This window comes from Lactuca sativa, chromosome 4, assembly GCF_002870075.4.
Source record: "Lactuca sativa cultivar Salinas chromosome 4, Lsat_Salinas_v11, whole genome shotgun sequence".
Taxonomy (NCBI): domain Eukaryota; kingdom Viridiplantae; phylum Streptophyta; class Magnoliopsida; order Asterales; family Asteraceae; genus Lactuca; species Lactuca sativa.
In genome coordinates, this window is record NC_056626.2 from 105268180 (window position 1) to 105340268 (window position 72089).

General features: G+C 34.3%; 4 protein-coding genes and 1 non-coding gene across 5 annotated transcripts; 3 read left to right on the forward strand and 2 right to left on the reverse strand.

The window, feature by feature from the left end:
- Positions 1–19524: 19524 nt before the first annotated feature.
- On the forward strand, positions 19525–20382 carry LOC128133486 (uncharacterized). Its single transcript, XM_052770949.1, has one exon. The coding sequence runs from the start codon at positions 19525–19527 to the stop codon at positions 20380–20382; it is 858 nt and encodes a 285-aa protein (XP_052626909.1).
- Positions 20212–21726, forward strand: LOC111886250 (uncharacterized). The gene is made up of 2 exons (XM_052771373.1): positions 20212–20897; positions 20969–21726. The coding sequence occupies exons 1-2, from the start codon at positions 20560–20562 to the stop codon at positions 21486–21488; spliced, it is 858 nt and encodes a 285-aa protein (XP_052627333.1). The 5' UTR covers positions 20212–20559; the 3' UTR covers positions 21489–21726.
- On the forward strand, positions 21532–22955 carry LOC128125898 (uncharacterized). Its single transcript, XM_052770950.1, has 3 exons — positions 21532–21573; positions 21645–22352; positions 22430–22955. Exons 1-3 carry the CDS (start codon positions 21532–21534, stop codon positions 22724–22726), a joined length of 1047 nt encoding a protein of 348 aa, XP_052626910.1. The 3' UTR covers positions 22727–22955.
- A 287-nt stretch (positions 22956–23242) lies between these two features.
- LOC111886195 (uncharacterized) lies at positions 23243–23754 on the reverse strand. Its single transcript, XM_052770951.1, has 3 exons — positions 23599–23754; positions 23368–23517; positions 23243–23248 (listed from the first exon to the last, which is right to left on the reverse strand). Exons 1-3 carry the CDS (start codon positions 23752–23754, stop codon positions 23243–23245), a joined length of 312 nt encoding a protein of 103 aa, XP_052626911.1.
- A 12301-nt stretch (positions 23755–36055) lies between these two features.
- Positions 36056–36163, reverse strand: LOC111886271 (U6 spliceosomal RNA). The gene has a single exon (XR_002848383.1). It is a non-coding gene; the product is annotated as a U6 spliceosomal RNA (small nuclear RNA).
- Between the last annotated feature and the right edge of the window lie 35926 nt (positions 36164–72089).

Genomic DNA, 72089 nt, shown 5'->3' on the forward strand with positions numbered 1-72089 from the left:
TTGACGGAACCCACAAATGGAGAATGAATGTAAACTATTTCTCAATAGATTCATCTGTTCCAAGAATCACACTTGTAATCCAAGCTAGACCCTCCATTTCTGCAGGACCTGCAGCCAGACTCTGTACACATTAACATAACACATTTTTTTTATTTTTAAATATTGTTATTTAAAAAAAAAAAGTAAACATTTCACCTAAAAAATTATACTATAAGGATAAAAAACCAAACCTGGATGTTGTAACCCTTTCTGGATATAACTCCGGTGACCAGGTTGAGAATCTCAGTCGGCCAATCCAACACATAATATAACTTGGTATGTTGTTTAGTTGTTTATAAGAGAACGATACTGTTTTCAACTCCACCCCTTCAAAATCTGTTCAAGTGAATATGCAATGGATCATTTACATAAGCAAACATATCATTTATATTACTGTTATTGTTATATAGGACATTCCAATTCTATCCAATATAAAGAACAACATAAATCAATTCACACCTTTATTATTCCCTTTTCTGTCTTTTGGAGACCTTTTCCACCACAAAACAGCCAAGATTATCAACACAAGACACAACCCCGCAATTGAAAAACCAACATACTTAATTTTGGCTATCTTCTTCCCAGGAATCGAAGAATCTGCACAAAAAAAAAAAGTTTCCTAATGAACATCAAAGTAATAAATCACACAAGAATATCAACAGCACAAAAGTTTATTATAAAGAAACTGGTTTCCAAAATGCTTTCATTAAACAGATAGGAATATTTACTCACATGGGTTAACAGAGATAGCCGATACGAGGGGCCCATAATGCCCTCTTTTGGGAAAATATGTTGTCTCTTTACCAGCCCAATAAAAGCGTATCTCTAAGATGTTATTTGTCACACTTGCATTGAAAGGAAGAACAACTGGAATTTGTGTTCCAACCACATCTTCTATAATAAAGTTCTTTTTCATAAGTTGTCCCTGAATCACATCCAGTCCCGATCACAAAGTTAACATGACACAATAAGTAATATTTCTCATGATTAAAACTGTAGAAAAGACTCTAGAAGGTTTACCTGATTTGATGGAGCAATTTGGTATGATTATGTGTTAATCCCATAACTTGGCATATAAGACTGATTACTAGTACCACTACTACCAGCTTGTTGCTTCTATATCACAGACAAACAAAAAAATTTCAAGTATTCTTTATTTTAATATCATGTGTTCAAAGTTAGAGTGTAAAGTTGTGAAATTTAACCATTAAATTTGTGTTGTAAGAGTGGACATATATGCATTCAACAAAGTGATTTGTGATCTGATTAAAATTAATCACAGGTCTGCAAGATCAACAGAAATCATAAACACAAAGGTAATTTAGTTGAATGATCAAATTATTAGAGAAAGAAAGGGGGTTGAAGATGGAAATTATACTTGATACCAAAGACCACTAACTGCTTTTTCCCTTGAAAGCCCTTCAGTTGACCATGAACTCGAACATACATTCCCTCACTAGATTTTCAGAAATAAAAGAAGAGAATGTCAGAGTTGTGCTCTCTCTAACAGCATATTCACCATCCGATGACCAAACAATCTCCAATGCAAACCCAAAGGACCGGTTTCTCCATGCCAACACCCAAAATCAATAGAATCCCCAAATTAGATTCAAACCCTAACAAAGTTTGAATTAATGAAGAGAAAAGTTAAATTAAAAACAGAGGGAAACAAAAACATAAGAAACTAACCCACTGGAATTGATGAGATCTCGCCAATTTGGGGAAGAAACTTTATGAGGATCATAGAAGCGAAGAATAAAGAAAGGGCGAAGATAGAAGGAGACAACGAGCTAAGGCGGTATACGACAACAACGGGCTTCATCATCTTCTTCCACCTCTCGACAGTGTGTGATTCGTGGCGATGACATGACTGTCTTTCAACGGAAGTTTTGGCGTCCGATTGACACAGCTGAGCTTCAAGATCGACTTCTCGTGATTTGCAAGAGCCATCGCTCGAGTCTGATTAAGCTTCGATGTGCCTCGATTACATTCACAACTCTACAGGATTTAACGGAAGAAGACGAGTGAGGAAGGAAGGAAGGAGCGTTGATAACTAGGGCAAGGCGGCAGTCAATGTCGGGAGGGCCGGGGGAAGGAATGAGCATCAATAATTAGGGAAGAGGGAAACAAAAGTGGAGGATAAAAAAGAAGGCGGGGTTTTTAATTTTTTAGGATTTCATTTCCCCCGCTATCAAATTAAGGATGAACGCGCGTTCTATTAAATTTGTAAAGCGACAACTTTAGACGACACACATTTTATTATAGGTGCCCTCCGTGTTTTTTTTTGTTTAGACACTAATTTTAGGGCACGCAAAAACGTGTATCCTAAATCCTTTAAATTTTGGAAGAGATAACATTATATTTTGGACACACACATTTGTGTATCATTAATCACCGAGTGTCATGTTTTGTGCTTCGTAAAAGACTGTTTTTCTAGTAGTGCTTCCCTCAATGCAAGAGTTATGATCCCTTTGTTTGTGTATTAAGTTAAGGTTTTAGCTTTTGGACCTTTTCTAGCCATGGAACGTCATAAAGGTGGAAACTTTACTAGTCAAGACAGTTTTTTAGGGCTATATCCAAGTTTGGATGGAGAGTCCTTGAGAATTAAGCACTTAATGAGGAGAGTATAGTACAAAGGGTATGTTGTGTGTACTGAGTTAGAGTCCCGTGTTTTTGGATAAGTCTCGACTATGCTCAGTGTAGAGACTATGTACGATGGGCATACTCAGTTAGTTTGACCTTATTTGACTTTTTGTCATTTTGACTTTGATCTCTGACAAAGAGTTTGACCAAGTTTGACTTAGGGGGCATTTTCACGTACATAACGAAGGCTTGATCGTGCACATCCTTTATTTTTTAAGAAATTTATTTTTTTGGATAATCTGATTTGTGACTTTGACACTTTGGAAACTATGTTTTGTAAACAATTATGTTTTTGGTTGTTTTTGAAAAATGAGAATTTCACCTTGATTTTTGAGATGTTACATCTAATTTCATTTATCTATTTGTTTTTCTATTAAATATTTCTAATTTATTGTGTGTGTCTACATATATATATATATATATATATATATATATATATATATATATATATATATATGCTAGTGAGTTTTTAAGGGCCATGTTGAGCACGACCCTTGAATGATAATTTTGGAAATTTAAAAAGTAACATGCGACATATTGGAAGTATAATGTATTATTAAGACAAATAAGAGTAAAATGCCATTATCGGGAAGATGATAAAACGTAGAACACTTTATGATAAAAAAAAATTAGAACTACAACTCTACAACTTACATAAATGAAAATAGATTGGTATAATACACCAACAAAATAAAACTACGTTGCTATTTTCTGTAACTAGCTATTATATATTGCATAAAGCAAGTAAGTAGTACACTAAGGAAAGAAAATAACCTGTAGACATGGTATGATTGAAAGTGTACATATGCAATAAATTAAAATACATCGAAACATACTTGGATATCCAGAGAATATTTTAAAAAAATGATTATAAAAAGGGACACAAATAGAATTATGTTAAAAAATCAGGTTAACTGACACAGGGGTACCTGTTTCAAGCTCACTATCGGGCCTTCTGTGACATCCATATAGGGTAAACCAAATTACCTATTGTACTTAACATTTCTATCTGCATAGAGGGATATGCATTTCATTCTTTAGGCTATGTTTCAATTCTAGTTTATACATAAGCAGATGTTTCTAAGGCTAAGAGAACATACCTAGAGATTAATAATTCGACCATGGTAAAAGGGGAGGTCCAATACATCAAATATTCCAGTTTTAATGAACTCAAAATCACCATAGTTGCAAAATTTTGGAATATGTGGTGCTATTTTGAGGGCATAAGAGGTAAGGAAACATCAAGTAGCATTCAAATAACAAGAATAAAATGATAATGCGTGTTTTAGTTATTTAAGCTTTTACTTTTTAAATTTTAAATTACAATGTCTATATCCAATTACAAAAAATTTAGAATAGATCAAGTAAAAGGTAAACAGGGAAAAATTGGTTTTAAGTGGTTAAAGGTATATTTAATCTTCCTTACCTGGGTTGGAACCAGAAGCTGCGCAAAAGAAAGAAGAATCGTGTGAAACCTGATGGATGCAGTTGGAATTTACACCATGTTCCCGAGTTCAACTTAACGAGAGAAAGGAAAGGAAATGGACGGAACTGAGAAGAAAGTAAAAGAAATTAGTGTTCCTGAGTTTCGTTAAAGGAAGGAAGTGGAGGGAAGTGGAAGGAAATAAAAGGATCATTTTCACTCTTAACTTTCCTTCTAATTTGGAAGGATTTGGAGACAAAGAACAAAAATTTTAATTTTCTTTTCACTTCTCTCCAACTCAGGAACACAAAAAAAAAATCTTTTCCTTTGCTTTCCATTCTTTTCTTTCCTTACATTCTTTCTCTTCTTTGTTAAAACTCAAGAACTAGGCGTGAGGCATATGAACCTATCAGACAACTTCTTTATTTCCAACTTTTTCCTATGGTAAAAAAACGGAGCTCAATCAACAAAAAATTGAAATATGAGGAGAAGCAGGTGGCGTTTGAGGGCGATGTAATTGTAACATTCACTGGAATTTAATATCACAAAATACACAAATCAAAAGAAACTATTTTTATTAATCAAAGATAATAACAACCACAATTATAGAAAGCCTAATATCTAGTTGGTTAATTTAAATATTCATAATCATCATAAACCCATCAAGTATACAAAGTGGTGAATGTAAAGTAAAGTACAATAGAAAAGAAACTCGCACCTTGTGTCTATGAATACGATTCTTCTAATTCAACAACAAATTGTATAGTGATAAAGGGCTTGTTGCAATCATTCAATGACAATATAATGAACTTGGTCTAATGTAAAGTAAAATTCTATTCCTTCTTGCATTCGAAGCAAATTCATAGGAGCTTGTTTTCTCTTGTCAATCTCTCTTGATAATGAAGGTATCTGGATTATTTCAAGACTTTATTAATGGAGGTGGCCTGCTCCAGTGAAATCAAAAGGGCCAGTTAGGAAACAATAGAAAGAAAAATAAAATAAAATTACAAGCACACAATAAAAGGATTACATATAAAAATCAACATTTGGTGTGAAGGATTGCATATAAAAATAAGTTGAAGTTTAACCATCAATGAACTGAGACAATTGAGGGAAGTTATGAAATGTTCATTAACAGTTTAGATGTAGAATTGAACCAAACAGTTGGTATGCATACAACAACAACAACAACAACAAAAGCATGGAGGTAAATGATCTGATACATTCTATACTATTTTATAAGAATAACTTAAATGTTTGTACATGTTTATATTTGTGTTTACTTTGTAGTTCAACCCACCAATCCCTGTGAAAGGTAAAAAAGCATAAATAGAATTATATAAGAAAAAGATCAGGAGAAAGGGGGATTTGCAGGATCCTATTGAGAGCAAATGGTGGAAAAATCAGATTACAATATTAAAAGTATTGAATCAAGTCCCATTGGTACTTGCGAAAATACATGGGGCATATATTCACTCATTCTAAAGAAAATAATGAGAAGAAGTGATTGTAAGATATAGAATAGATCGCACGTACTGCCTAAGAGAGCGATGATGGTCCAAATGAATCGTTGCCTCTAGTGGGAAAGAAGAAGAGAAGGAGACAGTTTGTGTCTAATTAAAAGACCTAATTTAACGAATGCGTATGGATTTGTCGATAGGTAAATTGAACTTTTTGTAATAAAGAGAGAGGATCATAGAAAAAATGGATATTACCTGGTATATAAGGACACAGTGAATCGAGTCAAGAAGTGGCAGTGCTAATCGAAGGGCATTTGGAAACCACATGTTCGATTAGATGTTGACTCAGGCAACAATAAGAAGGATCAGTGACAAGCAACTTAAGGGGAGGGGGGAACGCCACCGGGACAAGAAAATGATGGGTTTTACACAAAAGAACATTCCTATGTGCTCATACAAAAACCTAAAGCTTGGATCTGGGCTTCTCTATTGTACATGCAATTCATCCAATACTTGAAACCCTAATCTAGCATACATTGAAATCGAAAAGTACAATAAACTACTTTAGATGATACCTTTCAATGGTTTTAAGAATCCTGTGATCTTCAAGAAGCTTAGTGTCACAAGTATAACACCTCTAATGGCTCACAAACACCACAAGCAAAAGAATGATGTAGAGGAGAGAGGATGAGAGGCGAAAATCAGCTCCAAGCTTCCAAGGGATCAAGTGGCCGATTTTGCTAGCCATATGGGTCCTTATATACTTAAGCTTCTAGGGTTTCAATCAAAAACCTAATTGGATGACTTAGGCCCTAAGTAACTTGAGAACCTTCCGGAATAAGGCCCCTATGGCCGAAATTAAGATGGACTCATCCTTAATTTCATTTAGGCCTTGATCCATAAGGATTCTTAGTCCAAAATCAACTATCACACAATTGACAGTTCTAGTCCCCTTTATTTAATTAATGTCTTTTAGCCACAAAATTAATTCTTAATTAATTATTGTCTAATATTAATTAAACTATTTGATTTCTCTTTTAATATATTATTCATATAATATATTAATAAACCATAATAACCTCTCTCTTCATAAATCATCCTATCAAGTTGCTTTGGTGAAGGCAACCCAAAAGGACCATGCACAACCGGGTCAAGTACATACCAAATATAGTTATGGGCTTAGACACCAATTCGACAGTCTCCCAACTGGATAAGTCTAGTAACTATAGTGTATGTACAAACTGATTAGCAATCGTAGCTCTCAAAGACGCTGTCGAACTCTGATCTTATCAGTAACCTGTCCTTTAGATAAGGGATCGTGTAGTCCTCCGTTCTAGACATTGTGCAGACAATTACATGGAACATAGTCATACTTATTGTCCATCAGTTTGTTTCTCGATCTCTGATTCGTCTGACATAGAACTTAATTGAACACATCAATTCAGTCCTGACCGGGCCCGACACATAAGTCAAACTAAATCATCGAGGGCCCCAGATATCACTTTTACCCTCTTACGATAAAAGGAACAGATAAACTTCGACTTATATGCATTTACCATTCACTCATCAAATCATGCATAACAATGCGTTTTAGAACATCAAGTTACTGATGCGTTTACGCATTATCAATGCACAACCAACTTGCAAACAATAAACCGTATATCTAGGTTTTAAGACCATATGATATTATCGTCTTGCGATCACTCCTGATAAATTCCATGAAGTGATGCCAGCAAGCGCGGGTTTAATCCAATGCTAAAATCATATTAATAAGCACTCAGGAACGTTGCAGCAAACCTTTTCTATGTCTAATACACTTTAGACAATCTACAAACCAATTCATGACAAATTTCTTTCATACCTACTCCCAAAGTATGAGCGACTTTGGAACGTTCGAATAATCTTATTATTCAGGAAATCAAAACATGCAAAGTGAAACAATAGGTAAACAATCAACATAAGACAGTAACTTTACTTATAAATGACACTCCTTTATTTAATCATCAAATGTCAATTAAATTTATCTATTACACGTTTCGAAACTATCTAATCAAAACTAATATCGTCCTTCAGCCCGATGCTCCTAGCGTGCTGCAAGTGCTTGAACCTACTCAGTCCCTTCGTGAGGGGATCTGCTGGGTTATCCTTCGATGATACCCTCTTTACTATGAGGAGTCCCTCTTCCACTCGATGTTAAATAAAATGATATTTCCTGTCGATATGTCGAGATCTGCCGTGATCCCTCAGTTCCTTGGTCAAGGAAACCGCTCCTTCATTATCACAGAAAATTTCCGTGGGCTCCTTGATGGTTGGCACAACTCCAAGGTCTCCGATGAATTTCTTCAACCATATTGCCTCCTTGGACGCTTTGCTCACCTCTATCTACTTTGATTCGCACGTTGAATCAACTACAGTCTCCTGCTTGGAACTTTTCCAAGTTACTGCTCCTCCATTTAGGGTAAAGACCCAGCCCGAATGCGAACGGTAGTTGTCCCTGCTGGTCTGAAAACTGGCATCTCTATACCCTCGCACCCTTAAGTCATCACTCCCATCGAGGACTAGAAACCATTCTTTGGTCCTCCGAAGGTACTTAAGAATATTCTTGACTGCGGTCCAATGTGTTTTGCCATGGTTCCCTTGATATCTGCTGACCATGCTCAAAGAGAAGGCCATATCAGGGCTAGTACAAGTAATAACATACATGATCGAGCTACGGATTAGCTACGAACTTTTCTTATTTTCGGTTTTTCGGGCACCAAACTTCGTTTTTTTCGCATTGTTTTTCTCACACATCTATTTTACATGATTATCTATATTTTCACCAACTTATAGATATTAATATTGTTCATAAATTCGTGGGCACATTCGAGATCAATTACTCGTTTTCACGATGACTACGGTGGTGGTGGTGGTGATGGTGGTGGTGGTGATGATGATTATGATGATGATGATGATGATGATGATGAATGATGGTGATGCTTATTGTGTTAGTGCTGGTGATGGTGATGATGATGACGGTGATGATGATGATGATGATGATGTATACGTGTTTGTGAGATGTATGTGAACGTATTAATAAGCATTATAATGTTAAACCATTAAACGAATATTAGCTACGAATTTTTTTTTTTTACTTTGGATTTTCCGGCGACCAAAGGTCTTTTTTTCTTCGTTTTTTTCACACTTTTATTAGTTGTTCGTATCTTAAATATGTAAGAAAATTTATCAAAAAAAAAATTAAGACCCGGATAATAATAATAATAATAATAATAATAATAATAATAATAATAATAATAATAATAATAATAATAATGGAAATAAAAATAATAATAATAACTATAATAATAATAGAAATAATAATAATAATAATAATAATAATAATAATAATAATAATAATAATAATAATAATAATAATAATAACAACCAAATTGGGATTGGTCAAAAGCTATTGTAGACGAATAAAGTATGGATATGGCATTCCCGGCCAGTTGGTAGTCTCCTTGGTTGTATCTATAATAGACGAGAGTTCGAGTCCCATCACCCTTTTTTTTGGGATTTTCGATTTTAGGGTTTCACAATACTTTTGTCTGCCTCCATTTAGCGGGATCCATCGACGAAATTTTTTATTCTCCCGCTTCTCTCAGTCTCCCTCCCTGATTCGTTTTCTCTCTTCTCTCTCACTGTTTCCTACTCGCACCTCACACTTACACCCCCTCTCGTCTTCGTTTTCATCGGAGCTTACTCCGTCGGAGTTCCATCTTACCATCGCTGCTGGCATTGTTGTACATAGAGATCGTTTTTAGCCCCGGTCATCTCTCGTCGCCATCACCAAATCCGTATATCTTCATCACCGATTCATCGTCGTGCTTTTTAGCTCCGGTCATCTACTTGCCGTCGCCGTCATCGGCTTGCCATCGCCATCTTCTGCTTGCCATCGCCATTATCATCATTATCTCAAGTAAGCCTTTTTTGGTTTAATTCCACTTAGGTTTTCGTTTTGGGTTAGGATTGATTTCGATTTAGACTTTGTTTTGATTTTGGGTATGTTATGATTTTGGGTTCAGTTTGATAATATAATTCAAGTAAGCTTTTGTTGTGTGTTTTTAGGTACTGAAAGGGACCTTTAAAAATTATGTTGTAATGGAATTATCAATCTTATTGATAAGATGTCTATTGTTTATGTTACATGTTTGAGTAGTTAATTTTTATAGTTATAAACCATTAATCGGTCTTTTTTATGTCAGTTTTTTGAGATGCGATTTGCGAAGACATGAAGCCATCAGAGCCTTGGATATAATATAAAAGAGCTGGTCAACAGGTCCCCTCTTGATTCATAAATTTCTTTGCAAGCTAGTATAGGGTAGTATTTGGTATGATTGAGTTAAGGAGAGAATTTAACATGAATGAGAAATTTTAAAGATTGACTTTTGATTTGTGGTTTTAGTTAAGTAATTAGTACTTTGGAAAAATGTACCACATTGTAGCAATGTACTTTCAGTAATTTTAATAGTAAAACACATAGTTGCATTGCGTGGGGTCCAGAACCTAGGTCAAATCAAAAGCCAAAGGACCCAAAACATCCTTGGGAGGTATAATATTGCATTCTTTTATGCCACTGTTGTACATGACGTCTTTTTAAGAGAATCTCTACACTAAAACATACTTATTTATTGTAGTGCACTGTGTCTTGTGTTGTAGGTGGTTACAATTCTTCATTATCGAAACAGAAGGAAAATGAAGGGTTGGATATTAAAAGTTAAGTATATTGTTGTAAGTATTATAAAAAAAAATGCATTGTTATAATAAACTAAAGTACATTGCTATTATTGTTTAAGTATTGAATTGTGTTACAATTTTTTTAGGTTGATAGGTTGCGTGCACAAGTTTCTACCATGGAACAACAACAAATGAAAAAACAAATGGAAATGGTTATGTGGATGATGAATCTGTCTGGAAATCAACCCCGTGCTACCCCTGATAATCCACCTAAGGACAATTGATAAGTATTTTGGAACAATTGAATTTGTAAACACTTGATATTGTTTGTTTGTTTTGTTAGTGCTTACTTTTGTATTGTATTTTGGACAATGGAATTAAATGTGTCAAATTGGTATTAGGGACGTTTTTTGGTGTATTTTATATGGTTTTTGGGACAAATCTGAATTGAATGTGGTATTTGACAAAAAATTGGAAAATTTTAAATTATTTTTTTTAAAAATAAAAACGAAGTTAGCTACGGATCCCCGTAGCTATATACTTCTGTAGCTATTTAACTTCGTACCTATTCTGTAGCTATTCAATTCTGTAGCTATTCTGTAGGAAATCTATAGCTATTTATTTCCGTAGTTATTCCATAGCTATGGTAGCTACAAAAAATTCCATAGCTATTCTATATCTATAATTTAGCCATAGTCTATTATGCTACAGACATTTTTCCATAGCAATTCCGTAGCTATGCACTTATAGGTACGGAATAGCTACGGATTATACTGTAGCTATTGTATCAGTTTTCTAGTAGTGACTTGAGATTTCTTGGGTTGTGTATAATCCATCCTTGAAATCCCTCCACTCATATTTGATCAATTAACATGTAAGCTTGGTAGGAGTTTAGCTTATAGTTGTAGTTTGGCATAGAAATTGTTGCTCCAAAACCTTGGTTGGAGCTTCACTTAATTGGGTCTTTGCAATCCTATATGAAAGTCCTAGTTAAATTTATAAATTCTGGAAGTATGCTCATTTTGGTGTATTTACAAATGTCTCTTAGTGTATATGCAAAGGTGAGTGTCAAAGTGGTATGAAAGAGCTTAGAAGATATGCAAACCGGGTAGACAGCAATCTGACCCGTTCTTGAAAGTTCTTCTATGGAAAATTAGACCAGAATTGGACAATGCTCAACAGATAATGAATTTTAGGAAATTTAATATAGTTTTTAGAAAATCCAATGTCAGATCATTTGGATCTGTCTAACTTGAGTTATATTCAAAACAATGAGTGGGGGTCAAGCTGAGAAATTGTAGGGAAATACCTATTCTACCCCTGTTATATAAAAGAATCTAGAAAAATCACGAGGAGTTGGATTAATGATCCGTAAATTCTAAATGTTTTCATTTTGAGTCTAGTTTGTCCATGAATTTTTCCAGGACCTGTTGTTGTTTCTAACTTAGGTGACAATTGTCTTTTTCACAAGCTGGTCAGAATTTAGTTGTATTGATAGGCAGTTTTGTAAAAATCATATAAAATTGTAGAAAAATCGTTTGGACCTTCAAAAATACATTATGAAAAGCTAAAAGTATGAGCTTATGAAATATGAAATAAAAATGGAAGTTATATAGGTTTAAAGTGATCTAAAACAGCTCTAAACAGGTGGTTGTTTGGGTCCAAAACTAGGAATTTTACTTACTAGTTGATTTTTGTGTTTGGGTTATAAATTTGTCATCTTTGGTACTGTAGAACTCCATTAACCTTGTTATTTGAAATTTAATAAGGCCACGTGTGACACTTCAACCAATACAAGACTTGAAGTGTGAGTTGGTCACATCTTTAGTAAAGGTGAGTCAACTTGTGGTTTTAAAAGTACATTGTTAGGAGTATCCCATATCTTAGATGGATTGGGATGAAACTAGTTATCTAGGATGCATGTGCCCTTTTTTGATAATTGAACGTTATGCCATTATTGTTGAAATGTTTTCTGTGTAATGATATCTAGGGTGTTGCATGCTAGACTCTTCTTTGTTTGGTGTGAGATGTGAGTTAGGGTCACGCTAGATCGAGTGAAGTGTATGAACATTATGTCATGTGAGCATGTTAATTCTTGTTTGAAAATATTTGTTTAAAATGTTTTAGGAAAAGAATGCTAGTGTTGTATCAAATTAATAGATATGTTGTGTATGAAAGTGGTGTGAGGTGTAAAATGTAATAACTTCATAAAATTACATGTTTGCATGAAAATAACCCTTAAAGAGGTAATATGTTAATAAAAGAAAATTCATAATATTACATGATTACTTGAGAGGGTAAAAGTGTAACTATTTATTTAATTAATTATTAGTAAATTAAAAGGGGAACACACTAGTCGGGCGAAGGGTAGTAACCTAGTTATAGTTATATACCAAATCCGGATATTATGATGGCCTAGTGGGTTGAAAGATACCTATGGGATAAAGAGCTTAAGCCAAATTTGACGCCAACTGGATTTTTTAGACAACCACTCGACACATGGTATTGGTACACCTTGGTATACTGGGACTGGAGTGATGTTGGTCAAGCGGTGGGACGAGTGCAAACATCACGTGGGATTTGGGAGGTTTATTTGTTGGAACTGGCACCGCTCGTACCAGTCCTTAACGACAACGCATGTACATGTATGTGCACATTCGGAGTAGCAAACGCAACGCACCAGGAGCAATGATTACGGGTGAGATTCGCGCCTCACTTAGTGCATTGGGTCGTTCCGGTCACGTTAGTAGTGAACGGGGTCATGCTTTTGGGTTTTTGCGGTGAATAAATAGAACCTAACTAAGAGGTAATACTTTAATAATTATAGCGGTGAGCAGTGAGTAATTATTATTGTAAAGCGGAGAAACAAAATATTATATGTCACACCCCCAAACCAGAACGGCGGAAACGTTCGGGGGCGGAGGACGTCATATTCAGTATCATAACAGTTCATAGAAAGGAAAGTACACACCACCATATATATTAAGGTTTCCAAAATGTTTACATAATTGTATTTGTTACATGTTCAAAAGATAAATACATAAACATCTATCAAAAGAAGTAATTAACGTCAGCACGTTTAATCCCCAAAAGTTGAATTCCAAACCTGCTTAGCGGTTCCCTGAGAATACAAGTTATTTCAAAGAGAAAGTGTCAACAATTAAGTTGGTGAGTTCATAAGTAGTGTTTTGAGAAATGTACGCCATTCGAAAGTTCGTGTATGTTTTCCAGAAAACGCGGCATTTTCAAATGAAAAGAGTTATGATTCGTTGTGTTGAAAATGAATGTATTAGATCCAGAAAATCCCATATTTTTCCCTAATAGTTGAGATATGATTTGTTGTGTTTTCCAAGAAAACCCCTTATTTTCTTATAAAAGTATGAAATGCATATGAATGTTCGTGTTATAAGTTGTAAACAATTGCACCAGGAAAATCCCTTATTTTCCTATTAGTTGTTTCTTCTAGATGCGGGAAAAACCCTTATTTTCCTAAAGTAAATGGCAGTCTCTAAGACCGAAAATCGCAAGCAACCGACGTGCTTAAAAGGTGTGGCATAGTTTTATATAATAAAGCTATACGAAGATCGCACTTGTTAGATGAAGAATAGTTTTAGTAACTACTTGTTCATAAAAGCATAATACCATAATAATTGTATATCCGATGAGTTTTATAACCATAATGAACATAATATGCCTGTAGCGACGTTCTTCAGGCGTCGTAGCGTTATGACAAACTGTCACCCCAAAGGACGGACTGTAGCTAATAGTCAGGGTGCGAGATCATGACTTCCCGTATAGATCTATACACATTTGACACGTTCTCCGAACGGGAGACTCTGGTTATAGACAGGACTTGAAGCGGTACCTTTTAGCAAAAAGGTATGATTTGAAGATGTACACGTCTCACGGATTCTCAACTAAGTCTGTATTAAAGTAGTAGTTTTGTATGCAAAGTTTATCCTTTTTCACAATGTTTGACAAAGCATAAATCATAAGTTCTTTGAATGCATAAAATGATTTAGTAAAGAATATTACCCTTGATATGATGTATTTGTATGTAAACGTATAATTAAAACATTATTTCTATTTATCAAAACATATTGTATCCCAAGAGGGTAAAGCTGTGTTGTGAGGTGTTTTGCATGATGATGACTTCATAAGATAGTTAAAACAACAGTATGAAAAGTATAGCAAAAGATCGATGTTTCACACGATTTTAGTCGTGTGTTTACTTGTATTCCCCCCCTTAAAAGCATTTAAAAAAAGCATTTAAAGTGTGGTTGTAGGGGTATGAACTCACTTGATTGATTGAAGAAAGCGTGACGAAAACCGAGCAGAACTTCTACTCGAGAAAGCGGATATCTCGAGATTCTCGTAAAATCTCGGGAGTGTAAAACTTTCTTCCCACCTTGGATATGAAAACCGGGCCTTTGGTATGACTCCGAGGGTTGAAACGCAGAGCTTCGGCGCGAGAAAGGAAGGAAATTAGCAAATTTGGCCGGCACCCTCGCACCCTTTATATAGGGGCTGGAGGACCTCGGTACGCGGGGCGTACGAGACGTCACGGATGACCGCATCCTCGGTTGAAGCATCGGAGCGACGTGGACGAACCGGAGCCTAGCATCCGAGTACGCTGGGCGTACGAGGGTACGCGGGGCGTACGAAGGATCGGACCGCTGACTCACTCTTCGGATAATACCGGGTTTTAATTTAATTTATATTTTTATTATTTAGCAAACTTCGAAAATTCATATCTTCGTCATACGAACTCTGTTTTCGATGTTCTTTATATCCACGCGAAGGCGAGACTACAATCTACAACTTTCGTTTAGATTCCGTCGGCAAATTCCGAAATTATTTTTTTTATTATTTATTTTTTAAAGGTCGAGGTAAGAAAATTCGTTAAAAATTTATAACTTTTTCATACGATGTCCGTTTTGGGCGTTCTTTTTATGTGCGTTTGCAGTTTAACGATATCTATGACTGTCATTTAGACACCTAAGGTCAAAAAGTATTTTATTGAAACTTTACGTTTTTACGTAACTTCGTATTGCCGGTTTTTGTCGGAAAACTTAGAATGGTCATAACTTCTTCGTTATAACTCGGATTTTAGTGTTCTTTATATGCTTGAAAACCTTAAGACGATATCTATTACATAGCGTACTCCAAACAGAGCCTTTGAATACTTCATTTTTCGATGATATTCTAATTACTTTTTCAAAGAGGTTACAAGACTCGATTTTCATTGACCTGAAATAACGGGTTGTTACATTATATAATAATATTCAAACGGTGAATTGATAAGATTAAATTAGTTACAACGACGTTGAGGAGAGTAACTAATAAAACAAGCTGTAACTGAAAAATAAAAATAAATTGAGCTAAACCTATGTTTGTTATGTGGTGTTATGTTGTATGTCTTGCTAATGAGTCGTTGACTATGTGTGGATGTTTGTGTGAATCTATCTATGATATGTATGTTCTCTTAACACTGTACTATATTGACTCACTTAGCTTATGCTAACACTTGTTCTTTGCTTGTTGGTATTTGTGCATTGGGACAAGTAGCTTGACATGATGACTTGGTGAGGATGGAAACCATTAGGTAGTTTTATTTAGTATCTATAGTTATGATACCATCTGGACATGTTGGGTTTTCATCATCATGTTTTGTGGACTTTAATTTTGATGGGTTTGTTTTGACATGAAAGTAACGTTAGTGATGTTTTTCAAAAAAAAATATCTTAAAAAAGTCTTCTGCAATGTATTCTGTTAAATGAATGTTTTAAAAATAAAAAAAATTTAGGTGAAAAATCACGATGTTATAGGGTGTCTGTACATGATAACTGATGCACAATACCATCAGATGCCAATAACTATCTAAAACCATTGGAGGCAAATTTCCCTCCCAAATCACATCAAAACATTTTATGACAACAGAGTGTTGAGTCTTGACAGGGACTTTGAAGTCACTATATATGGTGAAAAGGTCAGACATGTACTTCATAAAATAAACCCACGTATAACGAGTGTAATCATCAATGAATGAAACATAATAGTTTGATCTCGATTTAGAGATGACCAACGATGGGCCCCAGACATCAGAATGCACAATATCAAAGGGAGCAACAAAATGAGTGATAAGTTTTTAAACGGTAAAGCATAACATTTTCCCAGTTTGCAACCACAACAATCATAAATATCATCAGTTTGTAAAGAACCTAACACACCAGTGGAAACCAAAAATTGTAAATATGACACCAACAAATGTCCCAAATGAGAATGCAAAATATAAAAATCAGACGATGAAGGACTTAAACGAAAAGACAAAAAATCAACACTTGAGGCAACAACATCAACAACATGTAGTTGCTCTAAAACATAAGGCTCCCCACATCTATTGCCTATCCCAATCACCCTGCAAGACCGAATGCAGGGGCAAAGTCAGGAGGGGGGATGCCGGATGCACAACCCCCTCCAATCTCTTTTAACATATCAATTATAATATAGATATATATTATGTCCTTAAGTAATCAGTTAGCCCACACTTATTACAGTCCCTCCCTATCATTTCTAAATGTTCAATTGTTATATTATTATATAAAAGAAGAAAGTGGGCTATGACAATTATGACAAAAATTGAGGATTGTATTAAAAAAATATTACCACCTTATAACCTCCGTTATTTTAGGTTCATATACGATTACTAATTCGTGTCTTATAATTGTCAATTAACTCATATATTTGATAGGTATTTTTATTTTATTTTTAATAAACGAGGTTTCAGTTAAAAAATTATTTATGATTATTCTGCTACATGATTTCAGTTCACTAGTTAATAAGAAAATAAATTTTAATTTTATTACATATTTTATTTTATATAACTTATAATTAATAATTTAATTATGGTTGATAATTTGATATTTTATAATCGTAGGCTAAGTTATGAACAAAATACATCACGTAGTAATAGTATTAGGGAAATGTTTATAATACATATTTACAACCTAAAGGAATAGTATATATATATATATATAGTATATATAAAAGAACCAATTAATTTTGAACCTACAAAAATAATATGTCAAATTCTTGATTCCAGAGAAACGATCTCCAATTTTAAGTTATTGATGTTGTTCTCATTTATATGATTTTTCTTTATCAATTTCATTTCAATTTTATAGACTCTCTTATATTATTCATATATAAAAAAATATTTTTATATTTGTATAATCGTAAGCCCCCGTTATCTTGTAATCCTGGCTCCGCCCCTGACCGAATGTCCTGTACAAATAGAACAAAATAGAAAAGAATATCCAACAACCAGACTTACACAACCGACTGAGCGACGCAAGATTCAAGGCAAGTGTGGGAATATAATATACATTTGTTAAAGATATATAAGGAGTGGCAATAGAACCAAAACCATCTACCGACATAGGTGTAGCATTAATAGACATAACAAAGACAGGTGAACGAGGTGAGAACAAAGCAAAGGATGAAAAATATGGCGACGTTTGATGAGATGCACCAAAATCCAATATCTACAAGGATGAAGGAATATCTGAAGTGTTGTATGAAGACAAACATGAATGAGACATGAAAGCTAATATGATAGTTGGATTGGAAGCAATGAACTGTCTGAACTGCTCAACAATATGGGGATCCAAGGCTGATCGTGCTGTAAAATTTGTCTCAGTCTCAACTAAATGTGCAACAACAATGTAATGTGGTGGCCTAAAAGGTAGAAATGAGGGACGTGACTGAGACTATCCAGAAGATCTATTCTGCTGTGAAGGCTGATACGGTACATGTGATCTAGTTTATTGTTGCTACAAATTTTCATTGCTTAACAACAAAGAAAAATTTTCCTTCCAATGGTTCTTCTTCTTACATAAATCACACTCATCAAATACAACTTTGGAACAATTCTGGTTTGAAGACTACGGTCGTTGTGGAATAGTAAAGATAGTAGGATTGGCTGTCTTAGGACCTTTGTCAGTATGGGACTTGATACAAGTTTCTTCAACAATCAACTCGTGAACAACCGAATCAACAATGGGAAGAGGTGTGCGATGCAAGATTGAACCATGCAAGCCTTTAAAATCTGAACGTAATGCCATCAATAACTGAACCAAACATTGGTCTTCCCTTCTATCAGTATAAGGCTTAAAAGCCTTCAACTCAGCAGGTTCTGTAAGAGCCAACCGATCCCACAAATTCGACATAGTTGTATAGAATTCCTAAACACTGAGATTTTTCTATTAGAGGGCTCGAAAATCAAACTCTAACTGGTATTGCTTTGCAAAATTAGACTAAGTATACAACCTATCCAAGTGATCCCAGACCTCCCTTGATGTGTTATAGTTCGTCAAATGAGTACTAATAGACTGGATAACATAATTATTAGGGATAATGTCATAAAAAGCCTTAATTTTGTAAAAAAAAAAAGTCAGTTTTACCCTCCGACAGGTTTTTGTGTCATTAATGCCGCATACTTGTCTCACCTTTTGCGTTTATGCCAAATACCCGGTTGCAAGAGGGTTTACCGGTTACCCCTCTACTTACCCCTCAACTTTTCCAACCGTTTGTTAACTAATGAAGAAATTAACCCCGTTTGGTAAACGTTAGACATAGAGCTCCACACCCTCTCTCCGAAGCGTCAACTCAATCGCAGTCAATCGTAGTCTACTGAGAAAAATCTTGGGCTTTTGGAAGGGAATCATCACGAAATTTGGGTATTTGAAGAGGATTAGGTCTACATTGTTGGTATCGTTGTTCTAGCAGGAAGATAGTTGGGTGATAGTCTCGTTGAGTTGTTGAACCAGTAAGTTTCTCAAATCCATGATTAAAGCAATTATCTAGTTAAAATTCTTCAATTTTGTTTGTAAAATCTTTTTGATTTTGCAGGTAACTGTAATGGCTTCATCGGATGACGTTTTCAAAGAACTATTTGCTAGTATATACGAGCCCTTCTCTGGACTAAATGAGATGGATTATGAGCTCCATGGTATTTATATGGATCACGAACCAGAGCATAAGTTCGTGACTGCGCTTGATAAATGTAGGGACGTCTTTCTCAATGTTCTACTTAGTGATGAAAACTTAAGGAATTCAAGCATGGCTGATGAAATCAGAGCACAAGTTTATCATGCTAATGAAGGGCAAAGTGATGAAGAAGGTGAACAAGAGGCGGTGAAGAATAAGTACAGAATTCATGATCCAAACACACCATGGGATAAGATGGAACCTAAGGTAGGTGATATGTTTGAGTCTCCTGCACAACTTAAGTTTTGTATTCAAAATTATGGGGTGTCAAATGGATATCAGATATACTTTGAAAAATGTGATAAAACTAGACTAGTTGCAAGATGTGGGAAGAGGACAGAGATGAATGATTGTCCTTTCAGATTGTATGTTGGATGGATGTACAATGAAAAATCATTTCAAGTTAAAAATTTGGTTGGAGAGCATCGTTGCAGTAGGAAGTTCAAATTTGGAAGTCTTGTTTCCCCTAAATGGATAGGTAGGCATTACATTACTGAAATTGCAAACACACCTAAGATGAAACTTAGGGACATGATTGCCGATATCAAACAAAGGTTGAGATGTGTAGTATCCATTGGGCAAGTCCGTAGGGCAAAAAAATGGGCCACTGAGTTGATTGAAGGAAAACTAACTGAACATTATGCTAGGGTATGGGATTATGCTGATGAATTATTAAGGTCCAACCCAGGTTCAACATGCAAAGTTAGTGTCACTGTCAATCCAGATGGGAAGAACTACTTCCACAGATTTTACATTGGTTTCAAAGCTTTAAGTGATGGATGGAAATTAGGGTGTAGAAGAGTAATTGGTTTGGATGGATGCTTCCTGAAAGGACAGGTGAAGGGTGAGTTGTTGACTGCCATTGGTAGAGATGCTAATAACCAGGTGTATCCTATAGCATGGGCTATTTTTGATGTTGAAAACAAGCCTAACTGGACTTGGTTTATTGAGCTTCTTAGAGATAGTGTAGACCTTCATGATGGCAGAGGATTGGTGGTGATATCTGACCAACATAAGGTCTGTTTTCAATACTCCATTTCATATAAATGTTAATACAATTTAAAAGGGATGCATATTGACTTGAATGTTCTTGTCTTGTAGGGATTGGTTGAAGTTGTAAAAGATATACTCCCAAATGTTGAGCACAGGCAATGTGCCAGGCATGTTTATGCCAATTTCAAGAAAGCATACACAGGGTTGGAGTTCAAGAAATTATTTTGGGCTACATCAATGAGTTGTGTAGAAAGTGACTTTATGAGGCACATGGAAACCATCAAGAAGTTGAGCCCATCTGCATATGAGTACTTGATGTCAAGACAACCAAAAACATGGTGTAGAGCTTACTTTGATAGGGGTTATGCGTGTGAAGCAGTTGAGAATGGAATCTCTGAGTGTTTCAACTCAATCATTGTTGATGCTAGGAAAAAACCCCTTATCACAATGCTTGAGGAGATCAGGATATATATAATGGACAGGTTTTCCCACATGATAGAGGAAAATGTTAAATGGAAATCAAATGTTTGTCCTGCTATACTTAGGAAAATGCAGTTGTTTGGGAAAAATATGAGGTATGCATAAAAGAAATTTAACATTTGTTGTTTCTTTTTATTATTCTTACTTACTATACCAACTTATGCAGGTTATGGGTTGTAGTTCATAGTCAAGGACATGTTTTTGAAGCTAGAAGAGGATGTGACAGCTATATGGTGGACTTGGACAGCAGGACTTGCAGTTGCAGATTATGGGATTTGTCTGGGATCCCATGTGTACATGCAAATGCAGCCATCAACTACATCAATCAAACACCAGATGTATATATTGATGGGTACTTTTCAAAGGAAAATTTTAAAAAGTCTTACTCCTATAATATAAAACCAGTGAATGGGAGTAATCTTTGGAGCCAAACTGGATTCATAAAGCCATTGCCTCCTTTGGCTAGGAGAATGCCAGGTAGGCCTACTACCAAAAGGAAGAGGCATGCTAGTGAGCAAGAGGGGAGGTTTTCATCAACAAGGGTATTTGTACCAAGAACAGTAAGATGTGGGAAATGCTTAGAGTATGGCCATAATCAAAAAAGTTGTAAGAATGAGAAAAAAACCAGTAGTACCCTTGCTACCAAAGAAAAGAGGCAGACCAAGGAAACATCCATTGTTAACTGAATATGATGAGTCATTAAGAGCTTCTCAATCCAGTCAGCCTCCAATGCAGAAAAACAAGTCAAAGAAAGAAGCATCAAGTTCCAAGGTTTTAAAAGCCTCAAGGTCCAAAAAAGAAGCAACTGAATTTGATGAATCATTAAGAGCTTCTAAATCCAGTCAGCCTCTAAAGAAGAAAAACAAGTCAAAGAAAGAAGCATCAAGTTCCAAGGTTTTAAAAGCATCAAGGTCCAAAAAGAGGCTACTTCACCTCATAAAGAAGATGTTTCTGCAACTCAAAAAGAAGTTGTTGATGGTATTCAGATTGGGGAAGGTGATGGAATTCAGAATGAGGATCATGGTGATAGTATTGAGCCTGGGGATCATGGTGATGATATTCAGATTGGGGAAGGTGGTGGTATTGAGACTGGGGGTCATGGTGATGATATTCAGATTGGGGAAGGTGGTGGTATTGAGACTGGGGGTCATGGTGATGATATTCAGACTGGGGATGTTAATGATGTTATTGTTGAAGATTGTCATATTGTTGAAGAAGTAGAAGTGGTTGATGTTGGAAAAGAAGATGTTTTGCTTCCAAGGGTTGGTTTAGATCTACACAAAGTGCTTGATGAGGTTGAGCAGGGGCTGGACGAAATATTAGGGGAGGGTAGTTTTCAACAACAATCAGAAACCTATGATGCTACTCAATCAGATTATGAGGGTAATGTTGAGTTTAATGATGGAAAAGCTGATGGTGTCCTTGTAGATAAGGTAAAACTGGATGCTGAACAGATTGCATCGATGTTGGAAGCAGGATATAGCATGGAAGAAATTGAAGGTATGGAAGGGGTAGAACTGGAACTGGATGACATGCTACCTGTTGAGCTGGTAAGAAATTACTTTTTTGTAAGTGTTTTTCATTATTTTTCTCCAATTTAATTTATTTATGTAATTATCAATATCAGGATATGGAAGATGTATTGGATCATCCTTCTGATAATGATGATGAGGCTGTTATTGATGATGTTGATGGTATTGTTGATGGTGGTGGTGAACAAGAAGAAGGAGGTGATGATGGTCACTTGGGTGATGATGAAGGTGAACAAGAAGAAAGAGGTGATGATGAAGGTCCTGATGATGTCCCTAGATTGACAAGGTTGAGAAAACCCTCTGAAAGGATCATTTTGCAGAAGTTGAAGAAGACGGTGCTTGACAAAAATGGAGGTGGTTCATCTGCTAGCAATCCAGTTAGGTTGGAGTAGTTGGTTAAGTGTTTTGGGGGTGTAGTGGGGAGCGTAAACACGGGCAGATGGAGCCCTTTTTGCTAAATATTATTGTCATTCCACCCACTAAATGCAGCATACATCCACTTGTTTTATGTTATAAACTTGGTTGCCTTTTTTGATAATTTATTTAGGTTTTTGGATACAATTGGATGGCTGCTACGTATTAGTGAGATGTAAAAAACCTTATGCAATTAATACACCCCCTTTTATTTGTGTTATGATGAATGTGTTATCCATTGTTGTCAATTTTTATTACCATTTTATGCATATTACTTTCCCATTTGTGTTATGGTGAACATGTTTACTATTATTGGCACATTTGATAACCATTTACGCATCTTACTTCCCATTTGTGTTATGGTGAACATATTTACCATTATTGGCACATTTGATTACCATTTTATGCATCTTACTTTGAATTTGTGTTCTGCTGAATGTGTAGTTACCATTGTCACAAAAGCATTCATAAAATAGATCATAGCCATACAAACATTAATACTATTGCACCATTCAAACTTTTACAGATTTAGTACATCTACCAATGTAATAAACTACACTACAAACTTGTTATCATTTCATCTAACTTACATCTTAATAACCACTACAACAAGACATACCAAAATACTCACTAGCAGCCCTACAATCAGTTTGAGCAACATCACAGATTCGATATCTTTATGTTGAAGGTTCAATTGCTTCTTAAAAGCCCTAAATTCGTCTTCTTCTTCATCAACCCATTTGAAATGACCACAACCACCATCTTCATCCTACAAAAAGAAGAATAAAATTACATAAAGAAGGGACAATAGTAGAGAGAGCATAATTAGGGCAAACATCACAACAATTACCTGGTAATTAGGGCAGCCACGAAACTTTCGTCCTGGGTTTTTTGGAGTGCGTGAAACATAAATAGGGCAAATATCACCACAGCTACATCGTATTATCTCCCGATTTTTCCTTCTTGATGTGCCACTCCAGCTTGAATTTGATTTCGACGTTGTCATTTGGTGTACAAATTTGATTTTGTTTTCGTGATGTTCTTCTTCAAAAACCCAGCTTCGTCGTTTGGTAAATGGGGTTAAGAAAAGGGGGGAAAAGTTGAGGAGTAAGTAGAGGGGTAACCGGTAAACCCTCTTGCAACCGGGTATTTGGCATAAACGCAAAAAGTGAGACAAGTATGCGGCATTAATGACACAAAAACCCGTCGGAGGGTAAAACCGACTTTTTTTTTACAAAATTAAGGTTTTTTATGACATTATCCCTAATTATTAATCCAAGTAATGATCTTGGAGTTATTAGTCTCATGTTAATCCAATAAGGTTGCATAATTCGCATCCTTTTCATATGTTGGTTTTTCTTGTCATCTTTAACAATCCCCTACATACTATTGCCTCACAAGAAATTCTTCATAACCTAAATCCAATAGGCAGAGTTCTAGCCATTGAGTTGGGTACTAACGGAGTGAAGAAAATTATCTTTCAGAACTATATTTCAAATAACGGTCAATAAAAAAAAACCAAAACCAACAACAAATACGACTAGTTACAACAACAATCAAGATCTCGAAATAAAAAAAAATCAAACAAATCATGCCACGAAGAAAATAGAAATGAAGGAGGAAATCATACCCAAAACCTCAAAAATTTCCAAAACGGGGCATGCTGCCCCCGTACCCCTAGTTCGATCCGCGCAATGTCGTGTCTGCTACAACTCGCCCCCAAAAACGAAAATACAAATGATCAACTGAACTCTAATACCATGTGAACTAACAAGTAAAAGACATAGAATGACTACGGTTTTGTATTAGTATCAAATGAGAAGTACAAATACAATGAAAGGAAAAGATATAATTTATATATTAGCTAATTAGGGATTCTTAGCCAATGGGCCAACATAATACCTAATACAAAATAAAGCCCAATATTTTTTAAGCTAACATGCATAATTTGAAAAAGTAGCAAGTCATTGGTTGTTTATTCATTTTTTTCGTTTTCTTTAGGCTGAGGGGAGTGGTGTTGGACTAACCAAGCTCCACTTAGGCCATCTTCATTTCTACTTCATTTTGTTGAAGTCCATGCCAAACAGAGGGACCGAAAGAAAGTAAAAGATAGGAGATTGCCGAATGAGAAGAAGAAATGAGGGGAAGAAGAAAATGAACTCGACACAATCCTATCGAGTTTGGTCACTGTACTTGGCATGCCGATTTGGTGGCCTGGGGTTCATCGAGTCCACGTCGGCAACTGCCGAGCCACACCGAATCGACTCCGCTTAGCCTTACTGAATTCCCGGTCGTAGGTAATTTTTATTTTCTCACATTTTCTTCCTAATTTGTAGAGAATCAAAAGGATGGAAAATGAATCTATTTTTTTTTTTTTTTTTTTTCATTTTCCTTGTTCTTACTGTTAAGCAAACAAGAGCAATGAAATTAATACTATTTTTCTAACACCCATCTTTTGATTCCAAATGAGTGTGGATTCTCTATACCAAACACCCATCTTTTGATTCCAAATGAGTGTCGGGAGGATGACACAAACTTTATTATAGGAATTTTGCTTCATTAAAAAGAATTTAGATTTAGTGAAGGCTTCCATGGAAATTTACGTGGGTGAAAACCCTAGAAAATTTATGCGATTGAAAAAGTCACCTAGATTTCAATGGTTGTTTGCTACATCCAAAAAAGGAAGAAAGATCGTATTTTGATGATACGCATGTTAGCTCTTGTGATTAATATAAGAAACCCTTTTCTTTACGGATATCTAGTAGCCCATTAAATTCAGCCTCCCCGAGACATCATATCGGGCTAGTTTGCAGATTGGACACTTGCAATAATAATACATCTAGTCATTCAGTTAACATTATTTCTAGTGCAGCCCACCTTATAGATCTCTCTCTAGATTTTTTTTTCAACATCTATAGATGGATTCTATCGAATCAAATAATGGAACGTATGGTTTTAGGCGTGAATCAAACCTTGTCTCTCATGAAATTATAGAGAACGTAGATTTCACAGTTAAGATACATGGGTGTTTATCTTTAACATATGTTACTAATATGACCCGTGTATTACACAGGTTTATTAAAAGGTCCAAAAGTAAAATGTGTGAGCAAAAAAAATACCATTCATGCAAGTTTTGATAACCACAAGGACCCTTTATGTAATTTAATCTTAATTAATTTATACTAATAAAATTAATTAATATGAATTCACAAATAGAAGGTATTGTCTACATTAATATAATTATACATTACTTAATATATTAATAGAAAGAGAAATTCACAAATAGAAAGTTAGTATGTACATTAATTAATATATTAATAAAATTAATTAATATGAGATGGTATTTAATAGGTGGAAGTTGATTAAAAATGGAAAATTCTATAAAAATGACAAGTGGATATTAAATAATTCAAAAAATCTAGAAAATGACAAGTGTCAAAATAAATAAAAATAGGACATGTGGCAAAATCATTCTTATTTATTAGGGTAGATTGGTCTCCAACTAAAGAATTCTCGATTGCTAGAGGGGTGAGGCAGGATGACCCATGTTAACTATATTTATATATCATTGCATCCACATGCCTAAATTAATAGTATGTTATGAGAGGCAAGAGACAAAGATATTTTTAAAGGCATTAATCTACCTCATAATGGGCACATAGTTTCTAAACTACTATTTATGTTATTTTTGTTAAGGAATGGTTGTTAACAATGCACTGTACATGGTGAAAATTATCAATTGCTTATTTATGGTATCGGCGCTCAAAGCTAACTTATATAAAAACATTTGTGAATTAATTAAAGAAGAAAATTTTACGTAACACGTAAACAAACAACAAGTTGCACCATTATTTATAAGAAGGTGTCAATTCTCATATAACCTTAGTCACCTAGTAAGCATGTATATGATGATAATGTCGTCTTGGCACCTGGTCATCGATAAGATCAAAGGTATACAGTGGCGAATCCAACATAAGTTGGAAGGTATACAATGACCGATCCAACCTAAAAGTTAAGTAAGGGTGCACTGTCTTCCAAGTAGGTTAATATATATAAAAAAAAGTTAAAGTAATAAAAACTATAATAACATTAAACCATTCGATTAAATGTCAATTTATAATTAAAATCTAGAACAACACATAACTCGACAAAAAGTTGAATTTGTAAGTCTTCATTTGTTAAAGTATAATATGATTGCCTAATATTTAAAGTCATACATGCAAATTATCTTATGTAAATACTTTGTTTAAAATAAATTTTGTTGAAAATAAAACGATATGATGTACTTATATCATAAATTTTAATTTAATTAGAAGATAATGAAGAACAAACGGTGTAAAAAATAACTCCGACTTATTTTGTTATGTATATCATAAGTTTTATTAGACATAACAAAACATGACATGACACGAAATTAGCGGGTTAGGATCAGAGATTTTTATACGTTTATATAAACGGGTTGACATGACATGACATGATAATTAAACGGGTAGGATTAGGGTCAAGACTTTCAACTTGAAGATGACTCGAATATGATCTGTTTAATTATATATTATTTATTATAAATTTCATATTTTTATAAATATATTTTTTGTTATAGACTTATAGTAGGCAAACTCGAGAATTAGAAGTAATATTCAAATTTTCAAAGTTACTTAATTATTTTTATAAATATATTATATGTTATAGACTTTAAGTCATCCTCACCACCTATCTCTTTACTCTCCAACTTTAACTATTTTTATTTTTCCTTCTAAACTTATTATAAATTTTGTCATTCTATCTCATAACTCAATTATTTCATTTTTTCCTTTTTGCCTCCACAACTCCTACTTTCTAAACTTTAAAATATTTCAATTCGATATGACACAATATATTTACAAGGTCTAAACCTTAACCCGAAACCCGACTTGAAAATAAACATGACATGATAATTAAACGGGTCGGGTTAGAGTCAAGTCTTTTTAACCCGTTTAATATCTTAACACAACACGACAGTTCACGTTTGTGAGGTCTAAGTTTTATATAGCATGAGAATTTAACATTTAATATTAAAAAATAGGGATGCATCACTCCCATTGCCCCCAAGTACACATCTAAATCAATTATTTATTATTTTTACAAAAGATTTAGATGAGAACCGACTATCATCTGGTGGAGCCACAATGTTTAACAAAAGGAAAAAGATTTATATATTTAACTAGGATATATGATGGGGCCCACATCCAAGGGGGCATACACCCCACTCAATATACATTGCATCGGCGTAGTCCTTCGCTCTACGACCATTTAACTGTATGTAATTATGTTTAGGTTGCTGTGGAACTTATTACTTCCTATATTCCTAGCTTCAGTCAAGGTCTTCAATATCCTTGAAAACTTGGACATAATTTTCTTAAGGGTGGGTCGTTAAGAGAGAGTACGATAACATGGATATCATGGATGATGGAAGAGAGTGTTGGCCAAAATGAGTAAGGCAAGTAGGCAACCCTGGGATTGGAAATTTAAAGTTGTCAATATGACTCAACTATCTAAATTGTGTTAGAGGTTTAAGTCCAAAGACGATTATATCTATAAGAATTCTAATGTTGCTATGCATGGTGCAGATGGTGGATTACAAAGTAATCTCCCTTAAGGTAGGAAATCAAGGGCATAAGCTCTATTGTTGAAATCAGAACTGAGCTAAATATCTCCCACCCTATATATGCATGGGAAATGAATCAAAATTGGATTGTGGATGGTTCGATGAGAGATAGCTGCGATGCACAATTGATCTAGATCAACTCGTTGTACTTATTAGACGCCATAAGAATTTCAAATGCACATGTAATATTGAATGATGGCATTGGGCTTTGGAGTGCTTAGGGGTGTGAATTCCCTCAATCCATTATGCATCACGAATTCAGATAAATGTTCTAAGGATAAATAAAAATGAAGTCACACATTGGAATAAACTCGTACATGTGAAGTAAACATCTTATTTTGCACTTACTAGAAAACATAATGAATTCCTACAAAAAATTAGGGACGTAATTTTTTCCGTCGGAAATTAGTGACGGAATTCCGATGGAATTGTGACAAACACAAAAATCTTAGTTTTAGTGACAGAATACTGACAAAATAGCGACGAAAATAATTTCCATCGGAAATTCGTTAGTATTCCGTCGGTAAAATTTACCCATGGGGCTTTTTACGACAGGCCATCGGAATTTCGTCGCAATTGGCTTTAGCGACGGATTTCTGACAGATATGGCCGTCGGAAATTGCCCATTTTTCTAGTAGTGTTAGTTGTATAATAGATTATCCACTAAAAAAACTAAATCCTTCCATTCGAGGGATTCCCGTTCTAATCGAGATTTGTCCACTCTGTGACTCTCATCGAAAAATGGTAGTCTAAATCTTCACTCAATGTAAGTTCGCGATAGAATCCTGGGTCGCTATTTACTTGTGGTAGAAAATTGAAGCACCTCAAGTTGCATGCATCTTTTTATTTTTGGAGTAGACAATCTTTGTTCCTATCAACGCCATCATTAACGTAAGTTTGCGATAGAATCATGGGTCGCTATTTACTCGTGGTAGAAAATTGAAGCACCTCAAGTTGCATACATCTTTGTATTTTTGGAGTAGACACTCTTTGTTCCTATCAACGCCATCATTAACGATTCGAAAATTCGAAATAGTAAGGCGTTCAACACGTAGATTAGGTTTCACAAATCCATTTTATACACAATACAATTAGTTTTATCATTTCTTGAATAAATAGTTTCCCTGGTTTTGTGATCCGGCTTTGGTCTACTCAAAATAGCATGTATTTAATTGTATTTCTCGTGTTGTGCAAGTAAATATTTGATACAATTTTTGCCATTAAAACAAATAAAAATGAGAAATTGAGTAATCTAATCATTTTTTTGGGTTTTTTTAAAACAATATAACAAAGTTTTATATTTTTTATTTTTAAAAACTAACCTTTTGGTCTGGAATAGATTATTCTGGACCCAAAAACCGGCTCAAGCCCAATATTGTAGCCCAATGTTATATATGAGTCTCACACACAAAAAATCTGGAATACGCATTCCGGAATTAACAGATCTGAAACACGATCTACCCGTATTTCAGACCAAATTTTAAGCATGAATTTTTCAAACCAAGTACGTTCTACACTTTAAGTTACTTTGCATTTGATTTTCGGAAACAATTTACGTATTATAGAATTGTCTGAAATGGTCCGGAATACGAGGGACAACTCTGGAATATCTGAATTATCCTTTTTTTTTTTTATCTTTTCTCGATCTACGTGTATGAATATCATGTAAGTAATTTGTAATGTGTTTCTAATCGGTTGTTTTAGTCCGGAATTAGGTATTCTAGGTGTTCCGGAATGATAATATAGGTCCGCAACACCATGAACGTGGTTCGGAACCCGATGATTTATTCCAGAATGATCATTCAAGATAACTATAATATATAATTTCTTTTTGTAAGTATTGTTTAATAACTCATGTTAGTCTAAAGACGAGTTAGCGTGGATGCTGTTAAAAAAATGGGTTTTAAGGACGACGAAGTTTTATTCCATTTATATAAGTTTTCGGAATTACGTGTGATAAAGGTAAAATCGAAAAACAATAATTTTATAATTATAATTTATTTTTATGGTAATGTATGAAAATGTTCTTGGAATTTTGTTTTTACAGATAAAAAACGAAGATGCTAAGTTTCAAAATAAGATAAAAAATAAACCAACAAAAGCACCCATAAATTTAAGAAAGAATTCGGAAAGAGTATTAAAACTTAAATTGAAAGCAAATAAAATTTTGAAAGATGGCACCGAAGCAAGTGCAGACAAACCTGTTATGATAGACTAGTTGCAATTATTTATATATATATATATATATATATATATATATATATATATATATATATATATATATATATATATATATATATATATAAGTGTTTTTAATTATTATTAAATACTTTTTATGTACATTGGTTTTCAAATAGTATATTAATATAATTTAGGTATGTTCTATTTTTAGTCTCCAACATCCAATGACTCAAACGATGAGGATGAGTTGCCTAGAAAATATGATATACCACATCTTGAAGACAAGCACCAACATCTTGTTGATACGACTGAATTAGAAATGATTCGTGATTATCAACTTGCTAAACAACGAATGGTAATACTGGAAATCCCATTACCGCCTTCACCGGCTGAGGGTCGGAGAAGAGTAGCATGTTATAACATGAAAATGCTCCTCATTACCATGTATGAAGATATATAACAATTTTTGAACACAATGGACATCATCGAAGAAACACGTAGGACAACTCGGACAATAGAAGATCAAGTCGAACGGTCTGATAATGGTTTCAAACGAATTGAGACCTACATGGAATTGTTTGAAAATCATGTAGACACGACAAGTTTGCATCAGATACAAGTTTCTAGTTATCGGCAAAAACTTTATTCTAATTTTAAATATGGATATTGTAATGTCTTTCGAAACTGCATTTTGTAAAAGGAACGATATGATTATCTAAAATTACAATTATCCTTTTTTCATTAAGATTATTGCAAAGAGCGTTATAAAACCTAATACTTCTTAGATTGGTTTCCACAAATTAGAAAACCGTAAGGGATATATATTTTGTTCCCGGTCAATAAAATATCCTCTAATTCTCACAACATCTGTTAGACGGTCGTATTTTGCATGCAACTTATTGATCTCCGCATTTTCATTTTCAATCCACTTCTTAGCTTGTTTCACTTCTTTCATCACTTCAACAACCCATTTTCCTTTTCATTTACTTGTTCCGCTAGATCGTCTGCACGTTGATTTAGTGTGCGACTTCTTTTAGATTCCCTTCCGTTTGTTTCTTCAGCAACCTTCATAGCTTGGAAAACGTCATCGGTCATTTTATCCAGGAGCGAGAAATCTGGGCCTTTAGGAAACAGGTTATTATCTGAACAAACATAACAATCTTCTTCTTCGCAATGCCAAACACCATCGTGAGATAAACTCATTCCAGTTTTATTTCAACATTGAGGCTGCATGCTAACTGCATTTTAAGGTCCAAAAGCAATGTCCAGAACAAGTGTCCGAACCCATTCCAGAAAGTGGCTTTAAAATGGGGTTCCAGAATAAGGGTCCGAAATAATGTCAGGAATCTATGTCGTTTACTTTTCGGAATGATTACACATACAGTCAGGAATCTATGACTTTTACTGTTGGGAAATGACTACACATATGTCAGGAATCTGTGATAATTACGTACAAATGCAATGTTTGGAACAATGGTCTGAAACACTTGGTCCAGAACGTGGCTCCGGAATGAGGGTCCGAAATACTGTCAAAAATCTATAACATTTATTGTTCGGAATAACTATACATATGTCAGGAATCTATGACTTTTACTGTACGGAATGAGTACACATATGTCAGGAATGTAGGACAATTAATGTTCCGATATATCAATTGCGGAATGTGGCTCCAAAATGTTTTTCCGGAATAGTGTCAAGAACCATAACCCTAGTAAATGCCATTATATAAAAAAATTCAAGCGTCCAAACTCTTTATCTTGTTAAATTTACTACTAAAAATTTATTTATCATAATCCAAAGAAATGACATACTGCGATTGAGGCTCTGAAGTTTTTATAAGGACATCAACGACTAGAAATAACCATGGACGACTTTTTTACGCTTGTCCTAAAGAGGTATGTGGGTTATCCTTTTATTATGTTTCTTTGAATTAATATTAATTTACACAATATATATGTGTCATGTGTTTGATCTTAAATTTTCAAGGACCACAGTCTGGGTTTATCTGTTAGGTTGACAAAGCAAAAGACAATATTCATTGATAATCAGTAACTTATTTCGATCGAAGAAGAAACTTGAAACCCAAAATATGCATTTGAAGATAATGTTAATTTGTAGTTGGATTTTCTTTTTTGGAATCATTGTGTACAAGTTGTAAGCTTTATGTTCATCAACTAAGTTTCCCTTTTGTAACACTTATTAATCTTTTTAATATGTAATGTTTGCTTGTTTGTTAGTATTACTATGGTACTTGTAAATTATATTGTTTCTATCTTTGAAATATGCAACAAATATTAGGGCAATAATAATATTTTTCATTACACATTGCAAATCAATTAAAACCAAATTAATTGCAATTACATTGGCAATAGAACTACAATCAAAAGGACTGGTATTTCCCATTCTAATGGATGGGGAAGAGGGTGCATGGTTTGTGTCTAGTAGGCAGTTTGAAACACATCAGCCTGGTAATATATCTGAACCATATCAGGTAATTCATGGATTTTCGAATAACGTGATGCCAAAGTAACGTGATCGCAACCTATACCCAGACTGCGGCATTTCCCACATGAATATGTATGACGATTCAGATCAACAACACAACTTTTTTTAGAATGAAAAGCTCTATAAATGTTGGACAGGAGCGGAGACGAGATCTCTGATGGAATCTTTGTTGCTTGCCACCGAACATAATTTTGTATGCTTTTATGAAGCACCATTTCAACATACAGGGTGGCTACGATAGTCAAGCTCGCTGAAAAGTAAATATGATCAAATAAGGTTCTTGTACAAGTATTTAAATTAATTTAATATTTCACTCGGTATTTTTCTTGCCATTAATCTACGTTCATCGAAAGACCGTTGAATGTAGTCACGAAGTGCCTCGATAATCATTAGTATCGGTACATTGCATTGATTTATCGATAACACATTTTTTTTGGGAAACATCAATGTTGACTACATTCTAATGGATGTTAGGGAAATAGGCTCTTGCCCATTTCGCATGATCGATGTTGGCAAGCATTTCACGAGCATCACAGGTTAGCCGCCGAAAGTTTTCTTCTAAATCAGACATAATATATGAGCTGGATGTCATCCAAAACAAAGGTTGTAATGTTCTGCCAGAGACGCCTCTTGTATGCATATACTTGAACACACTTTTAGAAGTATATCCATGATAAGAGTAACGAAATACATGCTCTATGCAAGAACTGACGACATCGTCCATATTTGTTATGAACGATACTTCCTTACCCTGTTTCAGAGTTTTTCTTAACCTCATAAGGAACCAAGTACAACAGTAGAGATTGTTTTCCATGACCATACAAAATACTATAAGGAGGGTCTGCTTGTTCCCGTCGATAACAACCGTTACAAACATTGTTTTCAGGTACTCCCATCTAAGAGGGACATTACCTATAAAGACGATAGACAAGAAACAACCTATGAATATATGGACTTGTATTATTTTTGGGAACAAAAACGAATTAATATAAATGTAGAAACATTATGTATTTTAAAGAAACAATAGAAAAGTGCAAAAAACAAATATACCACCCATCCAATAGCCAAAGGCTTCGAAATGATCCATTAAATTAGTTTTGATATGAGTGTAAGTATGCGGGTTAGTTCGCCTAAGGTTATGAAGGTAAATAGACAAGTTGTTAAAGCTTTTTCGTGTTGACTCTCTGAGAAACTCATTTTGAAGTGGTTTTATAAGAGATAATTACGAATTAGTTGGTTGAAGGTAAGTATCTAAGCGTTTGCATTCAAATAAACACACACACACACACACACACACACACATATATATATATATATATATATATATATATATATATATATATATATATATATATATATATATATATATATATATACTCCGGAACGGAGACCACAACTTCATAATGCTATGTTCCGGAGCAAGTGGTCATTTTACTAAAAAAAAAAATTAGTTATTTTTGTTAAAATAGTCGTTTAAAATGATTAGATTACTCAATTTCTCAATAAAATTTATGTTAAATAGTATTAATCGTATAATTAAGTGATGTTTTAGGCTATCATCAATTGGGGTTTCATGGAGGGTTTAATGAGCCAAAAATGGGGTTTCATGGAGGGTTTTACGAGCCAAAAATACTGATATAAGGTTGAATGAAATAAAGTTAGCATTGTAAGTTGAGTTTAATGCATTCCATCGTGTAATGAGAATTGTTTTTTATTTATCTTTTCTTTCTCAATTAAATATAACAATTTATATTAAAAATAACATTTGATTTTTTTGCAATAAACAAACCATATATTATTATTTTTTATTTACATTTGATTTTATTTTATATTTAATAATTTAGTTTATATTTTTTTATTATAAACAATAGAAAAATATATAAATCTTAAAAATATTTCAAAAAAATAACATCATATTTATTTAATCTGATATAATAATCCATTAAACTATTGTTTAATAAAAAGTTAACAAAATCTAGAGTTTTATTGGTAAAATAATATATAATTAATAGAATGTTATGCTGCAATCCATTGAGCACTTAATTAAATAGTTAATGACTTAGGATGGTAATAAGGTTTCCAGTTTGTCCGAATTTGGTCACTAAGGTTTTTTTTGTGCGTATTAGACCAATATGGTTGTTATTACCGTTTAGAAATAGTCATTTTACCGGTTTTAACCGGTAAAAATGACTATTTCTAAACAGTAATAACAATCATATTGGTCTAATACGCACAAAAAAGAACCTTAGTGACCTAATACGGACAAACTGTAAACCTTATTACCCTCCTAAGTCATTAACCCTAATTATTTAGAAAACATGCTTACTAATTAATGTGACTGATTTGTTTGACTGAAAATAGTTGCTTCCATTTAAACTTATCTCACAACCCTTCTAGAACTTCTAAGTCCGAAAACTCATATGATTGATGATCTTCATTACATAAATATGCAACATTTTATCAATAATTTCTTTTTTTTTTTCATTTAAATGTTTACATGAACACATCCATATGTAGAAAAACAATCGCACTTTGATACCTCTCATCAATGTCTACATTTGATAACGAATGAAAATGTAAAACCAACAGGGACTTGCAGAGGATGTCTATTATCAATTATTTAATGAAAAGCAAAACCACAACATGAACTAAGAAACTGAAGTTGCAAAATGAATAAAAAAATCAGCACATAAACAAACACATACATACTATATACAACACATAAACGGAAGTTTATAAAGCATGAATGTAATGACAGGAAAAGTAAAAAACTTAAAGGAGACTCTATAAAAGGAAAGATCACCTTTACTTGCCATAAATGGTTGAAGACATCAATAAGAAGATCAATTTGACCATATAATCCATATGTTGTCTGATCATGACTTCAGTAGATGAACTACTGAAAAGTAAGAATTACAATTGAACTCTATTAGCATTTGAAAAGGGAATTAGGGTTCCAGAGAAGACGACGAAGGGTTAAAATTTTTTTTGGACCATTTCTCGATTTGTGTGTGTCATCCTTGCGCAGGGGCCATGCTAATCTTCTTTGTATCGTTCCAATTTTATCGGATGTCCCCAAATGGACGACTATAGATGAAGAGCTTCGCCATATAGAGGAGTAGCAGGTTATATGGGACGACGCGAGTTCTAAACGAAGTAATTTACTGTTGATGGTCATATATTCTCAATGTCTTAAAATTAGGGTTAATGACTTAGGAGGGTAATAAGGTTTCCAGTTTGTCCGTATCAGGTCACTAAGGTTTTTTTTTGTGCGTATTAGACCAACATGGTTGTTATTACCGTTTAGAAATAGTCATTTTACCGGTTTTAACCGGTAAAATGACTATTTCTAAACGGTAATAACAACCATGTTGGTCTAATACGTACAAAAAAATCTTAGTGACCTGATACAGACAAACTGAAAACCTTATTATCCTCCTAAATCATTATCCCTTAATTAAATGACCCACTAACTTTTTACTCCAAATAAACTAAAATGCCGCAATCTATTGAACATTTATTTAATTAAATGACCCGCCTGCTTTTTACTCCGAATAAACAAAAACGAAATCTATGTGAAGAAAAAGAAAAAAAAAAAAGATGCATCAAGTGGACAACTTGGAAATCTTCAAAACCCTAAAAAGCAAAATTAATACATGAATATATTCCATTGGTATATGTGCGTACAAGGGTTTTGCGCTCTATTAAATTCACTATAATTGTGACGAAGCTTAAGCATCTCAGGTAGTACAGATATTTGGGATACAAAAACGTTTATAATTGTGATCTGTAATTTCATAATATCGTCACGGTTTCGATGAAAAAAATTGAAACTATAACGACATGATATGGTCGGCTATTTGCGTGGTCCTCTTATTTCCATTCAATAGTAAGAGATAACCTTTGAAAACGAAAGAAGATATTAATTGATTCCCATTATTTTAGTCGATTATTATATTTCTTGACTTTATGTAGGGTCAAAAGTCAAAACCAAAGAAAACCATGGGTAACTCTAATGTTTTAAAAACCGGTTTTTTAGTTGAACCGCTATGGTGACCGGTTCCCGGTTCAATCGGTTCGACCGCCGGGTGAACCGGTTTCTATATTTATCAAGTTTTTTTTTTTCTATTTTCCTACACATACATACATATATAAATTATGAATTTGATTTTACAAGTTCAAACATTAAAAATACATATAAAAATAAGTTGTAGATAAATTCAAATAACATTAAAATAACATATAACCATAAGTTTTAGTGTTTTACATCAATCCATATACGTCAAAAAGAACATAAAATATAATACCGAAACAAAAGAGAGTTTTAGATGAATACAAACATATCAAAAAAAATTTATAAAATTTACGATATGTTTTTATTTAGAAAAAACTAAATAGATTTAAAAATCACCAAAGTTTATTATGTAAATGGTTCTTTTTCATGTGGTTTTATTAGGTTTAACCGGTTTATTTTGACCGGTTCAATTGGGTATTTCTAAAAACCGGCCGGTTTAATCCGGTTCAGAAATCAATGTAAAATCGGTGATAGTTGAACCGCTCCCTCTATCGGTTCCCGGACCAACCGGTTCGACCGGCCGGTTCAAACCGGTTTTTAAAACATTGAGTAACTCTCTTTATAGCTTGCTATTTATGGATGTTGTTCGGTTTTATTTTCGATTTTCGATTAAATTAGTTTGATTTTATCGGGCTTTATTTTTTTTATTTTTCTTTTTAAAAATCTAACCATATCGTCAATAACCAAATAGAATAACATTCGGTTTAATTGGTTTCAGTAACGATTTATTCGGTTCAGTTTACCAATTAAAACGAAAAAAAAAATTACACCTAAATTCTAAGCAAATAAATAAAATACATTAATATATAACATGTTTTATGTTGTATTGTAACGAAAAGTCGATACACACAAGTTATAAAGAAATGTTAACATAGTATTAATCATAAATGAAGATGAAAGAAATGTATGAAGATTAATTGACATTTGATAAATTTGTTTCAACTTATTAAAATAAAATATAAAACAATTATACATTTATAACGGTTAATAATTAATAATTAATAACTTATGAAAATCTTAGTAACTATTATATATATATATATATATATATATATATATATATATATATATATATATATATATATATAACCTGTGGAGACCCTGGGTATAAAATTAATTAATTTTTTATAATAAAACTTCAAAATTATTAATTAATTATTTTAAATAAATTATTAATTACGAGATATTTTTATTAGTTATGTGAAATTATAATCGTTGATTCAAATAAATATATAACATTAATTTTTAATATATATTAGACATTTTTTATTTGTGAGTTAATGAAAACAATAATATAAAATTTAAAATTGAAAATGGAGAATAAATACATTGACAAATAACATCACATTAATTAGGAGGTCTAATAAATTTAAAAGGGAAACCTAATAGATTGACAAGTGGCATTATATTAATTAAGATGTCTTGGCAAAAGGACTACTCTTTTATTAGTATATATATATATATATATATATATATATATATATATATATATATATATATATATATATATTAAATTGGTTATTTGGGTTTTTTTTGGTTTAACAAAAACAATAAAAATTTAATTGATATTTGATAAATTTGTTTCAACTTTTTAAAATAAAATATAAAACAATTATAAATTTATAATGGTTAATAATTAGTAATTAATAACTTATGAAAATCTTAGTAACTATTTTGTATATATATATATATATATATATATATATATAACATATATATATATATATATATATATATATATATATATATATATATATATATATATATGTATGTGTGTGTGTGTGTGTGTTAAATTGATTATTTGGTTTTTGGTTAATTTTGTTTAATTAACCTAATAAAGATAATTTATTCCGTTTGATTTTTATTATATATATATATATATATATATATATATATATATATATATATATATATATGTGTGTGTGTGTGTGTGTGTGTGTGTTTGTGTGTGTTAAATTGGTTATTTGGGTTTTTTTTTGTTTTAACAAAAACAATAAAAATTTAATAAAAATCAAATGGAATAAATTATCTTTATTAGGTTAATTAAACAAAATTAAATAACCTAAACCAAATAAACCAAATATCATTTGGTTTAGTTTTGTTATTTAGTTTTGTTTTTTTTATCACACTCTTATTGCTATCCCACTCTTTTTCCTTATATATTAAGCATAAACTAAATAATCTGAACCAAATACACCAAATGTCATTTGGTTCAGTTTCGTTATTTGGTTTTGGTTTTTTATCACACCCTTATTGTTATCACATATTTTTTTCTTTTATATATATATATATATATATATATATATATATATATATATATATATATATATATATATATATATATATATATAGTCTTGTTCTGTTTTAGCCATAATATTTGTTTTTATTTCTCATATACCGTTATATTTTCAAAAACTTTTCATTTTTGGGTTCTTTGCCAGCCACAAACAAGTTATGATGACATGTCATGTTGACTTGCATGAATTTTCTCGGTTGGCATTTAGCCATAATATTTATGTCTAAGTTTGCGTTAAGCCCTAACATATTTTTATTCCTCATTTGCCATTAATCTTTTCATTTTAGCCATTGTCCAGTCACCAATAGACATTTTAAAACGTAATAGCTTAAAATGAAACCGAAAGTGGCACTCATGGCAAGAGTCAAACTCCTGACTTATCCTTGAGGGGTGTTGCGTATTAGCCGATGAGTCAAATGCTCTCGTTGTTATCGTATAAAAACCTATTACGTTGTGTCAAGCCATCATAATGTGAATCAATAGGTTACCTATTGTTATAATAAGTATATTTATTAGATTACAATGCTCTATTAGAAATCAACTTAAAAGTTACATATTGTAATAAGAAAATATGAATGCACAAAGCTATAACAAGGGGAAAAAACTTTCAATGCTATTTCTTGAATTTAACCCTTAAAGTTTTACGAACTGACATCTCATTTTTTAGTTTCGTAACAAATTTGTCATTAGAAATAGAAAATTGTTTCTTAGATGAAAGACAAATGAATTAACAATTTTAATTGGCTCGACTTACACTAGGTCTTTTTCCTTTATTTTAAAATACATATATGCATTAAATACAGAAAACACCGATATTACAAAAGAGAGAGCCATTGGCTTGCTAGCTATCATGCTCTGCCCCTCAAGGAGAAGTCGTAGTTCCACCTCTTTCCTTCAATGCCTTTCCTCATTTTCATTTTAATGTTTTACGTTTTAAAATACATATTTGTGATTTGCCAAGGAATAAAATGAATTGTTTTTTTAAAAAATAATGGCAAGTAGAGAACAAAAAATATTGGGGCTAAACACAAACTCAGATGTAAATATTGTGGCTAACCACAAACCGAGAAAAAATCATGCCAACAAACCGACACGTCATCATGACTTGTTGGTGACCGGCCACTAACCCAAAAATGAAAATTTTTCGAAAATATAATGGCATATGAGTAACAAAAATAAAAATTAGGACTAAAGCAAAACAAGAGTGTATATAATGGCATTTGCAGCATAAATCCTACAATGATTTCTTCAACTCGCACACCTTGTTTTCATTTCCAGGCATCACAAACCATTCAGGTTGTTTCATGTAAATCTCCTCATCCAATTCACCATTCAATAATGCAGTCTTTACATATATTTGTTGAATTACAAGATTCTGTATAACTGCAAGAGCTAACAGTAATCTAATATTAGAAATCCTAGCAACATGAGCATAAGTATTAAGGAAGTCAATGCCTTCTTTTTTCCTAAAGCCTTGGATAACCAATCTAGCTTTGTACTTATCTATGGTGCCATCCATTTTCATATTTATTTTAAGAATCCATTTACATCCTAATGCTCTGCATCTAGGAGGTAAAGGAGCCAATACCCAAGTATTATTATGCATGATAGAATTAATCTCATCCTGGATTGCTTCTTTCCAAAAAGCAACATCTGTAGATGTCACCGCTTCACTAAAATTCTTTGGATCCTATTCAATAATAAAAAATATTCATAATGAGACACACTGCTATTCCTTGTTTCTTCAACTAAATATAATTGAAAATCAGATCCAAAAGACTTAGCTTATCTAGCTCTAGTGCTCTTCTTAGGTTCAGGTACAAAACTTGTACCACCAGAAACATCTTCAGCTTGAGTTGTATTCTTGCTACAAGATTGATGAATCATGTCCCTTTGTCTATGTATAGATGTAAATCTATCTACATCAAAGATAGCGTCTATTGACTTTGTAATAGTGTTCACAGACATAGGGTCATTAGATTCTATAAGATAGAATCTATATGCTTTGGAATGCTCATCATACATTCTATAAGATAGAATCTATATGCTTTGGAATGCTCATCATACCCAATGAAGATACAATTTATACCTTTCTCACCCAAGGTTTTTGCTTTTGGTTTTAATGAGCCTTACTACTGCTCTAGAACCCTAAACTTTGAGATAACTCAAATTTGATACCTTTTTATACCCAAGCTCATAAGAGGTATCCTTGCTCCTTTTGTTTGGAGTTCTATTCCAATATATAACATGCTATCAACGTAGCCTCACCCTAAAATTTTTCACTCAACTAAGAATAGGATAACATGAAATTAACAATTTCCTTTAAAGTCATTCTAGGAAATTCATACGCTCCATGGACAGAGAAAAAAGCAGAGTCTTGGTCAGAGCAAGCCGTTGTTTCCAGATACGGTTACCGGTTGACATTTCTTCTATATTCTTCCTTTCAACCACACCATTTTGTTGTGGTGTATAAGGAGCCATGGTTTGATGTATTATTCCGGTAGATTCAAAATAAACTAGATTAGTATACCTACCACCTCTGTTAGTATGCAAAACTTTTATCAATTCATTTTTATGTAGCTCTAGTTGTTGTTTAAAAATTTTAAATTTATGAAAAGCTTCATCTTTTGAATGCAACAAATAGACTTAATAATATTTGGATGCATCATTAATAAAAGTAATAACCTACTTTTTGTTTCCGAGAGAAGGCATTGCATGAAAATCACATAAGTTGCTATCAGTGAGTTCCAACACTTTTCTTTCTTTGTTAACATCCTTAAAAGATTGTCTAGTGATCTTAGTTAACATGCAACTTTACACTTTCATTATTCATTTCAAAAGTCGGTATTAGACTCGTTTTAGACATATCTTTTAATATTTTATAATGAACATGTCCTAGTATAGAATCCAATAAATTTGATTTGTTTAAGTTATTTTTGATACTAGATGAAGTCATGGAAATCGAATTATCATAAGAAGGATAATTAATATTAGGACTAATCATACCATTACATACATAACCAAATCCAACAAAAGTACAATATCTTGAAAAGATATACTTATCACTTTCCAACACTTTTTTTTGTAGCCACACTTATTTAACACTATTTCAGATAAGAAATTCTTTTGAATCCCTGGTGCATACAACACGTTGTCTAAAGGCAAATATTTTCTAGAAGTAAAATTAAGTAAACCAAATCCTAATCCCTTGATTGGTTTAGTTGCGATATTTCCCACCTTTATAATAGATCCAACTTCATTTGGTTTTTAATCCAACTAAGATCCTTGCAAACACGACTTGTTGCAATGGAATCAACCCACAAAGTAACATAATCATCTTTCACATAAAATGCCTTAGAAATTACAGAAACGCCATTTTGAACATAATTTAAATTTTGTAGTAAATAAGAATTCTTACATTTTTTGCTTTTCTAGATCCTTAGATCCACTTCGACCAACATCCTTTTTCATATTACAAAGATGACATTCCTTATTGAAATGACCAAGTTTGTTACATTTCCAACACACCAATTTAGACTTGTTGTTGGAAGACTTATCATCCTTTCCTTTGTACTTCCTTTTGCCTTTAGAGTTGTTGGTGTAACGTCCCAAAAACCATAGTAAACTTTTTTCATTTCCAAAAGACATTTTCATAAAAACCATCAAGTATCAAAACCATTGTTTCAAAACATAATCATAAAAATCAAAGTATCAATAAGATCTTTCAAGTAAAAATCAACAGGATGATGTGTACGATCACACATTCGCCTTCCCCGATCCTCTGAAGTACCTGAAACATTTAAATTCACAAATATAAGTCAAAGCTTGGTGATTTCCCCCAAAATACCCCACACAACAGTATACATGCAATGCATGCACACATGAGCCTATAGTCTACTGAACTACCTCACAAGGCCTATAGTACACCTAGACCGCCTGGGTATCTTGGCCTACAACACAAAGCAGGACCGCCTCAACACAACCATAATATGTCGACATAAGCAAACAAACATTTAACAAAAAACACAGGTAAACATAATAGATCTACCAATCTAACAGATCACTACACTATACCAACATCCTTCACATAAAGATACATACTGTAGTACAAAGTATAATGAGAAAACTCACCTTGCAGTCTAGCAGATAATAATATAGCTCACACAAATCAAAGAATTGGTACTATGAGTCACCTATACAAAAAAATGGACCATTCCTTAATTTACATCCCAAAAACTCTCAAGTTGGTAAAAGTTAACTTAGTCAAAAAGTCAACAATCAACGGTTAAAAATTCGTCAGCCGGCCACCATGTCATGGTCAAGCATTTGCCACACCGTGGTGACCTCACGTAAGAACATTCGCGAAGACCACCTATCGCCACATCATGGTGGATAAACCACTACGTCGTTGGAACTGATTTGACCAACTTAATGCATTAAGCTCTTAATCCTTCAAGCTACACATCTATACTTTCTAGAAAGCTTTCTCACACCCAGTGGGTCATAAAAATTGTTAATTTATAGACATGTATGTCCAATGGATGTCTTCCCCAATCTAGGTCACAAAAATGGAGAAAATAAGGTCAAAACCTTAAGCATGGTATCAAAACTCTCTATTGATCCAGATCTGGAACAAGGAACTATAATGGGACCTTAAGGATCCATAAAGTTGCCAAATTTAAGGAATCCATTCACTCAAACTTGGAGAAAAGGGGTTAGAACCCTAGATCTAGAAGAAAAACACATACATATTAGAACTTGAGGACTTACAATGGTCCGAAATTTATGTAATTAGGTGGTAAAGGAACTTGTTTTTTTGGATCTATGCTCAAGAAATACATTCTTCTCCTTGAAGGCAACCAGAATCACCTCTTAAGCTTCAAGATCACAAAAGTGGAGTCTAGAGTTTGTTTGGGATAACAGGGAGGTGATAGAGGCTGAGGATGTGCAAACCCTAGCCATCATATCCCTTATGTAGGGCTTAAGGCCTGAATAATTTGGGTTTTGCATGCAGGTGGCTGCCACGTCGTGGACAATTCCTTACCATGCTGTGGAACTCTAATGGAATGCACGTTTTCATCTGTTGTTGCCATGTCGTAGTGCTATCACCACCACGTCATGGCCACTATGTCGTGGCCAACAAAAAATCTTATATTTAAATCTTAAATTCCCAATACTAAAGAAGTAATTATACATGGAACTTGGTTTTACAATTCTCCTCTACTTGAACTAGATTTCATTCTCAAGATCTTCAGCTGAAAACAAATTCGGGTAGTGTCACCTAATCTTCAAGGAAAACACCACTGCCCCCACTCCAAATCATGTGTAGGATACTTAGCCTCGTGAGGCTTTAATTTCCTAGAAGCATACACAATAAACCTACCTCGTTGTATGAGCACCACCCCATATCTGTGCTCAAAGTATCATAATACAATATAAAATCCTCAACACCTCTCTAGAAGGGTAAATATTAGGGCCTCACATAGTCTCTGCCTCAGATTCTCAAATGTTGCCTATTGCTTAGACCCCCAATGAATATATAAATTCTTATTCATTAAGCAACTAATAAAAACACCAATATTGGAGAAATCCTAGATAAAACTTCGGTAGTAACCTGCCAGCCCAAGAAAACTCTAAGTCTCAGATGGAGACTTCAGGATCTCCTACTACATAACCACCTCAGTATTGGCCTGATCGACCAAAGTCCTATTTTGATTGATGAGGTGCCCGAAGAACTGGACTTCTCACATCCAAAACTCACACTTGGAGAAATTGGTATACAACCTTTTCTTCCTCAACACTCCATGTAACTCGCGTAGGTGCTCCTCATGATACTCCCTGGTCTTGGAGTAGACCATAATATCACCAACGAACACAATGATTGACTGATCGAGCATCGTTCTGCATATCCGATTCATCAAATCCATGAATGATGCAGGTGCATTGGTGAGCCCAAATGGTATCACCACGAACTCATAATGACCATATCGAGTTTGGAAGGCTATATTCTCCACATCCTCCTCTCCGAATCTCATCTGGTGGTAACCCGAACTCAAATCAATCTTGGAGAACCAAGATGCACCGTACAACTAATTAAAGAGGTCATCAATCCTCAAAAGTGGATAAGGGTGCTTCACTATCAAATTATTCAACTCCCGATAATCTATGCACATTAAATGAGACTCGTCCTTATTTTTCACAATAAAATCGGGGCTACCCAAGGTGAATTGCTTTGTCAGACAAAATGTTTGCTTAATAGCTCCTAAAGTTGACAGGACAAATCCTACATCTTTGGTGGTGAGTGACGATACGACGCCTTAAAAATGCCACCTATGATCAGATCGATACTAAACTCCCTAACCACTGGCACATCCAAAATTAACTTCTTTCTATCAACTCGAGTTTTGACATTATATGCGAGATAACATGAACATCCATTCGAACAATTATCAAAAATGGGAATAATTGTACATTGCCTTTATTAATAATTAAATAACATGAGTTTTATAAACTAATAAGAGCCTTAGGGGTTCCGAGGTTCGCAACATCATTGACCCATTGCGAGGATTGCATCCAAGTCCAAGAATCGAAATTTGAATTCTGAAGTGGAATCATTTCAGAAGTAGACTGTGAAGGATTGTGATCGGTCACATTTGGTCGCATCCGATCACAAATTGATCCATGTTTGCATCCACCAGTCGTTCACATATCGTTGTCGTTCTGAAGTGTTTCACATTTGCATCGAATCCACAATTGAATGTGATGGCTTGCGAGCGTTCGCAATCATTTGCATCCCTTCGCATCCATAATCATCATACTGTGATTCGTTGCGACCGGTCACATCAGTTCACATCCATATTCACCTATCCAATTCCCAATCAACATCATTTCGCATTCAATATCACTTCCGCATCCGATAACACTATATTGCGACTCAGTATGATCCTTCGCATCCCATAGCTTATCTGCATTCATCAGACTGTTCGCATGCGTTCAATTCTATATTGCTTTAGCACTCCCTAACCCTTCTCAAAATATGTTTTTAATTAACCACTATCTCTAACTAACTAAATATCTCCAAGTAAATAGAGTTTATCCTCAGGAAACTAGACTTGCAAGTGGGATGTCACTTGCAAGGTATATAATATATTATCATTACTAAAGAGGCTTCCACCGCCACTCCTTCCCCTATAAATACTAAGCCTTCCTTTTCCTTTGTTTCTCTCTTCTTTACAACCAAATCCTCTCTAAGTACTCACCATAAATCAACCAAAATTTCCTCCTAGTGAACCATCAAGACCGAAGCCAAAAAAGGGTTGCTACCCCTCGGTTTCCAGCCATCAAATTCAACTATTTATATATTCTTTTCTTGGTAATTTTCAGCCCAAAAATCCATTGTTTTGGAAGCACTCAAGTATCGATGGACCTGAAACAACACAAACTCAAATCATCTAACGTTACATGACAAGGGTGAGTTTCTATGACCCGTTTTTATTGTTTTAAATAATTTCAGGGGAGATTACACATAAACAATGGTCTAAACTTTAAAAATGACCATATATATATATATATATATATATATATATATATATATATATATATATATATATATATATATATATAATGTCACGTAATTATAGTGATGAATATTTGAGGTATATGTAAACTTTTACTTCAAATTATAATCATACAAATTTATATCAAATATGTCAATTAAAATTTTGATTTCATGTTTAACATTTTATATGAAAATCTTTACCAACTTACTTCGATCTAAAATATCCTTTATCGATCTTAATTAAAAGTAAACAACACTATAATGCTTATAATGGATTTCCAAACCATTTTCTTGTGTATACCATATTATCGCAATAAGGTATATGACTATTCTTTTATCCAACTTAACTAGATCTAAATATGCTTTATATGTCTTAGTGTAGAACTTTGACGAGACTACAATCCATGTAATCGACTTTTAATATTAACTCTTGTTTAAATGACACTTATCGTAACTTAATGTATATTCTTAACACATAGTGTATTTTAACATGCAATAATATTTGAAGGAGAAAATGACAAAAATAGTCATTTACACTAATTGCATTACAAAAATAGCCAAAAAAAATCGAAATTATAAAAATGGCCACCCATTTCACAGATGAGAAGGTCTCATCTGCGAAATGGGTTTCTCATCTGCGAAAGTACAAGTACCTAAAGCACAGTTGTGCTTTAGGTACTTGTACTTTCGCAGATGAGAATTTTTTTTTTTTTTAATTTTTTTTTCTGTATAAAGAGGGTTAATTTCGCAGATGGAATAGGTCCATCTGCGAATTCCTCTGAACCTATCTACGAAATGGTGTATTTTTTTCTATTTTTTTTTTCTTTTTTAAGTTTGACTAACCATATTTGCGGGATTGTTGACATAATCCTCCATTTTCTTCAAAAACTAGCAAAAATTCCGAGAAAAGCCCAAAGTTAGAGAGAGTTTTTGTGTAGAGAATGGTGAAAAAATGAAAAAAAAAAAAAAAAAAAAAAACGTTTTTATAGTCTAAACGAGGGCATTTCGCAGATGAGGAAGCAATTTCACAGATGGGGCTTCTCATCTGCGAAAGTACAAGTACCTAAAGCACAACTGTGCTTTAGGTACTTGTACTTTCGCAGATGAGAAGCCCATTTCGCAGATGGGACCTTCTCATCTGCGAAATGGGTGGCCATTTTTGTAATTTCGATTTTTTTTGGCTATTTTTGTAATACAATTAATGTAAATGGCTATTTTTGTCATTTTCTCTATTTGAAGTAATAATACTTATTTTTAAGATTATCACGTAATAATATCATATAAACTTTTTAAAAAATAATTAACTATAACTATTTCACACAATGCATGTTATAAAATATACATTTAACAAATATTTCAAACAATAAACATCTAGTTTCACATATAAAATTTCAAAAATATTTAATACTTTTTAATAATTACTGGTAATAAATTATGTTCATGAAAGTAACTATTCACGCACCTGATATAGATGGAAGACTAATGGGAAAATCAGATCCTTTATTGATGCTTTTTATTTCCTCTTAAAATGATCTAAATACAAATATTATTAAGCCTTAGTGTTTGTTCGTGTTTATAAAGTTTAGTTGTTATAATTTTTTATGAGATTTATCAATAATTCCAAAAGAAACAATGATGTGTAGCTGATAAGAAAACAACCATGTAAGATCGTATTGGAGGTAAGATCCGTTTGGCATATAAATATTTAATGTTTGAAAAATCCACTTTAAACACCTTGATGTTCTTGCCTTTTTTTTATCATTCTTATAAGTAGATCGATCAATATAAGAACTAGTATTATTGATAGTTCTTATTTATAAGTTCAAAATAATGTTTATAAACATAAATATAAGTTATACTTAAAGCACGGTTAACATAAATCGACTTACAGGTTGTTTGATGAAAAAACGGACATTATGCGGGAAGAACTTCAAAATTGAAAGCTCTTTTTCTCGGGGCTCTCTAGAAATCAAGTGCTTTGCTACTAGCACCTAAGAACTACTAGAGTTCGGCATCGGGGCCTTGGGAAAGTTTGAGATAGATTAGAAGGAAATTGAACAAGAAACGTGATAAAAAAACGAACATATTTAGAGGAAAATCAAAAGGGCATGCCACGTCCATGTCACGTGTTAGCGACCTATCGGTTAACTTGCAGAAGAAGGGGCTCATCTGATGTCGACACATGTTACACTCTGTCACACCCCGGCCGTCGTTGGAAACACTGGGCAGTGTAACGTCATTTCTCGTATCATAGTTATCAACTTCCTGAAAATACATGCAATTTAAAATACGTCAACATAAAGTTGGTGAGTCCATAGGTTTTAACTCCATATAAAAATAATACATTTTCCAAGTTCAAAAGTATAGTTTTGAAAGTATCATTTTGAGTCTCAAACATTTAGTATATATATCCTAGGTATAATGGTTTACTTACCGAATAAGTGTTATACCTAAACAATCCTTGAACCTAGATTATAAGTATAAATGTTTGTAATTCCATATAAACTAAGTTGCTACGTATAAATCTATTTCAATTCTATACGAGTAAAACCGTTACGTATAAATCTATTTCAATTCTATACGAGTAAGTAGGATAGGTATAGTGGTCTACTTAATATACAAGTAATATACCTACTAGATTCTTATACTTAGAGTATAAGTCTTTAGGAAACTTATACTTAACATTCATACTTGTATATCGACAAAGTATAATGCTTCTACAGTTTTTCTACCATGAGTCTGTAGCTGCGACTGTATGACTTAGTTTTATACCTCTTATTATTATTATTACAACGATCACACATTACGGTAGTACAAGGATTACACCTTGAGGTAGTACAAGGATCACACCTTGCGGTAGTACAAGGATCACACCTAGCGGTAGCACAAGGATCACACCTTGCGGTAGTTTCCACACGTTTCATTGACGCCGGAACAATAACAAATAAAAGGATAGTTCATTACTCGCTTTTGGTTGACTGTAGCTAACAGTCACAAGTGGGGTGGTCAACCCGTATACTAATTATACACGACTTCCTCGCTCATACGGGATTAACGAACACAGGTCAGAGGACTTTCACTAAGATCCCCAATCTTAGATGATGAATACAGTAGCTCAGGTAGACTTTGACGACATTCTATAGTTCTAACAACAAAAGCATTTTCGTGTCTAAAATCCTAAGTTACTAGACTATGCTTTTAAACATTACTCCTAATTTCATAACATTTAGGCAGTGTAACAGTTATAACTTGAAGTAAAACTAGATTTTATCTTGACATAAAACCAACAATAATAACATATAACACACCAGGTTTTATCTTGACATAAAACCAACAATAATAACATACTTAGAAATCAATATATATATATATATATATATATATATATATATATATATATATATATATATATATATATATATATATATAAATCTCGAGTATAGCATCGAGGCTATATCACACATAGTATACATAGAACTCCCGAGTATAACTCAAGGTCTACATTAGTATAATAACATTCTAAAAAGTTTACAATAGTTGTATGTTTTAAAAATATCATATATACTTTAGGTATATATGAGGCAAACAACTATATCACAGTTAATATAACTATATATGTTGATACGAACATACTATCATATAAACATAATATTAATTTTTATTCAATATTTAGCATGCGTTTTCCCCCGAAAATATTAGAAAGTGGGGCCGTCAAACTCACCTTAGTAGCGTGATTATAGAATCTAAACGGTTAGAGGCTCGTCGTAGTCAAGCTCGGGAAGGGAAAACGGCCTTCGGAAACGAGAGAGAATGAAAGAAGAAGGTGTAAGGATTGAATGAGCTTTGATCGCTATTTATAGGTTGTTCTGGGGCCATTCACATCGTGAACATGATAGGTTCACGTCGTGAACTTCCATGAGTCATCCCATAGCCTGAAGCGGATTGCCAGTCTTGGGATCAATAACATCAGGATGATCCATTATCACAGACTCAGCGATCTTCATAGCTGGAAATCCCTTCTTTATTTGGTCTTCCAGAAAGTGCTTGAAACTTGTTGCTTGCTGGTTATCAGTCGGGTTTGAGAACGAAGATTGAGATAGCTCCGAAAGATCCACTATGGTCTATGAGTTAAAATCATGACAGTCCTTGTAGAGCTCTGTATTTCCGCTCTTTCTGCGGACAATCCACATTTTCAGTGGATCATGAAAACCCCAAGAGATGATACCTGACCTATCACCATACGTGTCTCTAAACCTTACAGTTTCTAGATCTGTAACAGTGATTTTGGACTGATTTCCTGGTGCATTCTTGTCAAAAACTCCTCTTGAATAAGATTTGTCCCTTCATGGTAGCCTTCTCTTGTTTATCCCGAATGATCTCTGAAATGTGTGGAGCATGAATAGGCTCTTCTTCGAAGCGATTCACGACCCGTGAGGTATTAGCAGTTGGCACATCAATGGGATGAGCCTGAGAGTGAAGATTAATTCTATATTCATTAGCAGTAGTCTTGTACTTAACACCCAAATCTTCATCAAGCTTCTTCTTTAGATCAAAGTAGCTGGAGGTCAAGAGATTAAAATGAGCTTGGAGCTAAGATATCTGTTTGGTCTTTGTCGCCCCATCTTCTTTGAGATCAGAGACTTGAAACTTTAAATTTATATTTTCACTTATAAGATCTTCAACTTGGATGCTAAGCTCAATGTTCTTCTGATCAAGCACATTTACTCTTTTCTGAAGTTCATTGATCACAGAATCTTCATCTCTAGACTGACCCTCATTAAAAACGATCCCTTTTGCCTTAGAAGCAGTTGCACCAGTTTGCTCTTGAGCCAAAAACTAAGCCAAACGAATGGAAGCTTCTTCATGATTTGCCCCTGGAGGAGAGAACCTTGGTGGTATAGAGGGACCACCGGTTTCAAAAACGATACTAGGGCCTTCACTAAATGGTTCTGCGGTTACGATATCCGGAGTAGTAATTAGAGTAGTAGGCACGCCTTGAGAAAGGCCAGAGTCCAAAAACCCGACCCTAGGATCTCTTTTTCTCCTTTTTGATGGTGGTTGCACTGTCTGGTCTTCTTGTTGATCATCCTGAAGTGGTTCAAATATGGGAAAAACAATGTCAAGGGGAGGAATCCCTGACATTGTCACCGTAGGAGTTGAAGAACGAACCACTTGCTCTTGAGAAACGGGGGTTGAATGAAAAACGTCTTCCTTTTCCCTTGTCTCCGTTACTGGGATAGTAACATCACCGACATTATCTAGCAAAGAGTTGAGATTTACGATTGTTAGGAAGTCATCATTTCTTCCAAAAGTCTCAGGAATGTCATCTTGATAAAATCCGGTAAGATCAAGGTCTTCAAATTGGTTAGGTTGGGCAGTGTTCTTAGATGACCCCTCATTGTAATCTCCTTCGATTTGAATATTTTGTAGATTATGTTCCTCTGCAACTAATACATCATGAGCATCAGTCTCTTTTTCTTCTTGATCCGATATTGTGACCACATCTGCTTCCGAAATAACCTTTTCCGATGAAGTATGCTTTGAAGAAATTTTTTCTGACGATCCATGAGACTCGGTTGCTTCGTTCGGTTCGGAAAATCATCCGAATTTGACCAAAGGATGCAACCCTTGAAAGACTACCTTTCCCTTGCAGTTTTTCTTAATGAGCCCAATAGTATGAGGACCCAAAGACTTCATATCCAATGTTTCTCCTTCCTTCACCAAATTAGGAAATTGCTTGTTGATGAAGAGCTGAATAAATCGAGGGTACATTAGGAAAGTATCCCGAGTAGTGGCATTAATGTTGACCACAAACTCATCTAGAATAAATCTAGAAAAGTTGAAGCCGATCCCTGCAGTGAGAGAAACAATAGCGCCAATGTTTCTCAGGGAAATCTCATCAGCACCGGATCTTCTGCTGGAGATACAGCTCACGAACACGTAGGCTAGAAATCTCCAATAAGGCGGCAAAAGTTTCTTCATTGTTGGTGGAGTATCGCCCTCGTATCCCATCCTCCTTAGGAGCTTTTGAGCATCACTAATACCAATTTCCGTGGGAAAGTTCGGAAGGTCATTAATCAGCAGAGTCTCTCTCAATAAGGTCTCATCAATGACAATCTTGCATCCCTGAATGATCGCATCTACAATGACAGCTCCATTATCGTTGCTTGTCATCTTGGCAGTCTTCCAGAAGTCACAAATCATTTTCTGGTACACAACAGTGTTCATCGTAATGGTAGAGGCCAAGCAGCATTCTCAAAGTCCGTGAATCATCGACTTTTAATCCTGATGTGCCACCGGGGGGTCAGCAAGAATCATCGCCAGGTTGTGCATATCTGCAAATTTCAAAGCTGCCATTTTATCTTCAAGACTATCAGATTAATTTCGCAAAAATTGATGAAATTTTTTCGAAGGAGAGAGAGGATGCAAAGTTTGCGGTCGGAATCAAGAAAATGATGGAGATTACGGCTGTAAACTTCCTTATATACCCACCTTTCATTTACCTGGTAACCACACAGTATAAGGCAGTCTCCAACACAGTCCACTATTTTTTTTTTAAAAAAAATTTAAAAACAAATCTTTTGAGGATTAATATTAAAACTAAAATTAAAAATAAAATAAAATAAAATTAACTTTGCAAAATTTAAAATTACAAAAATTAATTAATTAATTATTTTTATTTTAGCAGTTAACAAAGTAAAAGTTAAAAAATAAATTAAAAATTAAAAATTAAAAATTAAAAATTAAAAATTAAAATTAAATTGACTCCAACTAAAATATACAACTTAAAAATTTAATTATTGAGAATGAATTTGTGACGGTGGGATCAAAGTTGTTGGACAATCTTATTCCACTTATCGGTACTCTTATTTTCACATCTTCGTCTGATCGATCGCCAGTATTGTGGTCCACTTAAACACGAAACATTTATGACATAATTTTGGACAGTTTACCAATAATATGACATTTTTAGCCCTTATTCTTAAGTAAATTTCTTAGGGACCATTTATCTGACGACAACCAGTGATATTGTTGTCCACCTAAATTGAGCAGCGAGATCTTCAGACAATCTATATGTGTTCAATTTTAAGTGTACTAGAACGTGTTTCCTGCTTCCTGATATGCTCCAGCCATGAAGGACTTCCAGAATACTCCTTACACCGGGTGAGCAGACAATTATTAAAAGAGAAGATATAATTATAATGCATATACTGTACATCCAGGTCGGATCTCTTCCAATCACGCAAAGGATGAAATATATGACTAACTGGGGTTTTTAGAGGGATTGAGAAGAGAATGGTGCATATACTGTGTACCGGGTCGGATTTTGAGTCACGCAGAGGAGACAGTATATGGCTAACAGATAGAAAGAATTGCATAGAGAGAAGATGCAGAGAGATAGAATTGCATATGTTACAGTCCAGGTTGGATCTCTCGATCACGCAGAGGAGGCAAGATATGACTAACAGACAGAAAGAAAGAAAATAACCTTCTACAAACCTAATTTATCGGAATTCCCCAGTCACCCCATCCTACTGGAATTATGGAGAAAATCCGCACATCGAAGAAAAGTAAATCCACAGTTCTAGATACGGGTTCTTTAGTGTGACCAGTAGATTCCCATGTATATCTCCCTGCTCAACCTATCCGAGTGTCATATTGTCATGCTAAACGGATCTAAATAGGTCAATGTTTGTCAAGTCCTTGAATTCATTAAGTTCAACTCTCCCTAGTCAAGTCCATTTAAAATCTTTCGTGTTTACCAGCGCATCGAGCACTGAGCGTAGACGATTCAACTTAGGTACGTTACGCAAATTCAGATTGTCCGTTATCACTTGCTAATTTCATTTCCCATCACAACACCTGCAAATAAGAATTTCAGCAATATTTTTAATTTTTCGGATTTTTTATTGTTTTTGGATTTTTGGATTTTTTATTGTTTTTGGATTTTTCTCCCCGTAAATTTGTGCATGAGTGAGAATAAAAACAAAAATGAAATGCGCAAATTTAAATTAACCTACCTACAGAAACCAAAACAAATTTAAAAATATTAGAAGAATTAAGAAAAGAAAAAATAAAAAAAAACTTAATCCTCAAAACGAATCATTTTCAGAAATCCCACAAGCAAATCAAAGCGAGCTTTGTTAAAGAGCTTTGCAGGTAAAGTAGCAGAAGATGAGAACAAGGAGAGCACTACTGAACAAACCAATGACTCCTTGAACTCAGAATCTGTTGCTTCGAATTCTGTTACTCCTAACAAACCTGTCGTTGAGAAATACAGGCCTCCAATTCCAGCACAACAGAATGCTTGTTGCAAGTGTGCGTGTGGGAAAAGCAAGAGACAAGGCATGGATAAGCCACTTGGGGCAGGAAGAAATAACTTTACAGTGAAGAAAAAGACATGGTTTCACTTTGGAACACCTGCAGACATTGCCAGAAATTGTCCTAATCACGCGTACGCTCCCTACTACACACAAGAATGGCAAAACGCGCCAAGTGGGAGATACTTCAAAAGAAACCCTTCCAGGTCTGGTTCAGACAATGGTGACTGGAACGCGTAGAAGGCCAATAATCAAATCCACAAGGCCAAGAATCTGAATCCCAAGGGAAAGAAGGGAATATCGGCCAAGAAGCCAAATCCAAGAGATGCTCCCGTGAAGCCAAAATCAAAGTCATCCCAACGGCCGACATCTAGATCAAAAGTAAGCACCGAGCCACCCATCATTTTGAAAAAGAAATGGGTTAAACCCAACTACAAATCGGTTCCAAAGACTCACTCTCCCAAATCTCCTAATGCTTCTAATAATTCTACATTTTTTGTTTGTGATAAGCAGGATATGTCATGGGAGAAAGTACCCTGCATTGATGAAAAAGGTCGACCTAGTTTCAAAATGGACTGGGTTCCAAAGACCAACTGATCCCGATCTATGCCGGAGCAGCTATGGAGGCATATCATCAGACTTTGGTTTGTTGGTAGTGGCTGTTCCAGGCACATGATAGGAGGCGTCTCTCAACTGTACAACATTCAGAACTTTGTTCGAGAGTATGTGTCCTTTGCGGGAAAGGAAAGAAGGGAAGAAAGGAAGGGATCACATGGGGTTTGTGCTTAACGATGTGAAGAATTTTTGGATCTGTTATAAGATTACGCGTGCTGTTCTCAGACCTTCTGGATGCAAATTCAATCGGTGACTTACGGTTTGAATTTTATTCTCTATATTCCTGAGTTTTTCTTAAGCTGATTCGCTTTAAAGACTAATTTTTGTTTTAGGATAGTTTAAATTTGCGCATTTACTTTCGTTTCTCTCCTATGCACAAATTTAGGGGGAGATAAAAACAAAACAAAAATTAGAAAATTTTAAAAAATCCAAAAACATTAGAAAATCAGAAAATCAAAATATGGTGTTAATGGAATGTGCTTGTAGGAGATGTTTTGGGAAGTGATATAATCATGTGATAAAAGGCAATCTGAATCTGTATAAGGGACTGAATCTGAATTGTCTAGGCTCTGTGTTCGATGCGTTGGTAGGCACGAAAGATTAAAATGGACTTGACTAGGCATAGATGAACTTAAGGAATCTAGAGACTTGAAAAATCTTGACCTAGAGGCTCGGATAGGTTGAGCAGGGAGATATACATGAGAATCTGCCGATCACATTAAATGAACCCGTATCTAGAACTGTGGATTAACTTTTTCTCGATGTGCGGATTCTTTCCTTAATTCAGGTTTGATGGGGTGACTGGGGAATTCCGATAAATTAGGTCTGTAGAAAGTTATTTTCTTTCTTTCTGTCTGTTCGTCATATGTTGCCTCCTCTGCGTGATTGAAATACATCCGACCTGGACTGTAACATATGTAATTTTATCTCTCTACATCTTCTCTGTATGTAATTCTTTCTATCTGTTAGCCATATATTGTCTCCTTTGCGTGACTCAAAATACGACCTGGTACATAGTATATGCACCATTCTCTTCTCAACCCCTCTAAAATTCAGTTAGTCATATGTTTCATCCTTTGCGTGATTAGAAGAGATCCGACCTGGGTCTTCAACATATGCATTCTAAATCTATCTTCTCTCTTAATAATTGTATGCTCACCCGGTGTAAGGAGTATTCTGGAAGTCCTTGATGGCTGGAGCATATCAGGAAGCGGGAAACACGTTCTAGTACAATTGAAATTGAACACATACAGATTGTCTGTAGATCTCGCTGCTCAATTTAGGTGGACAACAATATCTTTGATCGTCGCCAGCTGAATGTTCCTTAAGGAATATTATCTAGGAACTTAGGATCACATTATCTTGTCACTTATAGTATGTCCTAATTTTGTCACAATCTGTCGTGTTTAAGTGGACCATAATACCGACAATTGACCAGATCTATTCATGAAGGGAGAGGTACCGATAAACGGATAAAGTCTGTCTAAAAAATGTTGATCCCAAATCACTCTTAAAGTTAGCTATTATTTTTGTTTTTGTTAAGTTTGTTCATAGTGTTCTTCTAATTTAAATATTAGGGAGAATTGAATTTTAAAAACCAAACAAAAATTAGAAAATTAAAAATCCAAAAATCCAAAAATAGTTTTATTTCTTGTTCAGAAAAAAAAAATCCAAAAATATTTTTGTTTCTATTTTAATTTGTGTGCTAAGTTTTCTTTTAGTTTTGTTTTGTCTTGAAAAGTGAATTCAGGTGAAGATGAAATTCATGGAGTTTGTGTCGAAGATTTCTGAGCCAAGGCATCATCCGTGATCATCGAAGAATCCGCATTCGAAGGAGCAAGAAATGAAGATTATTCTTTCAACGTTCAATCTTTCAACCCCAGAAGCTAGGTGAAGCTGAAATTGAAGATTATGTGACAGGTTGCATTGAAGCCTCCTCAATCAGACTGCTGCTATCGTTGTACATGCTGAAGTGATCCAGAAGATTATTTCTCTCTAAAGTTCTCTCTGAAGATTCTCAAGCTGAAAGCACCAATTTTCAAGAATCTCTACAAGAAGCTTCCTCACCCAATGTGTGTTAAATGTCAAATTCTGAAGAAATGCCCAACTACTCAAGATGAAGTCATTTACTGAAGATTCATTAAGTTCATCTTGAAGCTGTGAAGTCATCGAAGATAAACGTTGAAGCCAATCTCCAACTGAAGGTTAACAAGAAAAGTCAGCTACTTTTTAGGGGGAGCTTGTTGGGTCATTTAAGAAAAGAAAGCTATAAACCAAGGGGGAGATTGTTGGGTCAAAAATATGGTTTATACTTTACTTTTCTAGGAAAATGTATTTTTGTGTGTTGGACCGTAAACAGCTTGGTGTTTACAGCTGTATACGTGTTTACGGTCGTAAACAGGTTTACGGCCGTAAAACCATTTACGGCCCATGTTCTCCTTATATATATATATATATATATATATATATATATATATATATATATAGGTGTTAGGGGTGAGGAGTAGAGATTGATGAACAATAGAGAGAGACGGGAGCTTAAGTGTGTGTGTGTGTGTGAATCTCATGTAAAGGAGCATCATTACATTCATCAATACATTGAAGATTCATATTATTCTTCTTCTCCTTCTCTTCTATTTGATCTGACATCATCCATTTGATTGGGATTTCGTACCATCAAACAGATTTGATTGATACACAGGCAAATTACGGACTTACAATTGGTATCAGAACAAGACCAGCGTCAAAGGCACTCTACAATCGATTTTGGACCGGGTTCTCATCTGTTTGCGACTAAAAGTTGGTGATTACTGCAAAAGGGTTCTCAGTTTTGTCAAAAAATCTACAAATTCTCTCAAGTTTAAGAGCTTACGGCCTTAACTTGTGACCGTAATCTCAGTTTACGGCCGCAAATTCTTTGAAGTTCTTGTACCGTAAATTGTGTTCTTTGGGCATGAATAATGAATATTCATAAACCGGAAACGGATTGTTCCTGGACCATGAATTTTAGACCGTAAATACCTTACGACCGTAAACTCGGAGTTTACGGCCGCAAACTCTCATCTGACCGTCAACTCTGTTTACAGCCACAAATATTGTTTTGACTGTGTTTGACCAGAAACTTAATTTAATCATAAATAATTTAATTTCTGTTAATTAAATAATAATGGATTCTCAAAGTCAAACACACCACCACGAGCTGGATTCAGTTATGGGCACAACCATCTGAATTCCTAGACTCTTATTCGCTAAAGGTTTCTCAGAATGGAAGTATAGAATTGAGCAGTACATAAAAATGAAGGACTTCAAAATTTGGAGAAGCATAATAAAAGATCCTGTCAGAATAACCACTACTGTTGCAGGGAAAGTGGCTGACAAGAAGATGGAAAACTACACTGATGAAGACTTCGAGAAGGTTGAAGAGCAAGAAAAGGCTTTGGCTACCTTGACCATGGCTCTATCTCCAGACTTTGCTCAAGGTTTCAGGGAGTACACTTCTGCTAAGGCTTTGTGGGAAGCCCTAAATGAGGTCTATGAAGGGAACGAAGATATGAGGGAGAGTCGCCAAGATATGCTACGACAACGTTTCAATATGTTCAATTACGTTCCTGGAGAAACTCTTGAAGCACAGCTGCAACGGTTCACATCTCTTAACATTGAAATGACTGTAGCCGGGATTTTCTACACAAAGTCTGAGATAAACAAGAAGCTACCGAATGCTCTCTCAAAGTCTTGGGACATGAATGTAGCTGTCATCAAGAAGACTAAGGTTCTTAGCTGACTCTCTCTTGATGAAGTGATGGCTGTCATCAACGCCTGTGATATTGATGACAAGCAGCGAGAGATCAACCATATGAACTCATACTCAGCTACGAACCTTGGAATCTCTACTAACAATGCTCTTTCATCTCTCACTTTTCCTTCTGCAGGTTAATCATTTGCTACTCAGCATGCTCATGTTCAGCCGTTTCCCACTCCATCAACTTCCTCTACATCAGCCATGTCTTTCTCACAGAACCAATCGTTCGTGGCTGCTCAAGTTGCTTCCTCCTCCAATGTGGCTTCTTCTTCAAAAGGAAAGGAGGGTGATGAAAATCTCGCTCTTGCTACAGGGCTTGTTAATTGCTACAATGCACTCGTAGCTGGAGATCTTCCACCCCAACTATCATTTGTCGATCTTGATCAGATTCACCCTGAAGACGTTGAAGAGATGGATATTACATGGCAAATTGCCATGACAGTTTTTAGGGCAAAACAGTTTGCCAAGAAGACCGGAAAGAACAACTGGGGGATGAGTGCTAACAAGAAGGTTGGGTTCAGCAAGGGAAAGTTGCGGTGTTTCAACTGCCATGAGCCAGGGCTTTTTGCTCGTGATTGTCCACAGCCAGACAAAAGATTAAATAATGACAGGAAAATAGTTGCAGTTGGGAACAATCGAAGCGATGCTCAGGTCAACAACGAGAAGGCTATGGTTGCACAATCGTTTGACTTGGAGGATCAAATGCAGGCCCTAAACTTATCTAGACCTGAAAATGCCCACCTGGTACAGGTTAGTGATGATGCTCCGGCAGAGATTGTTGCAGCTGAAGATCAAATGATGGAGCTATAGTTTGCGTTGATGGTATCTTCTTCTCATGAACCTAATAAAACCGAGGTAAGTCTACCCTCATGCTCTCAAGCTTGTATTGATTATGTTAAAATTCTGGATGAGAAAATTGAGACATTAGGTAGCGAAGTAGAGAACCTTAAGATTCTCCATGAACTTAACGACTCACTAAAAAGGGAAGTAGAAGACCTTAGAGATGAAGGTTACCAACTCAGAAAAGGTCAAAAACCTATTAAAGCCCAATTAGAATCTAAAATAAAAGACTTTAGGAGACTTCAGGAAGACTATAGTAATAAATGCGAAAATTATGACTATATAATGAAACAGAACACTGAACTAGTGGCTGAAATTGAATCATTAAAGGGCAAATTTGAAACTGCTGATTTTGACTTTAGAAAATTTGATGTATCGAGTGAGGTAGTTGCAAATATGATAGACTACTTCATGCAATTTAAAAGAAATCAGTCAAAGGTTCTAGGGTATAATCAAGTGCCTCCTCCTTTCAATCATACATATCAGTTTCAACCCCATTCCAAAGAAGAGATTGCCAATGAACCATTCATGGTTTATGGCAAGCCATTTGGTTTTGTTTTGGGAGGATTTATTAATGTTGAAAGTACTAACATTTCTACTTCTCCTGCAAATCAATCCTTGAATCAGTCAAAGCACGAAGTTGAAGGATCTGTTTCTGAAAATAAAAGTGAGTCTGAACCTGAAGTTTTAGTTTTTTATAAAGACAAGAATTCTGAATTTGATTTATATACTTTTGCTGACAGTAATTATGGAGGCTGTGAGCTAGACCGGTAATCTACTTCGGGAGGGTGTCAATACCTTGGTGACAGATTAGTGTCGTGGCAGTGCAAGAAACAACACACTGTTTCAACCTCAACAGCGGAGGCGGAATATCTTACTGCATCTGCTTGCTGCTCTCAAGTTATCTGGATCCAATATCAGCTGTTGGACTACGGTTTGAATTATTTAGAAACCCCCATTTACTGTGATAAGGAGGCCGCAATCCAAATTGCCAAAAATCTAGTCCAACACTCTAAGACCAAGCACATCGATATTAAAATTCATTTTATTAGAGATTGTTATGAACGTTCGCTAATCCGGCTGGAACAGGTTCTCACTGCTAATAATGTGAGCTTGGAGCTCAGATATCTGTTTGGTCTTTGTCGCCCCATCTTCTTTGTGATCAGAGACTTGAATCTTTAAATTTATATTTTCACTTAGAAGATCTTCAACTTGGATGCTAAGTTCAATGTTCTTCTGATCAAGCACATTTACTCTTTTCTGAAGTTCATTGATCACAGAATCTTCATCTCTAGACTGACCCTCATTAGAAAGATCCCTTTTGCCTTAGAAGTGGTTGCACCGGTTTTCTCTTGAGCGAAAAACTGAGCCAAGTGAATGGAAGCTTCTTCATGATTTGCCTCTGGAGGAGAGAACCCTGGTGGTATAGAGGGACCACCGGTTTCAAAAACGGTACTAGGGCCTTCACTAAATGGTTTTGCGGTTACGATAGCCAGAGTAGTAATTGGAGTAGTAGGCACGCCTTGAGAAAGGCTAGAGTCCAAAAACCCGACCCTAGGATCACTTCTTCTCCTTTTTTATGGAGGCTGAACTGTCTGGTCTTCTTGTTTATCATCTTGAAGTGGTTCAAATATGGGCAAAGCAATGTCAAGGGGAGGAATCCCTGACACTGTCACCGTAGGAGTTAAAGAACCAACCACTTGCTCTTGAGAAACGGGGGTTGAATTAAAAACTTCTTCCTTTTCTCTTTTCTCCGTTACTGGGATAGTAACATCACCGACATTATCTAGCAAAGAGTTGAGATTTACGCTTGTTAGGAAGTCATCATTTCTTCCAAAAGTCTCAGGAATGTCATCTTGATAAAATCCGGTAAGATCAAGGTCTTCAAATTGGTTAGGCTGGGCAGTGTTCTTAGATGACCCCTCATTGTAATCTCCTTCGATTTGAATATTTTGTAGATTATGTTCCTCTGCAACTAATACATCATGAGCATCAGTCTCTTTTTCTTCTTGATCCGATATTGTGACCACATCTGCTTTCGAAATAACCTTTTCCGATGAAGTATGCTCTGAAGAAATTTTTTCTGACGATCCATGAGACTCGGTTGCTTCGTTCGGTTCGGAAAATCATCCGAATTTGACCAAAGGATGCAACCCTTGAAAGACTACCTTTCCCTTGCAGTTTTTCTTAATGAGCCCAATAGTATGAGGACCCAAAGTTAAAAATAAAAAATTTTACCCACCTTATATACCCACCTTTCATTTACCTGATAACCACACAGTATAAGGCAGTCTCCAACACAGTCCAATAATTTTTAAAAAAAAAAAAATTTAAAAACAAATCTTTTGAGGATTAATATTAAAACTAAAATTAAAAATAAAATAAAATAAAATTAACTTTGCAAAATTTAAAATTACAAAAATTAATTAATTAATTATTTTTTATTTTAGCAGTTAACAAAATAAAAGTTAAAAATAAAAATAAAAATTAAAAATTAAAAATTAAAAATTAAAAATTAAAAATTAAATTAAAAATTAAAATTAAATTGACTCCAACTAAAATATACAACTTAAAAATTTAATTATTGAGAATGAATTTGTGACGCTAGGATCAAAGTTGTTGGACAATCTTATTCCACTTATCGGTACCCTTATTTTTACATCTTCGTCTGATCGATCGCCAGTATTGTGGTCCACTTAAACACGAAACATTTGTGACATAATTTTGGATAGTTTACCAATAATATGACATTTTTAGCCCTTATTCTTAAGTAAATTTGTTAGGGACAATTTATCTGACGACAACCATGGATATTGTTGTCCACCTAAATTGAGCAGCGAGATCTACAGACAATCTATATGTGTTCAATTTTAAGTGTACTAGGACGTGTTTCCCGCTTCCTGATATGCTCCAGCCATGAAGGACTTCCAGAATACTCCTTACACCGGGTGAGCAGACAATTATTAAGAGAGAAGATAGAATTATAATGCATATGATGTACATCCAGGTCGGATCTCTTCCAATCACGCAAAGGATGAAACATATGACTAACTGAGGTTTTTAGAGGGATTGAGAAGAGACTGGTGCATATACTGTGTACCAGGTCGGATTTTGAGTCACACAGAGGAGACAGTATATGGCTAACAGATAGAAAGAATTGCATAGAGAGAAGATGCAGAGAGATAGAATTGCATATGTTACAGTCCAGGTCGGATCTCTCGATCACGCAGAGGAGGCAACATATGACTAACAGACAGATAGAAAGAAAATAACCTTCTACAGACCTAATTTATCGGAATTCCCCAGTCACCCCATTCGACCGGAATTAAGGACATAATCCGCACATTGAAGAAAAGTAAATCCACAGTTCTAGATACAGGTTCTTTAGTGTGACCAATAGATTCCCGTGTATATCTCCCTGCTCAACCTATCTGAGCGTCGTATTGTCAGGCTAAAAGGATCTAACTAGGTCAATGTTTGTCAATTCCTTGAATTCATTAAGTTCAACTCTCCCTAGTCAAGTCCATTTAAAATCTTTCGTGCCTACCAACGCATCGAGCACTGAGCGTAGACGATTCAACTTAGGTACGTTACGCAAATTCTACTCTCCCTAGTCAAGTCCATTTACAAAAGGTTCTACACCTGTTTACAAAATAGTATAACATAATGGAATCTTAATTGTTAATTATATGGTTCCTTTCTTTATACATTAGAGTTATATATAAATAATATTTGATAGGTAGTGGAATGTGTGATTTTCGCCTCATTTCCTGTTCCTTGTTTGGTTGTGGGCTTAGGGCAGATCCACACATTCAACTGCCCGTTCAATATTAGTTTATATATAGCTAGTATAAACTAAGTGATCAGAGAAGGATCTAGCATGGTCACATTTCTTATTAAGAAAATATAGGATTTTCTGAAGAAACACACTCATCACATCTAAAAAGATCATTATTGTTAACTCTATAATTACCAAGTGAATACGTTAGGGCTATATATAATGAAGATTAGATAGACATTGGAATGTGTGATTTCCGCCTTTCTTCATGTTCCTTGTTTGGTTGTGGGCTTAGGACAGATACACACATTCAACTATTCATTTGATCTAGATTATATATAACTTGTATTCATTAAGTAATCGTAGAAGGAACCGGTATGGTCATATTAATTATCTTTACTTACTAAGAAAATATAGGATTTTCTGGAGGAACACATGAACATTTTCAAGGAAAAAAGAAATTATTTTCTAAAACAAAATGCTTATGAACTCACGAACTTAAATGTTGATACACTTTCAAAATCACTTGTATTCTCAGGAAACTAGTAGATAGGAAGACGCACAGGTTTCAAGAAGATGGAGCATAGTAGCTTCAAGTATTTGTTTTACTATTTACTTTTGAAGTCAATCATATGTGAATTTAATATAATGTAAACTTTATATTATTAATACAATGGTTGTTGTTGCTTTGATTACTACTATACAATTGTTGTGATGTTGTACATGACATCCTCCGCCCCCAAACGTTTCTGTCGTTCCGATTTGGGGGTGATACACCTTATCACCAAGGTTAAGGATCTGATATATATATATATATATATATATATATATATATATATATATATATATTCTATATTTATCTATAATAACTGCCTAATATACAAAAGACTGGAATCGGACAACTATATTGAAGTTGACGCTAATGAACTTGAGATGTTGGCACTGATGACTTGTAAACACTGACATTCAACGTATTATGTGTTTGACTCATCAGATCATAAGGTGTGACCTTACAGTCTCCCCTTATCTGATGATGTCAAAACTTAAACTTCTATTGATATATAAGCGGAATGTGGAAGGTTTTAGCTTGTTCTCCCCCTTACAATAATAATGGACTCTTGATAATTGCAATTCTAACAAATGTTCCTTGAAAAGATGAATTGCAGCAGATGTAAAAATGTTGACATTAGCTTGACTGAACTCCCCCTTAGAATGTGCTTTTCTGCTTTACCAATATTTTCTACCCGTTTTGACATCAACTGCTAACGTTGAACAGAATAGAGTTCACCATGTAGCCTAGTAAGATTGTGATGTCTCCTAATAACATGGGCTTAAGCCACCATTCACTGACAGAGTATTACGAAATCTCATCAACATGTGGTGTCATACGTTGGATCATAAATCTCTTTTATTAGAATAAAAATGGAAAAAGTGGATAAGCGTGTGTAATATATCACGTATAATGACATACCCGTCGACATAGATTTGTCAAGCTCTCATCAGCATTGTTGGATTAGTGTCTAAATCCATAACTATTTTGGTATGTACTTGACCCGATGGTGAATGGTCCTTTTGGGTTGCCTTCACCAAAGCAACTTGATTGGAGAAATAAATAGAGAGAGAGGTTATTATGATTTATTAATATGTTATAAGAATAATATATTAAAGGAGAAATCATATTTGTTTAATTAATATTGGTCAATAATTAATTAAGAATTAATTTTGTGATCAAGTGTAATTAATTAAACTAGAGGGGCTGAATTGTTATTATGTGATAGTTACAAAATAAGGTAAGGATTATCTTATTAATAGGTTAGATGAATTTAAGGTGATAAGGCCTTAGAATTCGACTAGGATAAGGGTTTTCAAGGCTTATCTTATGGTTACTTGGTGGGCAAGCAACTAGATAAGGATAAGGACTAAAACCCTAATCTCTACACCTATATAAAGACCCCCAAGGCTCATGAATTCGTCCATGCCATCCCAAGAGGTCCTAGAGACGAATTCTTATACCTCTCCTCTCTCTTTATACCTTCTCCATTTGCTCTTGGTGTTTGTAAGCCATTAGAGGAGTGACACTTATGACTCTAAGCCTTCCAAAGTCAATTCAAGGAGGAATTGGGATTGTTATTGCTACATAACAATCAAGGTAATATCATAAACCTAATTATATGTTAATATCGATTTCCATATTCTAGAATTAGGGTTTATAGTCTTGGATTCAAAGCATGTACAATAGAGAAACCTAGATCCAAGCATTAGGGTTTGTATGAGCACATAGGATGTCTTATGACCAAAACCCATCAGTGGTATCAGAGCCTAGACTGGTTTCAATTGTATTGATGCATTACATGTTCAAAAAATTCGATTTTTGATGTTCTGGAGGCTGGACTCGCCGATTCCATAGTTGAACTCGCCGAGTCCATGCAGACTCGTCGAGTCCAAGCCTGACTCGACGAGTCAACTCGTCAGATGGAGGGTATTTCGCGATTTCTTGCTGTTTTTGCTTATGGATTGTTACATTATCATATTAGATCAATATAAATCCGATTTTATGATATATTTGACTATATTCTTGATCTAATTGAAGATATTTATCAATTAATAACATAATTGTTTCCTTATGTGATAATTGTTTAATTATTTTAACTAAATTGATAAATTGTTTTGCAAGAAATCATTAAATAAATCAAATATGGATAATTATGTGCTTAATTGTTAATTTAGATTATTTGTTATTTTATCCTAGTTGTTATGAAAAGTTTCATATTTTCCCCTTAGGTTTTATAGTTTAAATTTGAACCCAAAAGTTTTGTTGTTTTGAAATTTAAATAGTTAAAACCCTAATGTTTTGGAAAAAGGTTTCAAAACTTGCCCTCAAGTTTTGGAATTTAAATTTTGATTAAATGGTTTAATTTTGATGTATATTTAAATTCTAAACCCTAATGTGTTGAAATGTTTCAAAACTTGCCCTCAAGTTTTGGAATTTAAAAGTTGATCAAAAGTTTAATTAGGAATGTTAAATTCTAAAACTCTAGTATAGTTTTGAAAAAGTTCAACCCTTATGGTTTTATTAATTAATTAAGGTGTATAATTAAAAGAGGTTTAATAAATCCATAAAAGTTTAGGTTTACAATTTAATTGAATTAAAAGTATAATTGTTAAATTAGACCACCTAGTATTTTGAAAGTATAAAATACACCCTATACTATATATAACATTAAAAGTCTAACATTATATATATGTATGAGTAAAAGTCAGTCTTACCGTTAGTAGGCCTCATTCACGAAGTTGGTCTATAAGGGGTGTTTAAGGAAATTGCCTATAAAATGGCAATTGAATGGGTATCCACTCTTACCCACCGCACTCTTGACTAGTGGAGGGTCGTTAGCCGAACGGGTAAGATAGGACGAAATCTTCCATTATAAGTATAATGAAGTATAAAAGTAACTAAATGTTTTCATAAAATTCCCAATCTTAGTTACTTAGGCAAAAGTGAATTGATGCAATTCCATGAAATTACACTTTGTGCCCTTGCGAAGACGTTAATGGAGCGTGTGTGGTTTACCGGCACACTAAATGGTTCTAAGCAAAGGTAGCAAAGGGTGACTCAATGTTTGTCATAGTTCGGTGGAGCGTGTGTGGTTTACCGACACATCGAATAGTTGACTGTAACATGTGAGGGCACCATGTAACTTTGCATGGTTATTCACACCCGCTTTGTGATCCTCGGCATCCCAGTCACAAACAAGAGGGGCATATCGAGATTTAAACATGCCATTGAAAGTTCAATGAATCTCAAAGGATCTAGGAGTTTTCATAGATTTAAAACTTAAATTTCTTTTTCGTTTCTCGTGGTGGAAATTAGTGAATCGTCATTCACTTACCTTCAAATATTCTGCAATTAGGGTTACGGCATCCCTCTCCCGAGTTGTAGAATATTGTGTTGGGTCCTAGCCTTAGTATCTCATTTGGGTGATTTACTAAGGACTCAATCTATCAACTAACTTGAATTTGTTTTTCTCCCGTTTTGTAGATGTCAAAGTTCGACAACTATGGTTTTCCCAAATCCCGTGGAACAAGCTTTCCACATGAAGATGGTATTCCACGATTCAATCGAGGAACAAGAAATCATGCTTCACTTCCTCCTCCTCCTCCTATTGTTCTCCCCAACCCACAAGATCGAAGAATTTAAAGGTTCAATATCACTAAAGCCCTATTGGAAATGAAACATGAAGATGGTAAACCCGTGTGTGCCCACGTTCTAGGAATGAAATCACACATTGATAGGTTGATAATGTTGGGTGTGTCATTCCCAGATGAGTTGGCTGTGAATTGGGTTTTGCAGTCACTTCCTGAATCATATAATGAGTTCAAAAGAAAGTATTATATGATGGATCATGACGACAACCTCATTGACCTAACTTACATGCTCATTGCTGCTGAATCATAAATGATTTGGCGAAGCAATGGAGCGTATTTGTTGGGAAATTCAACCGACCATGCTTCCGAGGACGTTCTAGGAGAACCGACTTGCGTTTGCTGCCGAAAGAAAGGGCGTTGGATACAAGTATGCCCAAAGAGCCTGAAGAGTCCAGAAGATGGGAGAGTCAAAAAGTATGGCTGCGCTTCAGGTAAAATCCACTAACTCCATTAAGTTCCTATTCATTAATTCTTAATACATAATGTAATAAGATTGCATTTGAATGTTTTACAGGATCGGTGAAAAGAAAGGAAGCTTGGTGAAAGAGCAAGATGAATCTAATCACAAGGGATGGATCTTGATCGCATGGACTTGAAGATTAGATTTTGAGCTTAGATAGTTATGATAGAGTTGTTAGAAATTTTTCTTTTGAAATACATAGTTTTCAATGGATTTTGCATTTTAAGGACAAATGTTTTCCGCTGCTTTTAAAAATAAAATAAATTTTCGTTTGACTTATTTATTTATTTGTTTATTTCCTTGCAATGAAATCGTTATGAAAATTGGTGTTTGCATATTTCTACAACAAATGGATATGATTCTTATTTATGGTGTTTATGGAAAAGTCGAGAATTTACCAAATAGGGAGAGTTTCTCATCGCCCAAGTTTCAATTGGACAAAAATTTGGAATCATGCAACTTGGTTGCACGATGAATGAGAAATTTCATATTTGGAAATTAGACTAATTCATTGACAAAGTGTCAAGTGAAGGAGATCGAGTACACAAAGTTGCGTGTTGATCAAAGTTCACCATAAGAGTAACAAAGATATTCGTCATGATTTACTAAAGATGATTATACTTATAAGATTAAGTGTAAGTCGGAATTGATTTAAAAGGTTTAAATCAATAGCAAAAAGAATAAGAAGAATCAAGTAGGCAGAAAGATAAAAGTTTCTCCATTCTAAGAAGAAAGGAGAGTACCTTTTATGCTTTATGATAAGTCTTAATGATTAAGAACCATATCTCAATTGATCCTCTAAGTGAATCTTAGTACAATTGTATGTTTAAGAAGAGGAATCAAGAATTGAAGAAATGGTTAAATCAATAAGTCAATCATACTTTGTTCCAAAACAAATCTTAAAGTTAAGATTGTAACATTGAGTGAAAAATTATTAAGAAGGTTTATAACATTCATCAAATGTGGAAAGTTGTGATGTCTTGGATAAGACAAAGACCAACTAGGTCCAATTTATGAAGTTTTTTGATAAAAGCTACACTAACTCTTGAATATTTGTTTGTCAAGAAATGGTTATTGACAAGAGAATCTTATATATCAAGGAGTCAGTGGGAGTCTTAATAGTCTTGAAAGGTTTCAAGAACAAATCAAATAAACCTTATCAATCATCACTAGCACACGAGTTGAGGTTTACAACCTATCGTGATGACATTATTTTGTTTCTGTGCCAATCCAATCGAGTTAATTATGCATGTGAGTTCAATGAGTTCTCATTTTGAACACATAAAAGGCAAAGCACCTTAATCAATGAAATGTACATTGATAGGAAAGGGTGAGCTGCTTAACTACTTGGAAGACATGGTGGGCAGCTGTGCTACCATAAGGCAAGAAATCAAGATTAAGAAAGTTCGGTCCAGATGAGTTTGAATTTGTCGGAAACTTTAGTTTTAACAAATTCACATGGATAGGAACACATACACCGTTTAAATCTAAGTGTCATAATATTTCCTCCTTCATTAAAATGATTTTAAGGAAATGCTTTCACTAAGAGAGATTTTAAGAAGATAGTGATTTTAAAATTGCATTCTCGAATTCGATTATGGTTATGGTATCCCTTTCCATAATTTGAACTGTGAGGTTTGGCAATTAGTCTTAAGTGTTTAGACACACATATGAACTATCGAAGGCAAAGGTGTATAAGTTCAAGAAGCCTTGATAAAAGATTATCAAAGCACTAAGTATGAGAAACATGAACTTAAGAAATTCAATAAGCATTGATTTTCTGAAAGTTAAGATGTTTATGAATACATGACAAAACTAGTGGGAGCATAAGTGTTATGTTTATAATAATCATCATGATAGTGGGAGCATAAATGTTATGATTGTATGTTTATTAAGGCACGTACTGCAAGTTGGCAATATTAATTATTGAAAACAAGAGTTATACCTTGCAAAGTCGTAAGGGTTGTAAAGTTGTTTTGCTATAATTAAGTGAGAGAATATTATGCTTCATTTCAAATCTAAAGGATTAGGTTGAGAAATGTTAATAAATTTAGTCAAGGGTACATAGTGTGTTCTTAAAATTTCGATTATGATTACGACATTCCTCTTCACAATTCGAATTTTGAGAACATAGCAAATAAAACATTATGCGTCGTGTCCCACACGCTTCGGGTATAGGATCGATTGCAAATGCTTTAATGTTTGACCATTCTAAATTTTCCAAATGTCAAGCGCATTTAGAGGGAAAAGGGACTAGAATTGGTTTTGACTAAAATAATTAAACAACTATCAAAGGACAATCCAAAGTTCGACGAGGATTGGTTACTTGTGAGTAGTTGGAAGCATGGTATTGAATGGACCATATCGACATTATTATGAATAGAAAAGGTTCTATTTAGAATAAGTGGTCATATGGAAAATATGGAAATGTTTCCATATTGGATGGACCATATCGACATTATTATGAATAGATAAGATTCTATTAAGAATAAGTTGTCATATGGAAAATATGGAAATGTGTCCATATTGGGAATTGAATATTAAAAACAAAATCTATGACTAGATTAGAAACTTTTATGCAAAAAGATGTTCAAAGGAATGTACTTTGAGTGAGAGACATCATATTTAAGGAATTGTCTTGTAACAATGTCCGATAGAGGACTTTGTAATATCATTGGCAATAGTCTTTGTGACTTTGGTGCAGTGACATTACGAAAGGATCATTGCATAGAATGTTAGAATCTAGCATATTCTATAAGTAGCAAGAATTTGATATTCTTTCACTTATGAAAAGGATTTGGAGTTGTGAAATGAAAATGATTGGAAATGTGTTCAATGTGATCTATTTCACAAAGTAAGAAACATAGGTAAACATTGTGTGCATGCTAGGAGCATGGGACAAGTGTTGTAATTCAAGTAAGAAGTTGATTACCCGAAACGGCAAATAATGAGTAATCAATATGGTGATAAATAAAAGGCGTTTTATTTATACTCAAAGGTTTGAGGCCAAATGGGATTAGTATTATTCTTGTGTTTCACATTTGCATGTTTTGACTTCCAGAATAC

What these genes read in the sequence shown, in the direction of transcription:
- LOC128133486 (XM_052770949.1), top strand. Translation starts at nt 19,525, where the DNA reads ATGGAACCTAAGGTAGGTGATATGTTTGAGTCTCCTGCACAACTTAAG.
- LOC111886250 (XM_052771373.1), top strand. Translation starts at nt 20,560, where the DNA reads ATGAGTTGTGTAGAAAGTGACTTTATGAGGCACATGGAAACCATCAAG. An exon ending in TTGTTTGGGAAAAATATGAG is followed by an intron (nt 20,898 to 20,968) that starts GTATGCATAAAA and finishes CAACTTATGCAG; the next exon opens with GTTATGGGTTGTAGTTCATA.
- LOC128125898 (XM_052770950.1), top strand. Translation starts at nt 21,532, where the DNA reads ATGCAGAAAAACAAGTCAAAGAAAGAAGCATCAAGTTCCAAG. An exon ending in AAGAAGCATCAAGTTCCAAG is followed by an intron (nt 21,574 to 21,644) that starts GTTTTAAAAGCC and finishes TTCTAAATCCAG; the next exon opens with TCAGCCTCTAAAGAAGAAAA. An exon ending in ACATGCTACCTGTTGAGCTG is followed by an intron (nt 22,353 to 22,429) that starts GTAAGAAATTAC and finishes TATCAATATCAG; the next exon opens with GATATGGAAGATGTATTGGA.
- LOC111886195 (XM_052770951.1), bottom strand. Translation starts at nt 23,754, where the DNA reads ATGACAACGTCGAAATCAAATTCAAGCTGGAGTGGCACATCAAGAAGG. An exon ending in GTGGCTGCCCTAATTACCAG is followed by an intron (nt 23,518 to 23,598) that starts GTAATTGTTGTG and finishes TTCTTTTTGTAG; the next exon opens with GATGAAGATGGTGGTTGTGG.